This window comes from Tachypleus tridentatus, chromosome 9, assembly GCF_004210375.1.
Source record: "Tachypleus tridentatus isolate NWPU-2018 chromosome 9, ASM421037v1, whole genome shotgun sequence".
Lineage (NCBI taxonomy): Eukaryota > Metazoa > Arthropoda > Merostomata > Xiphosura > Limulidae > Tachypleus > Tachypleus tridentatus.
In genome coordinates, this window is record NC_134833.1 from 157030127 (window position 1) to 157093270 (window position 63144).

The following is a 63144-nucleotide window of genomic DNA, read 5'->3' on the forward strand; positions in this document are numbered from 1 at the left end:
ATGATTATCTGGTCATCATACCATCATCAAAGACTAGGTATAAGAATATGCTAGCATAAGTATGATATTTTTCCTATAGATGAAATAAACATTCCACTAAATAATTTACTATCATGAGCACAAGAATACTGACCATGTTATTCAACATTTTTCATAAGATGTAAAATAAGGTCATGAGAAATGAAAGTTATAGAATCAAATGGTTATCAACTTTCCTTGTACTCGACTACATACTGACAAGCAGTTAACCAGTTTCCATGATAATAAAGACAAAGAGAACCCAAAACATTCATTAATTCCAATCCTACTGCCTTCAACAGACAAACCTGTCATGTTTAAAATATGTTAGAATGGACATGATTAAGTAATGTTTAAAATGTCCTGCTATCACTGGCTGAATTTATCTGATTGTTCAGCCACTATAAATTGCGATATTTCTGTATGTTCAACCCATTATCAGGAAATATAAAAGGGTAATGACTCATTAAAATATCTAACGTTTTGAAGAGAGGAGAAAATTATAACACTTAGCAGTGTAACAGCTGCTATTGTGTTAAAGTTTCAAATTAAACATATTAAACCTGAAAAAAAGCTAACCATTTATATCATATAGCAGAAATGCTGCCCTACAAGCAGCTGTTTGTACTGTTAATTATTAATCACAGTATTCATACCTAATTATAAAAAAACTGTAAAAAAACAGGAAACATTTTCTGAAAAAAGTATTTTTTTAAATGCTACTGGATTTTGCTCTTTAATCATACATAACTTTTACCTTCTGATTCTGCAGCTCTCCGATCACGCATGTTTTGAGACATCCTCCACAGCCTCTCTAGTCTTTGGTCTTCTGATTCTGCAGCTCTCCGAGTTCGTTCATTCTGAGACATCTTCCTCAGCCTCTCAAATCTCTGCTCTTCTGATTCTGCAGCTCTTTTCATCTTCACATATTGTGACATTTTCCTCAGCCTGTCTTCTCTCTCTGCTCGAGATTCCTGAGCCCGACGTTCCTTTCCGTCCTCTCTTGCTCTCCTTCTCTCATCATCGTCTTTATATTTTTTTGGTCTTCCCATCTTGAAAGGCTTTCATTGGACCCTCTTCTTAAAAGTTTAAAGCACATCCTAAGAATACAGAAAAGCCATTAAACAATTAACACATTGATAATATCTATGCAGAGAGGGGATGAAGACTGCTTAAAGACTTTTCTGTAGTTTTGGTTATATACATAGATACTGACATACACACCAAGTCTCTGTTAGTAATCACAACTCATAATATTCATTCCTCATGGAAACAATTTAGAAAAAAAGTGAACATTTTCTAACAAAAAAATTTTGGGGGGAAGTATTAAACTGGAAAGGTGTTCTGATTGTGTTCTTTAGTGATAAACAAATCATTACATCAAAATGATTCAATATAAACTCAAAATTTTCATAACTTCTTTTGATACAAACTGTAATGTTATATACTAAAAGTGGTACCACTTATATAAAAAAATAATAGCTTTTAAGAAATTCAATTTTTTCAGTTCTACATTTTAAAATTTTATCAATAAAGATGTAACCAAACTGTTACATACAGTCCTAGTGAAAGTTTTTTGTTGTGTAGAGTATTTCTATTTAAAATTGTGTTATATTATAGTTATATTATACAGAAATGGTTGTTGCACATATCACAGTTATTTTTCTTGAATACCCACATGTACAAATGTTATGGATTTTTGGATGTGGTGCCATTCAGTACATGGCACAGGAGTTTTGGTTACAATTTACATACAGAGACACTAAAATACACTTCATCCATTATACTCATAGTAAGATACAAATCTCACCATAATATTCCAGTCTCGTCCTTTCTTCTGCATAACGTTGCCTCTTATAGTATATCATTCTCTCCCAATGTTTTAAATAGCAGGACCTTTTTTTTCCTTTTGTTTCCTGTACTTACAGACCATCTGTCTTAAATAAATATATACTTCATAAAATTAGTTATTTCTGTTGTGCATTTAAATGCCATACAAATTATACTTTTATAGTACCTTCGCTGTAAACTTCTCCACAAAATGGCTCAACTGGAAACAGCATCACAAATATCAAAATTACAGTACTACGATTATCAATCACAATAACATTAGTACCCTAGTTTTCTAAATATAATCTTTCTCTGTGTTGAAAAGTTAATTTTTTAGGTCAAATATTAAAATGATAAAATAAAACCTACGCTTCTCAATCATCTAAACTTTTAGGATGATTATTAATATTATTAGTTTGTGGACTTTAATGTTCTACTACCTTATATTGAATTAGTTTATCTACTACTAGCACATGTACCAGACCAGAGTAAACATTAGACTTCAAAGACATCAATGATGCAATTAGGATTATAATTTTCTACCACAACTTACAAGTGATGCTTAGTTAATAAAACGACAAAGTGAATCCTTAAAATTATGTACTCTCCATTTTTCTAATGCAATTTGGATGAATTTTACTTCGTAACTAATACAGGTTGAACTATGATAGATAATTTCACGAGTTATTTCGGTTTTCCACTTCAACCGCTAGGGCACCTGATACTGTTCACATGAAACAATTTTGAATATTAAAATTAAAATCAACAGGAAATGGACGATCTAAACAGAACCTTTAACAACTGGTAAATACAAAATATCAGTCAAAAATTGTAGACATTTTTATTCTTTATGTGTTTTTATAGTCACAATTTTCATACAACAACTTTAGAAAATTCATACTGGTTAAATAAAAGTAGTGTGCAAAAAATACAGCATGGCCAAGCGTGTTAAGGCGTGCGACTCGTAATCTGAGGGTCGCGGGTTCGCATCCCGTCGCGCCAAACATGCTCGTCCTCCCAGCCGTGGGGCGTTATAATGTGACGGTCAATCCCACTATTCGTTGGTAAAATAGTAGCCCAAGAGTTGGCGGTGATGACTAGCTGCCTTCCCTCTAGTCTTACACTGCTAAAAAAGGGACGGCTAGCACAGATAGCCCTCGAGTAGCTTTGTGCGAAATTCCAAAACAAACAAAAACACTTTAACTTAACTGTAGTAAACGAGTTAATATTATAAGAACAAACCATTTATAGTAATAAAGGTTAATTTATCACCCTAATGCGGAAATAAATATACTATTTTATCGAACTATAACATCAGCAGTTGTAAAAGAGAGCGAAATGGGTCCTAAATATACCTGATTATCTCAAGTCCACATAATAATAGATCTAACTCCCAATAAAGATTACAAGCAACATTGTAAAACCCACAATGGACACATTTTGGAGCCAAGAGAAACAAATATCAGGTTTAGGGACAAATGAAAAAAATCAGGGGCAGTTGATGACCCTACTAGCCTCATCTAATTTTGAACTAAATGACTATGGGGATAAAAGCTAACCAACGGTAACATTATAAGATTGAACTAGAGTTATCATATCCCCAAAATGTCCTTCAATGTGTATAAAAATTATAACTGTATACCTTCTTTTGACACTTATAATGAATTATACGAAAACGTCCTGTTTAAATTTGAAGCCACAACCCATCAAATTTGGTAGAGTAAAGAAAAACCTTCAAGAAATAGATGAAACATTCACATCGGATACAACTCAAAATTCCAATTGTCCGTGAAAATTAAACTGAAAACTTAGAGTACATCTATTCTAATATTTTTATTTTGAATTACATGAAAGTCTTCCTTAGAATTATAGCACACCAAAATAGGCACACACACAATTAAAAGACACTTCTAAGGTTGGTTGTTTGGCGTTTCATGGCGCAAAGCAACTTGGCTATCTGCGCCAAACAATCGGTAAAAAAATAAAAATAAAGTAAAATTATTAAAATTTGTAAAAATTAATCATGTTAAAAACAAAATACAATTTTTGAATTAAAAACTTGAATAGCGTTAAAAAGGCCAATGGCAATGACACTGTCCAGCATCAGGGACAAAACATGTCTAAAATGATGCCGTCGTTTGGAGTCGTAACGACGGCATGACAGTAAAATATGGATTATTGTGACCTGAGTGTCACACATACAACACACTGGTCTCAGGTAAAAGAAAACAAAGAGTTAAAAACTGTGAACAATGCATAATCTAGTTAGGACAACTTCCTCCTTCCGATCCTTAGGGAAACAAGACAGACAAAGAACAATAGAAGGTTTTACCTGGAAAAGCTTGTTATCACGTTGCTTACCCAAGTCGACCGCCAACTGGCGCAAAGCCGAGCCTTGAATACAGGACCATAGTCCATGTATGGAACAGGCACAGCAGTGATAGTGCCAGAGCAAACAGATTTAGCTGCAGTGTCAGCAAGCCCGTTCCCGCGAATACCAACGTGGCCTGGTATCCAGAAGAACTGGATAGAAATAGATGTTAAAGAGAAATGGGCCAGTCGGTTTTGAATGTCAGCGAGAACAGGGTGAGAACTGACGTAAAGCGATTCTAGGACCAGTAGAGAACTAAGTGAGTCAGTATAAATAGCTCAATTTAAGTACTGCTTAGCTTCTATGTGATCCAGGGCAAGAGAAATGGCGTACAATTCGGCATTGAACCCAGAAATTGTAGTGGGAATTCTGAGTGCAACGACAGAACTACAACAAGCCATAGCAGAGGCCACAGAGTCACCTGATTTCGAACCATCCATATAACACGTGGAAGGATGTTCAGATACCAGAGGAAGTAAACTGAAATAACAGAGCTTTCTCTGTGAGATTCCCTCACCACATACAGGAATCCACCTCAAGGAGAGAGTGGCTGGAAACTGGATTTGCAGATGGACAGTAGTTTGTATGCCAGGAGATAGGTAAGAAGAATTGCTACAACAAAACAGTCAAACAAATGACTTTCCAATATGAAAACATGATATAGCTGCAGCTCTTAAGCAGCTAGGCTCTTGTTGGACAGGTTCAGACCTAGAGTTATGACAAGATAATCCACTGATATGTGAGATAGAATATTCATATGACGTGTGTAAGCATGTTCAACACACGAATAAACTGCAATTAAATTATATATGAATCTCTCATGGTATGGCGTCACCAGGAAACAGAGTTTGAGATAGAATCAGAGGGAAATGAGAACACGATTATAGAGCATTGAAACTTATCTGATGAGAAAGAAGAGGTTTGGTGTATATGTCTGGATGAATTTGATAAGTCATCATAGAAAGCACATCAAGAGACATTGAAAAGCTGAATTCTGCCATTCTTCCCATTTGGAAATAGCTATACTTAACACATAATATTTCTAGATAATTCACTAAATATCCTGGTGAAATACAGTTATTAAAAAGAGCAACCATACATATCTCAAGATTATGGCCATAACCCTATAACGTTTAAATAAAAGTACTTGCCAGTACAAAGTTGAATCAAAGAGCAGTTCAGTAAGTAATGAAGCAGTGAGTAATAATACTGTAGGCAGTTATAGAAGCTTTAACAAGTTTACGCTACTTGGTGAGTCTGTAACAAACATTTCACAACAGGTATGTTTGTAGATTCATATAATTAGAAACCAGTTTTCGATACCCGTGATGGCCAAAGAACAGACAGCCCATTGTGTAGCTTTGTGTTTAATTCCAAACAGTTAATCAAACTTTGTGTAAAATTCAAAACAAACCAAATCACTTGTACACAGTTGTAAGTCTAAGTTCACAAAGAGTGTTTGAAGAGAAATTCCAAGAGTGGTATGCCTAACTTACAAATAAACTTTCAGTCATATAATTTCATTGCTAATCGGTTGATAGACGCTATAACTCTCACGACAAACACTGAATCATCCACTGAATGATCGTTATCTGAACAAACAAAACCATCACAGAGGGATTATTTTTATAATTTATTCATACAGGATTTTAGACATAGCACAATGCCTCTCGAGCTTTAACATTAACTCTTAACATTTGACCGACTATGTGATCTCTTTGTATTCGTCTAAACTCTTTACAGATTTGATACTTTTATACAGTGTGCATAATTTCATGAAATTTGGCAGTTTTTCACTAAACGTTATAAATCTTTCTAATGCAAAGAATTACATTTTAGTAAAGTATTTTAATAAACTAAAAAAAAGAAAACAATTTGCCCGTGAGTATACCGTGTATTTCAATACTGCTTTGAATCGTCCGTATGCAGTCATTTTATGCTAAAATTAAAATAATGCGGAAATAAATATAGTATTTTATCGAACTATAACATCAGCAGTTGTAAAAGAGAGCGAAATGGGTCCTAAATATACCTGATTATCTCAAGTCCACATAATAATAGATCTAACTCCCAATAAAGATTACAAGCAACATTGTAAAACCCACAATGGACACATTTTGGAGCCAAGAGAAACAAATATCAGGTTTAGGGACAAATGAAAAAAATCAGGGGCAGTTGATGACCCTACTAGCCTCATCTAATTTTGAACTAACTGACTATGGGGATAAAAGCTAACCAACGGTAACATTATAAGATTGAACTAGAGTTATCATATCCCCAAAATGGCCTTCAATGTATATAAAAATTATAACTGTATACCTCCTTTTGACATTTATAATGAATTATACGAAAACGTTCTGTTTAAATTTGAAGCCACAACCCATCAAATTTGGTAGAGTAAAGAAAAACCTTCAAGAAATAGATGAAACATTCACATCGGATACAAATCAAAATTCCAATTGTCCGTGAAAATTAAACTGAAAACTTAGAGTACATCTATTCTAATATTTTTATTTTGAATTACAAGAAAGTCTTCCTTAGAATTATAGCACACCAAAATAGCACACACACACAATTAAAAGACACTTCTAAGGTTGGTTGTTTATGTTTCATGGCGCAAAGCAACTTGGCTATCTGCGCCAAACAATCGGTAAAAAAAATAAAAATAAAGTAAAATTATTAAAATTTGTAAAAATTAATCATGTTAAAAACAAAATACAATTTTTGAATTAAAAACTTGAATAGCGTTAAAAAGGCCAATGGCAATGACACTGTCCAGCATCAGGGACAAACCTAGGGACAAAACATGTCTAAAATGATGCCGTCGTTTGGAGTCGTAACGACGGCATGACAGTAAAATATGGATTATTGTGACCTGAGTGTCACACATACCACACACTGGTCTCAGGTAAAAGAAAACAAAGAGTTAAAAACTGTGAACAATGCATAATCTAGTTAGGACAACTTCCTCCTTCCGATCCTTAGGGAAACAAGACAGACAAAGAACAATAGAAGGTTTTACCTGGAAAAGCTTGTTATCACGTTGCTTACTCCAAGTCGACCGCCAACTGGCGCAAAGCCGAGCCTTGAATACAGGACCATAGTCCATGTATGGAACAGGCACAGCAGTGATAGTGCCAGAGCAAACAGATTTAGCTGTGGTAATACAAGCCTGTTCCCGCGAATACCAACGTGGCCTGGTATCCAGAAGAACTGGATAGAAATAGATGTTAAAGAGAAATGGGCCAGTCGGTTTTGAATATCAGCGAGAACAGGGTGAGAACTGACGTAAAGCGATTCTAGGACCAGTAGAGAACTAAGTGAGTCAGTATAAATAGCTCAATTTAAGTACTGCTTAGCTTCTATGTGATCCAGGGCAAGAGAAATGGCGTACACCTGGCATTGAACCCAGAAATTGTAGTGGGAATTCTGAGTGCAACGACAGAACTACAACAAGCCATAGCAGAGGCCACAGAGTCACCTGATTTCGAACCATCCATATAACACGTGGAAGGATGTTCAGATACCAGAGGAAGTAAACTGAAATAACAGAGCTTTCTGTGAGATTCCTCACCACATACAGGAATCCACCTCAAGGAGAGAGTGGCTGGAAACTGGATTTGCAGATGGACAGTAGTTTGTATGCCAGGAGATAGGTAAGAAGAATTGCTACAACAAAACAGTCAAACAAATGACTTTCCAATATGAAAACATGATATAGCTGCAGCTCTTAAGCAGCTAGGCTCTTGTTGGACAGGTTCAGACCTAGAGTTATGACAAGATAATCCACTGATATGTGAGATAGAATATTCATATGACGTGTGTAAGCATGTTCAACACACGAATAAACTAAAATTAAATTATATATGAATCTCTCATGGTATGGCGTCACCAGGAAACAGAGTTTGAGATAGAATCAGAGGGAAATGAGAACACGATTATAGAGCATTGAAACTTATCTGATGAGAAAGAAGAGGTTTGGTGTATATGTCTGGATGAATTTGATAAGTCATCATAGAAAGCACATCAAGAGACATTGAAAAGCTGAATTCTGCCATTCTTCCCATTTGGAAATAGCTATACTTAACACATAATATTTCTAGATAATTCACTAAATATCCTGGTGAAATACAGTTATTAAAAAAAGAGCAACCATACATATCTCAAGATTATGGCCATAACCTTATAACGTTTAAATAAAAGTACTTGCCAGTACAAAGTTGAATCAAAGAGCAGTTCAGTAAGTAATGAAGCACTGAGTAATAATACTGTAGGCAGTTATACAAGCTTTAACAAGTTTACGCTACTTGGTGAGTCTGTAACAAACATTTCACAACAGGTATGTTTGTAGATTCATATAATTAGAAACCAGTTTTCGATACCCGTGATGGCCAAAGAACAGACAGCCCATTGTGTAGCTTTGTGTTTAATTCCAAACAGTTAATCAAACTTTGTGTAAAATTCAAAACAAACCAAATCACTTGTACACAGTTGTAAGTCTAAGTTCACAAAGAGTGTTTGAAGAGAAATTCCAAGAGTGGTATGCCTAACTTACAAATAAACTTTCAGTCATATAATTTCATTGCTAATCGGTTGATAGACGCTATAACTCTCACGACAAACACTGAATCATCCACTGAATGATCGTTATCTGAACAAACAAAACCATCACAGAGGGATTATTTTTATAATTTATTCATACAGGATTTTAGACATAGCACAATGCCTCTCGAGCTTTAACATTAACATTTGACCGACTATGTGATCTCTTTGTATTCGTCTAAACTCTTTACAGATTTGATACTTTTATACAGTGTGCATAACTTCATGAAATTTGGCAGTTTTTCACTAAACGTTATAAATCTTTCTAATGCAAAGAATTACATTTTAGTAAAGTATTCTAATAAACTAAAAAAAAAGAAAACAATTTGCCCGTGAGTATACCGTGTATTTCAATACTGCTTTGAATCGTCCGTATGCAGTCATTTTATGCTAAAATTAAAAATACTTTTCTTCGTCTTAAAAATATCAAATTTCATTTGTGTATTCTCTAAAATATATTAAAAATGTTTGTTCTCAGTAAAATTTATCTTTTATTTTCTCTACTTTGATTTTAAGGTTGATCAATTTGAACGACTAAAAAATCGAAATAAGTCTAAATTGTTTACTTTTTCTTCCTAAAATGACTTCATATTTTAATATGAAACTACATCCGTTTATAATAAGTAGCTATAAACTCGTAACAGTATACATTTATTTATCATTAAACTTTGTGGTTTAATTGCCCTTTGATGTTTGAACGCCTTCTAGCTACTATTTGTTGAATTACAAGTTGAACATCACTTGGAAAACGTGTCGCATTCGTTCAGCTATCGAGTTGTTTGTGTGCGTGTCTCATGAACTATTTTTATTCTTTATTTCACTTAATCTAACCTTAAATAACCAAAAAGATTCTTATTGTTATATTTTAATTATTTTTATTAAAAATAAACATGAAAACCAAGAACTAAAAACTTTTTAATGTCTCCTGTTTTCTTTTTGCTGTTGTCTGACGATGACAATTAACCCTACGAGTGATAGAAATGCAGATAATTTTTATTTAATTGAATAGTTCATCATAAATATAATAATAATACGAAAAAAGCAGACAGTTTTTTCTAACTATCACAGTTTTGTTTGACTTTCTAACTATGTGACAAGAGCCGTTACAAATTTTTCCAAATTAGTCGTTATCTGTCCCGTTGGAACAAAGTTTGTACTAAAACAAAAATCACACTTACCTGTTCAGAGCACAACGCGGCCCTACATTAACCATTAAGCAAAATAAGTACAGTGGAGCGCCGTTAAGCCGCGGTATTTGGGGGGTCAACCTGCTTAACCGCGGCTTAAGTGGTCCACGGCTTAAACCTTTGTGACTGAAAAGCTGAAGTCGCCAACAGCTCCGCCGAGGAGCCTCATCCGGGTCATTGCGTAATCATTATATCGGATTATCGAATTAAAGATAATACTTTAATTATTGATCACTTTTTCACGGATTAACCGCGGATTAACTTTAATGTATGGAGAGGTGTGATTCGGTAACAATGGCGGCCTCCATAAAGCTGACATAGAGAGCCGATAAGGTAGATTAACGGTCGATTTCAATTGTAATATATTTTATTTATTTCCCAAATTAAAGCAAATCCTTTTTAAATATCCCCTTAAAGTTATAAAGCCAGGATTAAATTCGTAAGCCGCATTTTTACACGTTCTTAAATTAGCGGTGAGCCGCGATAATCCTCGCTCACAAGACTTGTTACAGCGGCTTAAGCGATTTCGCGGTTTACTGGTCCATGGCTTAAGGAAGGGAAGGGGGAGGCACATTAGAGTTTTACCCCTAGCTATTATTCCCTTAACTCCTTCACTGCCACACTCAACTTTAGTCGATTTTTTTGTAATTGCCCTTATCTGTCGTGTTCGACTTTACGCTGCATTGTCCAAAGAAAAACAAAACGTTTTTTTTGGCTTGGTGAGTAACTAAAGTTTCGAGAAACTACTAAACTTTGTATCTGAAGTAAGAAATCATTGATTTGTGAAAGATTACTGTAAAGAGCAGTACAAAATGTTAATAAAACTTCAGGTAAAAGACGATCGTATGTTATGATGTCTGACCTTGAAAATGAAATATTTTTTTTCAATCATTCCTTCTGTTGTGGCTATTGATAAGCAATTATAGGCAGTGGAACTGTTCTGTTTCATCTTTTACTGCTTTATTCAGTCACATCTATAGAAAAATAAGAGAATAATGCCATAGAAACATAAGTCAAACGAAATGGTAACTGTGTACAGAGACGTAGATGATTTTGTTTTTTTTCGGCTTCTGTTTTTTCGTACGCTATATTTGGGTTATTGTCTTGTTTGTTTTAGTTTTATTTGCGTTAGTATTACATTATTCATGCGTGTTTGGTAATATTTTTATAAGTGTTTCTCACTGAAGCTTTTCTGAGCTGTAATTTTTTGGCTTCAAACAACTTGCTGTAAAAAAACACAAACAAGCATCCTTCATGTGCGAGTACATGTTTTGAAATATTTTATACCAAGAAAAAAATTAGAAAGAAATACCAATGTAGCAATGCCACCGTTCATAGATTGCATGTAACCTGTATGAGAATTTGGGCATGTATGTATTTCCTTGAGATTATGTAATAATATAAACAGATCTGAAGCTGAGATTTACTTATGGGATAAAAACAAGTGTGCTTGGTCTTAAATTTAAGACCGAGCTCCCTTGTATTTATCCCCATTCATAAATGACCAACAAAATTTTGTCAAATATGCCATTTCTAGATTCAGAAATGGAGATCACAATTATATCCTCCTAGGTTCTTCCTTGATCCTATCCTGACGTCATAATGCCCAACTCGGCCTGGCCCTCTGGTAATATTTTTTATGAGACAAACGAACAGTCAGGGACAGAAACACAGAGACAACGACGACAAACTCTTAGGTGTAATTCAATTATTTTGCGACTCTAAATTCACATCAATATGTGTTCTATTACATTTCTGAAAAGCTGGGAAAACAATTGCCTAATCAGGGCAGTCTAAAGGCGATAATTCGCCAAATTGCGTAAGACTTCGACATGTACAGCAACATGATCCTTAACGTTGTTATGTATATGCTATGCTAACAGTAGTAGTACAGTACTGTGGCACCGTGATTATACATATATACTGTAAAGAACCGACAAATCAACAAAACCAATTTAGGATTGTCTGAAAATGCACGAATTGAACAATTTCATGTGAGCAAGGTTAGCACTGAGTACTAGGCTTAACGTTAGAGTACTTAGGCCTAACGTTATTGTCACTCAGTTTTCAGATAACACTAACGTTAGGCTTAAATAGGCTAACTGGTTTAGTGTGAGTACACTGGAAACGCTGCTGAAGCCTGGGATAATGAAGTGGACTATTCCCAATTTAAGGCATTCGCATCCATGCATGCAGATAAAGTTTCAGACGTATATATACCTATTTTGTTGATGTGTGGTTTGTTGGCTCATCCAAAGTTCCGAGGTAAAAAGTTGAGGTCAAAACTCATTCTTGAGATATTTGTTTAGGATTAAGGTACTCTAGTCTAGACCTAGCCCAGTATTTAGTAGTTCAATGTGCAGTACAGTTTACGGTTGATTATATGTAATGTATGTGCACCACTACAGAATGATCAATGTGTATATAGGCTATTACAGTATGTGTTATTGATCACAAATTGTTTTGGAATACTTTTTTGGCTCACAATGGATTTACATATTACCACTGACATTGCTTCTTGCATAGCTACCATAGCAACAACCTTAATGAAACTTTTGCAATGACTGTAAACTAATTCTCCTAAAATGGGTTGAGGCTAGTCTCGAATTGATTCGAGGCTAAACACGAATGGTTTTCAACCAATCAGAATGCAGCAAATCAATAAAGGTATTTATGAATTCATGTTTATGTGCTGATGGTCCTGGGGTAACTTTCTGACAATCTTCGTCTAAATGTAGACCCAGATTTTAGTATGTTTGACTGTCTGACCAATGTTTTTCATTATGAATTTCAGTGTTTTTCTAATCATTATAACTATATATGATCTATATTCTTTTGTGTTTGTTTTTTTTATTTTTTGTTTCGATATTTTTCACACTGAAAGATGAAATGTATTCAATTAAGAGAAAACTGGTAAAGAAGAACCAACAAAAGGCTTAGAATTTAGTGACCAAGATTGGAAAGCTAAGTTTTCTGCTCAACTTACACAACGTGACCTTCCAAATCAAAACACATCTCTGCCATCATAAATCACTTGTACTGCATCTGACTCTGACAAGATTGAAGTTGAACCAAGCACCACACCTACAAGTACCATTTTGTCCACTTCAAGGTCAGAACATGATGACAATGTCGAGGTGTCACATGCTGACTCAACTGATCTCACTTTACCTGTAAATTCTCCTGATATCTCTAGTGTTAATGTTATTGCACGTTGCTCTACAAGACAGTCTGAAGTTGAAATAACTACTGAAAATGAAAATCTATTAGACTATGGTAAAATGCTTCAGTCTACAAAAAATGAAGAAACTAATGCAAAAGATCCAGTGTATTGGCTTGATTTCTCTGCTGGTGATTTGGCTTGTTGGATTGCTTGTGGACCCACTGACTCTCAACAACACAATGGGCCATTTGGCAAATCATTGTTGCACATTTAGATTGGTTTTATTATTTTGTGCTTTCACCCGTGTTGTCAATGGAAGTTAAACCTCTGGACATGTAATTACTGAAGAGCAACCAGACATTTTTGGTTGTGAAATGGGAAAATGAAGCAAGCCTAGCAGGAAATCTGTGTTTCCACACAATGTCAACTCTTAACAAGCATTCATATTTAATGATATCATATTTTGATTTATTAATAATGGTTGGTTATCCCAGTTTTAAAAGTAGTATCCATATATTACACATTTACAGTTGTTTAATTTTCTTATCACAACTAATTTATATTTCCTAGACTTTCATCTGTCCTTTGGTAATGTCATTAAAGTTCTGATTCGACACCTTCTGTTCTGTGGTTTACTTTCCCACCCTGCTGTTTTTGTACTATCTGATCTAACATAAATCTTGGAACATAGATGAGCAGTTCCATGACTGGTGTTCTGTTTTCTCATATACTAGAAAGTGGATTATAAATTCAAAGTTCTGTGAAATATCAAAAAGACATAACCGAGATTAAACGTTCAATCACCTAGTACTTGGATGTGTGTTAGGTACTGCACTTTTTTCTTACTTCGCATAAGGTAAAACAAAATATAATCCAAACTTTTAATCCAACAATGGCATAATGATAAGAAAAAGCAAAATGGAGGTTTTGTGGAAAGTACTTTTTAAATAAAATATTTCCAGTATCTTAAACTGAAAGTATATGAATTGTGTATTATGTCAACAATGCCATATAGAAACAAATTAAAAATCAGAGATGACAAAGAAAAATCTTAACATCAAATTAAATGACAAATTGCCAATACAATCTCCGAAAACAACAAAAAGGGGAAATAAATCACCTAGTTTATTGGTGTTATGAAATGGGAATGGGAAGAACATACTGCAAGATTAACAGGAAGCAGATGAATAATATAAACATTTATACAACTAAAGTGAGTAAAGCTCCAGATGCCTGGCATGGCCAGGTGGTTAAGGAACTTGACTTGTAATCCGAAGGTCGTGGGTTCGAATCCTGTCACACCAAACATCCACACCCTTTCGGCTGTGGGGGTGTTATAATTTGATGGTCAATCACACTATTCGTTGGTAAAAGAGTAGCCCAAGAGTTGGCAGTGGGTGGTGATGGCTAGCTGCCTTCCTTCTAGTCTTACACTGCAAAATTAGGGATGGCTAGTGCAGATAGCCCTCGTGTACCTTTCCACGAAATTCAAAACAAACCAAAGAATGCAGTGGAAAGATAACATCACAAGATGAATAGGGCTATCACAGATAAGACAAAATGGAACAATATATAACAGAGAACTACATCCTGCAGTGAATGGATGAAGGTTGGTTTGATTTGTTTTTGAATTTCACACAAAGCTACACAAGAGCTATCTGTGCTAGCTGTCACTAATTGAGCAGTGTAAGACTAGAGGGAAGGCAGTTAGTCATCATCACTGACTACTAACTCTTGTGGTACTCTTTTACCAATGAATAGTGGGATTGACCATCACATTTTTAATGCCTTCATGGCTGAAAGGGCTAGCATGTTTGGTGTGACAGGGATTAGAACCCACCACCCTCGAATTACGAGTCGAGTGCCTTAATCACTTGGCCGTGCTGGGCCAAATGGATGAAGGTTAGGTGAAGTGTCTAATAAACACAAGTGCAAACACTTACCCGAGTAGGGCTATTTTCGTGATGAATGTCAGCTGGAAGTTTATATTGGGTTTTCTTGATAGCATACCAACCTCTACTATATAGTAACATATTAATTACACAGGCCTGTGATGTTTCTATTGTCTTGACATTTTTACATGTTGGACAGTAAATTGTGTACACTGATTCCAAAAATGACATCCATTGTTTTACATCATGTACAGACTTTTCACAGAATGTTATATGTATATTTAAATAAGAGAATCATTTTAACTGAAATTGTGTCACATTTTGTTGTGCTTAAAATGTTGACAACCAATGGATATAGATTTCTTTACACCAATTGCAACAATATAGTCTTATTGATTGCTCTAGAACCCATGAGTAATATAAATGGTTAACAGGCCACATGATGTGCCATTTCTGGATAGTATTTGTTTATGTGTGTACTTTGACATTGTTATTTTATTTTCAATATTATTTATTTGTCACTATGGTAACAATAGGTTGTGTAACTGACCCAAATATATTGTTATACCTATGGTATATATTGTTATACCTATGGTATATATTGTTATACCTATGGTAAATGTTGTTATACCTATGGTATATATTGTTATACCTATGGTATATATTGTTATACCTATGGTATATGTTGTTATACCTATGGTATATGTTGTTATACCTATGGTAAATGTTGTTATACCTATGGTAAATGTTGTTATACCTATGGTATATGTTGTTATACCTATGGTAAATGTTGTTATACCTATGGTATATATTGTTATACCTATGGTATATATTGTTATACCTATGGTATATGTTGTTATACCTATGGTAAATGTTGTTATACCTATGGTATATGTTGTTATACCCATGGTAAATGTTGTTATACCCATGGTAAATGTTGTTATACCTATGGTATATGTTGTTATACCCATGGTATATATTGTTATACCTATGGTATATATTGTTATACCTATGGTATATATTGTTATACCTATGGTATATATTGTTATACCTATGGTATATATTGTTATAACTATGGTATATATTGTTATACCTATGGTATATGTTGTTATACCTATGGTATATGTTGTTATACCTATGGTAAATGTTGTTATACCTATGGTAAATGTTGTTATACCTATGGTATATGTTGTTATACCCATGGTAAATGTTGTTATACCCATGGTATATATTGTTATACCCATGGTATATATTGTTATACCCATGGTATATGTTGTTATACCTATGGTAAATGTTGTTATACCTATGGTATATATTGTTATACCCATGGTAAAATGTTGTTATACCCATGGTAAATGTTGTTATACCTATGGTATATATTGTTATATATGTTGTTATACCTATGGTATATATTGTTATACCTATGGTATATATTGTTATACCTATGGTATATATTGTTATAACTATGGTATATATTGTTATACCTATGGTATATATTGTTATAACTATGGTATATATTGTTATACCTATGGTATATATTGTTATACTATGGTATATATTGTTATACCCATGGTATATATTGTTATACCTATGGTATATATATTGTTATACCTATGGTATATATTGTTATATGGTATATTATGGTATATATTGTTATACCTGTATGGTATATATTGGGTATATATATACCTTGGTATATACCCTATGGTATATATACCTATGGTATATATTGTTATACCTATGGTTATATATGGTAAATATAACTATGGTATATACCTATGGTAAATATACCTATGGTATATATTGTTATACCTATGGTATATATTGTTATACCTATGGTATATATTGTTATACCTATGGTATATATTGTTATACCTATGGTATATATTGTTATAACTATGGTAAATATATTGTTATACCTATGGTATATATTGTTATACCTATGGTATATATTGTTATACCTATGGTATATATTGTTATACCTATGGTATATATTGTTATACCTATGGTAAATATTGTTATACCTATGGTAAATATTGTTATACCTATGGTAAATATTGTTATACCTATGGTAAATATTGTTATACCTATGGTATATATTGTTATACCTATGGTATATATTGTTATACCTATGGTAAATATATTGTTATACCTATGGTATATATTGTTATAACTATGGTAAATGTTTTGCAAATTTGATACAAGCAAGACTTCTTTTTCTTTGTGATTTGTAAAAATTCCTTAAATGATAGAAAAAAATGATTATTTGCATAGCTGAATTATGGAAAAAATTTTTAATTAAAATCAAAACAAGTTTAAGGAAGTTTAAATTTGTGGGCCTGTGTTATTTGATTTGTGTGTTCCTTTGGGTTACGAATCGTGACAATCACTGATATCATACTTCCACAACTTTACAATAAGTACTTATTATTTAACCAATGACATGTTAATTGCCTCATGAGGCTGGTTAAAAGAATTTAAGAAAACATTAGCTTTTCTCATTTATTGCTTCCCTCTATACACAATCATTTTTGTCATGTATGCTACAAGCTTTCCACACACCCCTATTAGAATAAAATGATTTTAACATGTCTCTCATGTAAATTATTGTGTCACCTACCCACCACAGCATAGTACACTCCTGTAATGAATCTGACTCTGTCTATGCATTTCTATCCAACTATCACTTTGATGTTTGGCAGATGACGAAAGCTATGGAAGTGAGTGGATAGTGTCAGTTTTTCAGTATAGGAAAAGTACAGATTCCAACACAGTTCTTCCATCCTCTCACAATATTAGCTAGAATATGACATTGATGAGGAAGAAGGAAGAACAGACATATCTCTAAAAGCATTTAGAGGACACCTATGGAGAGGAGAGAGAGTTAGATCTGGAGAAGAGAACTGCACCACTTCTGAGATCCAGATATATTCTTTCCCCAGTGGAGAAATGTCTAAAAACCAGGACAGAAAATGAGAGGAGTATACCCTAGAGGGAAAGAATGTCATAGGAAAGTAATCCTAACCAGAAAAGATAGAGTAATTCAATCCTACAATAAGAAAGTGGGTGAATGAGAATGTGTCCCATGGTGTAGAGCAGCTAGGGTTAGGCAGAGTGTACTCAGTAAGTCCACTTCATCAAAAACCTCCATATAAGGTACTGACATACACTTGTGCGAGCATAAGATGAGGATAATGCCTTCTTCATCTCAAACCAAAAACCGGGGAATTCTAAATTCTAAACTACGTTGATTCCCGAGTTGATTCCTTAGTACTTGACATCTGGTACCAAAAGCAAGACTAATGCATTCAAACAACTCCCATGCCCATGAAACAGGTTGAGATCATCTAAAGGACAATAACACCATATTATAATGAGGGACATGAGAGAATGAGGGACAGCCAAGGATAGAACTGAAATGGTCCCACCAAACTCTACTGTGATCCACAACACAAACAGAAATCAAGGGAGGAAGATATACAGCCCCAAATCTATATAAAGACTTATATAATTGGTTCCCTTGAAAATCAAAGCCAGCCCGTGGGGCACTGACATCCATGTGAGGGTAGGAAAAAGGCTCTCAATCAAAAGGTGAACTGCACTTTGACTTCTAATTCCATTATATGTTTAACTGCAAATTTGACAATATTAAGTCTTTCACATTGGCAGAACATTAATACTCTACTCTGAACTGAATAGTTATAGCCATCTTATGTGGAACTCATTCAGCAGAGTGCCTCCACGTTTAACCACCCTGGCAACTTGGAACTAGTATGCGATACAAACTCCCATACTTCACTAGAAGAAAAGAAGGCTGAAATGCATTGGAGAGCCTGGAGAAGCACTGACACCTGAGACAAGTACACCATACCGATTTATTCAATCACAACATAGCAGGCATGGAAGCTATTCCCTTCTGCTTTACTTATGATGCCCATTGGTTGTATGGTCCAGGATAGGCAAATTTATGAAGCAAATATTGTGAGGTTATTCACCTACAAACAATCTTGTGAAACATCCCATCTCAAAGGTGAGCATGCAAAGCCATGGGAAAATAAAGTTCTAGTCAACACAGCATACTGTATAGATTTTGTTTTAAAGTATAACTGGTCAGGCGTAACATGCCACAGAGAGGGATCCTGTGTTAATGAGTTCCTAAAAAAAAAGAAAGTATCTATACAGACTAACTTAGAAAGGTGAGATGTATGAAGTGATTAGTGGTAACACAGAATTTAGCACAATGTAAAGGAGGTAAGGAGAAATAAGCCAACTGGATCAAAAGAGAAGCCCAATTGGTGAGGGTAAAAGGAAAGAGATCTCTGGATGAAGAGGTTTGCCACTGGATAGAGACAGGAACCGTGGAAGAAAGCTTTGTGGGCAATATAAAAACAAAGGGTACATCCAAAACATAGAAGTCTACCTGAAACAAAACAAAGGGTAGAGATGATAAACAGACAAAAGGAGGAATTATCCTCACAAGCTGTTGAGGTCTGGAGAGGAAGGAACAATCTGGATAAAGGAGAAGATATAGATGGTGGTATAGTGTGGATGTAACATCAATGGTGAACAAGTTAGACCATCGATGCTCACAGGCCAAAGAGAGAAGGAAATACACTCCAAGGGAAAGATAAACAAAGAACATGAGGATATAGGGTCATTCCATGTCAAATCCAGATTTTGGAAAAAGTTCCAGGTGACCCCCTCAGAATGCCTTGAAAAAATTCACATGTGCTCATCTACTAATATAATTAAAAACTACCAAAGATTAGATCAATATCTCTAATAGTTTCTGATTTACAGCCCTGTAAAATGTAGTTAATTTTTTGTTATTTTTGGCAAATTCATTTTCGGGCAACTTTGGCTGCTATAAAGCTGCAAGATTAATGGTGATAAAAGGCTGAAATTTGCTACACTGACTGCATTAGTCTCATAGAATTCAAAAATGGTCTCAAACCAAGTTTATCTCTCTTAGGATTTTCACAGTGAGGCTGTAAAATCACCTGAAAACCCAAAATCGTAAAAAAACTTTGGTTAATGTAATAAGCCATAGCTCTAAGACGTAATATGTTGCAAAGCTGAATTTTGTTTTCAAATTTCCTATAACATATCAGTTGATAAATCAGCAATTGTTGTAATTAAAAGTTTATTAGATCTCCTGTAAAAACATTTAGTTGTATGCAACTTTTTATGATTTAGCTAAAAATAGCCCTACTTCAGGCCACAGTTTGACCATGTCACTAGTTATTCAGCCTTTTCAGATTTTTACCATATATTCTTACATCTCTGAATATGATCTTAAAAAAAAATCAGGATGGTGTTCAACCTACTTTTTGAATTATAATTTTTTTAAGGTATCCTCTGACCATACTTTTACTTAAAAAAACACTTCAATTCAGGTGTGTTACTGTGTGCAAATATATCCATACAATTTTGAAATAATGTATGAATCCCATTGAAATATTCTAATCAGCCTTTACCATATATTCTTACATCTCTAAACATGATCTTAAAATAAAATCAAGGTTGTGAAAAGTAATAAATTATCAAATTTTAAGTGTCTCTAATAAGTACCATTGGGCAAAGGACCACATTCAGGGCATTCAGTTCTTTCTTGTCAATCAGGAATCAGTCCTGCAGAATTGTGTAAAGTTTGATCTACTTGAGCAGTATTAAAAACACAAAACTGTGACAGGTATTAGGTCACATCATATCTTTATTCTACCAACAAATTGTATATGAAAAGGCTATCAGATGATGATGTGTACACAGTAGTAACTGTTGGTAGTAACAGTGAATGTGATGCTGCAGCAGCTCAGATAGGGTCTAATGATAGCAATGACAATTATCAGCCAGGGAAATATGTGGCATGCTTATATGATCATGAATGGTATGTGAGAAACATAAACGATAGATCAGATGAACATTCCGATGTGTTGGTGTCATTTATGATGAAATCAAGAAACAAACTGTTCTCATGGCCTGCAAGGTCACGTAAAGATGAAAGCTGGATTCCTTTCCAACATATTCTTTGTCTGATAAGTGCACCTACCATGCAAGGCAGCAGTGCTCGCTACTATGTTCTAAGTCAAAGTGATCTCAAAATAATCAAACTCGAATTTCAGAAATTTATTCAAGCTGTCTGAACAAAGCAATGTTTATTTGATGTTGTTAAAGGTAATTTATCGCCAAAGCAGTTTTTGAAACATTTCATTGTCACGAATATTTCAGTTTGGTGTGACTATAATCTTTCTCAGTTGTCCCTTGTTATAGCACTGTGCTTTTTATGTCTGATTTACCTTTGTATTTATTATATTATGAATCTTGAACTCAGCCATATCTGCATAACTTTAATGCATACACAATATATTTGCATTGCCATGTGATCTAACTAGTTATGCCAATAAACATGTTCAGAAATGAATTAATTCTTTCTTGTTTCTTACAACTTCATTATTTAACACTGAAAGGCTGGATAGAATATTTTAGTGGGATTCATAAGATTCTGAGAGGTATTTTTCAAAATTGTATGGATATATTTGCACACAGTAACACACCTGAACTGAATTTTTTTAAAATAAAAAACGTATGGTCAGAGGATACTTTAAAATATTATAACTCAAAAAGTAGGTTGAACACCATCCTGATTTCTTTTTAAGATCATTCAGAGATGTAAGAATATATGGTAAAAATCTGAAAAGGCTGAATAACTAGTGACATGGTCAAACTGTGGCCAGAAGTAGGGCTATTTTTAGCTAAACATAAAAAGTTGCATACAACTAAATGTTTTTACAGGAGATCTAATAAACTTTTAATTACAACAATTGCTGATTTATCAACTGATATGTTATAGGAAATTTGAAAACAAAATTCAGCTTTGCAACGTATTACGTCTTAGAGCTATGGCTTATTACATTAACCAACGTTTTTTTACGATTTTGGGTTTTCAGGTGATTTTACAGCCTCACTGTGAAAATCCTAAGAGAGATAAACTTGGTTTGAGACCATTTTGGAATTCTGTGAGATTAATTCAGTCAGTGTAGCAAATTTCAGCCTTCTATCACCATTACTCTTGCAGCTTTAAGCAGCCAAAGTTGCCCGAAAATGAATTTGCCAAAAATAAAAAATTAACTACATTTTACAGGGCTGTAAATCAGAAACTATTAGAGATATTGATCTAATCTTTGGTAGTTTTTAATTATATTAGTAGATGAGCACATGTGAATTTTTTTCAAGGCATTCTGAGGAGGTCACCTGGAACTTTTTCCAAAATCTGGATTTGACATGGAATGACCCTATATACTTGAACAGAGGTAAAATAAACAGAAAACCACATTAATATCCCAATCCAGAAGGGCATGTTACAGAGGAGGTCCATGAATCCAGAAAGAATGAATTAACATGGTAAATCTCTTGTTGAATTGCCAGCACCTGAAGCCTGTGTTAAAGTACCTGTCGAACATGAGACACCTAAAGTGGTGACAGTAACATAAGAATCCACGTTGTTGTAGTCAACAAAAGCATTTCACGTAAATAATAAATGTGATCAGAAGAAGGGTAAGTGAACCAAAATTATTTGAAAGTAAAACTAAGTATATTAAATTAAACATCTTTCAGAAATAATTCAATTTCAAACACTAATCCACATGAAAAAAGAAATGTTCGTAGTGCAAGTGCAGTCAAAAGAGATGCGATAGTTTGATATAGGCACACAGGGGGAGCCACATGTATGATGTGAGTGTACTACGTTCCTATTGATGGATAGGTGATGCATGAGAGACACATTAGAATCATCTGATACCAATAGGAGGGTGTGGAAGGTTTGTGGCATGCATAATAAAAAAGTTTGCACACAAAGGGCAGTAATAAAAAAGTACAGATAACTTTGTGAATGGAGTGAAGTACCACATTAAAATTCCAAGCTTGAGTTAAAAAAGGGATTCTGATGTTTTTTATGTTGATTTTTGCCCATAACCTTTCAGTTTTAACATCATGAAAGAACTATCACAGAAGGAATTTTGAAAAGTACAAAACTCACATCAAAGTTTGGTTGGTTTTGTATTTTGCGTAAAGCTACATGAGGGCTATATACGCTAGCCATCCCTAATTTAGCAGTGTAAGACTAGAGGGAAGGCAGCTAGTCATCACCAACCACTGCCAACTCTTGGGCCACTCTTTTACCAGCGAAGTAGAATTAACTGTAACATTATAACATCCCCATGGCTGAAAGGGTGAGCACATTTGGTGTGATGGGGAACCAAACCCACAACCCTTGGATTACAAGTCGAGTGCCTTAACCACCTGGCCGTGCCGGGCCGCCCCACATCAAGGAATCAGGAGTTAAAAGTTTGTTGAAATGTGTTTATGTTTTCATATAGCAAAGCCACATTGAGTTATCTGCTTTGTACACCAAAGGGAATCGAATCACTGATTTTAGCGTTGTAAATATGTAAACTTACCACTGTACCAATGGGGGATGTAGAAATGTGATTTTTCAACATTATGAACTCCATGGAGTTATTGTAATGACTTAGTGACTAAAATAAGTGTCAGAGAAAATCTTCTTTAATCTTACTCTGAATGGTTGTGATTAACATATTACACAGTTTATAGAAATGTAATGAAGACACAGATATTACAAATGCAAAACAAGACTGGTGCAAAAACCAGTAATATAACTGTATAAATAAGCTGTACAAATTATTTACATGGATGAATGAACTGGTACAATGAATATTACTGAATCCGGTTCTGGAGAACCCTGGCTTTGTTAACAAAACATCTTAGTTATACAGCAAGTGATCAAGGAGAAATGGCTGTTGGTTGTCTAGAAGTCAGAAATTTTCTTTTATACCTTGTGTAAGCCATGTTTAACAAAAGGTTTTCTAGGTCTAGAGCTGTTGGGTTGTGACTTTCAGGTTGCCGTTTGATGCACAAAGTTGTTTCGTTGTCTACCCACACTTGCAAGTTACACGCTTTGCAAATCAATTTGACCTGAAAAAATCATTAGATATATATATATATCTACAATCAAATATTTTGCACAAATTTATGTCACACACAATAAAAAAAATTAAGTTTCACTATAAATTCCATCTTGTATATTTTATACAAATTCTATTTGCAAGTCCTCAAAAGGAAAGCTAGTAATGGTTCAGTATTTCTTACAACTTTTCATAAAAATAAAACAAAAACATCACAATCAAAGCCTTTAGATATTTGAATTCAATATTCATTTGATACAATGACTAGACACAGAAATGTTCCAAGTTCATCTGAACAGTTCTTGATTATACAGCTAACACATCTTCTCCATTTGTTATATATACTCTTTAATCATTAATTAGATCATCATATGAAATTAATCTACTTAAAACTTTACTCTTAGATTTCTACAGTTTACCTACTTGTGTTATCAACCATAAAATCACTGTATCTGATAAGGTTTAGGTTTCATTTTTGACAATATTTAAAATCCTATATTTTAATAAATAATTACAACTTCAAACAATCATTACATAATTCATTACATTATTATTGCTTTTGAAAATGTACAAGTTATTTTGAAAATAATTTATCTGATAAAGTTGTATGTTACACTCACTAGTTTAATAGAAGATAAGCCAACTTTTTTCAGAACCCAGTAATTGATGTCCTTGTCACGCAACATGCCTCTCAGACGTTCCCACAAGTAATACATTGGGCAAGCGTCAGCAACAGTCACTTTCGCAGATTTGGCACCCTAAAGAAGCCCATAAAGTTAACATTTTCTTCCCCTGCAAATGTATTTGAGATCAGATATTTACCTCTCTCAACATCACTAAGAACTATTACCTCATATGCAACTCCCATGAAATTTCCTACCCACCCCTGAAGTCATAAATAAACCCTCTCCCCTACACATGCCTCCATATATTGTGCCAGCCTATTATGTAATTGTTATAATGCTGCAGCCCTCCATCTATATGAGGAAGACAAGACTTCCATGAGTAGTAATCCCCACAAGTATTAGCACGTGATAATTGGTTCATTCTTGATAAGGCAAACAAAATGCACTAAAAGCAGGAAAGGATAGTGTAAGATCTAAAATACATTTTAAAATAAGGTAAATGTTAAATTCAGAAACGCTACTAACCTCTCTATTAATCTTATAATGAAAGTGTTGGAATGACCAATGCTGGTCCTTCCTGAAATAATGACAGAAAGCGAAAGCATGGATTGCTGTCATCAGGTACAATCATCTGGAATTCCCTGAGAGATAGGGCAATGGGTTAAATCTAGAGGCACAGTAAACACTTAGTGACAAACACAATGGAAGATGAATGTCTTAGGTGTAATCTACATACCAATTTGTAAGATCTCCTCCAAATATCAGTGACAAATAAACAGCAAATGAGAGTGGGATATGTCAAAACTGGCAGAAAAAACATGGTCAGACTTACCAAAATATGATGGATGAGTTAGTGCACCTAACCCACTGATGTGGAAAGGGACAAGACCTGAAAGGAGGAGGTTTGCCTTGATAAAAACTGGCAAAGGTAGTTTTCAAGAAAAGGATCAGTCCAAACAAAATGATTACAAGGAACATGAAGCCAAGGGCTGGGGGAGGGGGCAAGTAAGAGAAAAAAATACAATAGTTTCATTAGAACAAAGAAATTAAAGTTGTGAACAATGCCCTAAAATAGCCTGCATTGGCATAACAGGCCAAAAGATGTAAAGACAACTCTGTGGGATGGACCCGATCAAGATGAGAAAGGCAATTCACTATCAGTTTCAAACCCCAGAGACATGATATATCATAAGATGAATAAAACAATTATAGGCCAAAGAAAGGAAAAACAGGGAGAGAAAGCACAGGTTTTGAAAGCAGGTGTCTTCCAGGTAGTTTAATGATGAAATGACCATGCAGATCATTACAAGATGATGGCATAAGTGGAACCAAAGAACAACACAAGGCCGATAAGCTGCAGTCAACTCCAGAAGTTTATATGCAGAATGCTCCTCTGGAGACCAAACCCTTGAGAGAGTTATAGTGTTAACGATCACTCTAAACCAGAAAAGGTGGTGTCAATGGAACAACACAAGTTGGGTTGGAGTATAACATAAAATTAAAAGGCAGCAAAGGGCTTTCTGGCTCGTCTAGGTTGCCCTATCCACTACATTATCTATATCCTTGAAAATACTTGAAGCTACTCCTTATCATTGAAATACTTATAAATCATTCCCTTAAATTAACAGCATCTACTACATCAAAAGGCAACCTGCTCCAGAGGTCAAACACCCTGTTAACAAAATAAAACTGACTTAGCTCAAGATGACTCCTACCTTGCCAAAACTTATATTTGTGTAATCTAATTTACCAGTGTCACTATCAAATATGAAAAAGATGATGTCATCAACATAAATTAATTAACAGTCTTACACACTTCAAACCAATTCCTTCTACCTTATCTTATTTCAAGATGTATTATCCTACTGGCTCTCATCTGAACCCTTTCCAATGGGTGTTCTCTCAGGGAAGGAGCCCAAGAAAGAATACAATAACCAAAATGTGGCCTAACTAGTGACTTATACAATTACATTTTAACCTTTTTTGATTTGTATTCATGAGTTTTGTAGATACAATCTAAAATCCTATTTTTTATATTAATAACAACTTAATATAAATTGATTTGCTTAACACTAAGATATTTTTCTTTCATAAAACTGTTAAGGTTATTCCATGAAAATTACACTTATAATTAATATTGTGATATTCCACATGCATTACTTTAAACTTATTGTAATTAAAAGCCATCGGCCATTTATTTGTTCAACTCGCCAAATATTTTGGATCCTTTTGCAAGACAGCAGCATCCTCTTCACAGCCACCAAGACCTTAATATCATCAATACATTTAAGTAATTTACTGATTATTCCTTCATTTATGTCACTGATGTAAGTAAAAAATACCAAGAGTCCTAAGGCTGAGTCCAGAGGTACCTCGATTGTAAAAGTTATCCAATTTGACTGAATTCCATTTATAACAACCCTCTGCTTTATTTCATCTTGGCACACATCTATCTAATTAGATAATTTAGGACACTTATAGAGATAATTTTCTTTACAAGACTTTTAGTGGCACTTTTCAAAGACTTTCTGAAAATCCAGGTATGCCAAATGTACCATCTTATTTTCTTCTACATAAGCAAAATGTCAAGAATGTCAAAAGATTTGTAAGGCAAGATTTTCCCTTAGTGAAACCATGTTTATTCTCATATAAAATTCTAAACATTGTTCGATGACTTTGCAAAACATCTTTTAATAGACTCTCCACAATATTTTCCTAGACTGATGTAAAACTAATGAGTCTATAATTATTGGGAGAAATTTTACTTCCCTTGAGAAAAAAGAGAGTAACATTAACCAACTTACTGTCTGCTGACACTGTCACCCATTCAAGAAATAATAAAAAGTGGCTCATATATCCCATCTCTAATATACCTGGCACACATGCTTTATCATTCTTTAAACTTTCTTTTATATTTTAACAAGTTGAGAATTAATTTGATCACCTTGTTTGACCATTTTTCCATCTAATAACTCTTCAAATTGAAGAATATTGCTTGAACTTTCATTAATAACAACAGAAGAAAAAACAGAATATACTGACAGCTATCCAATAATCATCAGATACTAGCCTTCTGGTGTCATCTGACAAAGACCCTACTCTGACCCTAACGTTCTGTTTACTCTTAATGTATTTGAAGAAATTCTTCGTATTACAATTTACATTTTCACCTAGTGTTTTTTCATACAGTTTCTTCTTTACATAATTTCCTGTTTGACCAACTCTCTTGGTCACTTATAGTCCTCCAAATCTTCAATCACTGCTGTCAATTTAATCTTCTTATATTCATAATGCTTTTCTTTAATTTTATCCTTTATATCTTTTGTGAGTCAACATGGTTTTCCAAGTTGCAGCCGTGTCATACCTGCCTTGAATATCTAACATTTTATTTGATAATTTTTACACATTTCATCAGTATTTACAAATAATTAAGTTGCAAAATTCATGGCACACAAATTTTGTCTCACCTTTTCAAACTTTGCTTTTTTGAAATTTGGAACCAAAATCTCATTATTCCATATCTCCATATGCAGCAAAACATCAAATATAAGTGAACAATGATCATTTGCTCCCAGATGTGCTGGCATCTCTTCTATATCAACCATTTCCTTACTAAAAATTAACAATAAATTGTAATTGTTGAAAAATACCATCCTGAACAGTTTCTAAAAACCTGTTTCCCTCTAACATTTTCTAATCTATATGCCTGAAAAATTAAAATTTTTCATAATTATAACCTCATTAACAGTTGAATTCTTTATCTCACCTCATAGGTTGGATCTGAAGATGAAAGACAGAAGACTAAAAACATCCTCTATATTTGTGTCTTTTACAACAGCAATGATATCCTGAACGTGAACTGGCTGAAACTAACATTTTACATACAAAGCCACTTACCAATGTTTCAGTATTCTATCCTTGTTAAACAAGTTGTAACCTCACATGTCAAAAACTTTTCTGTTGTCAAAACTGTCTACATTTAACCAGGTTTCAGTTGTTCCTATTGTATAAAAACCCTATCTACCAACCAGTGCTTGAAGTTCACCCATTTTATTTCTTATACTTCTAACATTACAAAAATAACTATTTAGCCTACAATTAAAATCATCTTTTTACCTTGTTCCCACACTATATCTCTTTCAGGATCCTACTTTTTCAGCATTATTTTGACCCTCTACACTGTCTAAATCCTAATTTAAAGCTGCCCTTATATTTGAGTCAATAGCATTTACAAACAAGCCAACCTCTACCATATTTAATGTAAACCATCCACTCCTAAAAGCTGCCTTTTCCCATTGAAATGATCCCTTATGCCATAAATCCAACTGCAAGTATTTAACCCCAGTGACCTACTTATAGTTTCACTCCCAGTGTTAACTCTTGGCAGTACACCTGGCAGAAATAAGTTATCATGACCCTTTTCTTTGAATACCTTGTACTAAACAATTAGCACCTCTGACCTACTCTTCTCTACATCTTTACCCCTTCAGGTACACTACAAAGACTATCACTATTAGCACTCTTCACTATATCACTTGCTCTGTCAGTTATATCCTCCACACTTACCCCTGAATGGCCTATTTTAATTCATTTTTTGCTACTTACCCCACACACTATTCAATCCATGTGACACACCAAAAATTTTTTTAACAATAACTTCCTTATATTTTTCATTCCAATCCATATCTGTTTCTTTTGTTATCCTTCCCTCCTCAATTATATTGTTTACATAAGCCAATGGCTGAAATCTGTTCTTTATAACTATATCTACAATCACTAGTCCTATAATTACTGCTTCCAACCTCCACATATTTATCACTAGCTCCTGTATTCTTAAAAATTTACTGAAGCAATTAAGTCACCATAAGAGAAGGAAAGTAGGAACATAAAGGTGGAACAAAATAATGAAAGATATATTATAGTGATTCCCCAGAATCCATTCTAGGGGAGACTTACTTGCAGAATGGAGAGGAGTTAAGAATCTGATGCAAATTTGAGAGAAAAGTGCCTAAGATACCAAAATTTCTATGACACGAATACACAAGAGGGAGTCAAGCCCAACATGTTTGGTAGTTAAGGAAACAAACTTGGAAACGTTGAACAGTCTGCGCAGAGTGGTGGGTAGCAATTGTTAACTACTATTGGAACTAGTAAAATCATATAATAATAAAAATGAAAGTACAGAAGATGCACTGGGCAGAAGATTGCATTATCCAGTTGAAAACATGAGGGCAATAGCTAGGCCAAACAGAAGACACGGAACTGAGAGATGTGATCATTGAGGACAAATCAGAGGAATGATGCAATACACAGAAATGGGAATGTAAAAACAAGCAATTGAACACCCACTTTAGTTACATCCAGTCTAGGAGAGAGTATGTAACAAAGATTAGTACAGATGATCATCAGAAATCAAGGAAGAACAAGAAAATGATCCAGAGATAACAAGTCAAAGACAGAGCAACAAATTCTTTACTTCATGAGGCTGAAAAGAAAAGATGGGAATCAAAGCCTGATTGGGGTGGACAAAAGTCCCTGTTAACAAAAAAAGAGGAAGTCGTGTTCTGAAGATGACAAAAGTGCAGAAAATTGGTGGGAAGAGAACAGGAAAGAGGATGATGAAAAGGAAGAGACAGAATACAAATGAGAAGAGAGAGAGAGATACCATGAGAAGGAATTGTAGAAACCCAGAGTTAGGGAAGCAGAGAAAACACAGGAGAGTGGGAGGAATGGGTACTGGTGGGATCAAAGCCTAGAATTAGTTCCAAAGAAGAGTCACTACCAACTGCTAACTATATGAGAGGAGGAATGGTAAAAAAGAAACAAAAATCAAGCAACAGGAGAAAGGTAACCTGAGGATAGGTGGCAGATAAAGGCACCAATCAACAAGTAAAGCAGAAAAATCAAAGAAACAACAGAAGGTTGCAGACAAGCAGCCAAAGTCCATGGTTCCAATGTGTGAGGAACATTCCTAAATATCAGGGAAAGAAGCAAATGAGTGAAATGAAAATCCTAGGCTTCTGCTAGCCATTAGCCACATTGCCATTGGCAAAAAAACAACCTGTGGCTAAAAAATCTGGTGTTGGTTTTGCCATAGTGGCAAAAGATAATAATTTTTCGGTCTTGGATGGTTTTCCTTTATTTATTCTGCTCAAGTTTCGGTCTTAACAGCTTTCTTGGTTTTATTGCCATCCACACCATTAATGATAACAAATGGCCAGAGGCACCCCCCAGTGAGTTGAAGAAATAAGAAATGTCTTTAAAAACTACCACTGACTGTAATCTATATTTTCTTTATATATGTATTTTTACTATTTCAGGGATATGACAACTACCAAATTAAATTTAAAAAAAAATATATTATTCAGCTGTGGTAATGATTTCTTTTATTTTCATTTCTTATGCTACATGTTTGATTCTGTCCGTGGTACACAAACAGTAATCAGAGAAAACCTGACTTTCGTCAAACCAACATATGGTCTGTATCAAAGTGGAAATCCCAAGTTTCGTTTGACATGTGTTTGAATTGAGATCATGACAACTCCTAGATCAGATAAAAAGATGTCTAAACAATTAGATACATAAAGTTTTTTTAAAAGAAGGTTGAAGTAACAACATCAACTGATGGTGGGAAATCCACTTCCAGAAAAAAAGACAGCTCTGAAGAAACTGAAGCTTGCAGCAGTGATCAGACTGTCTGTGTGAAAAAAAAATATAGCCATGATTTTCACAGAGTTGTTAAAGAAACTTGGTTTTCACAGTTTCCTTGGCTGGAACGTGTTTCCCAACAAAATACATTTCATTGCAAATTATGCAGGGACAACAAGAAGACAAATATTTATGCTACCACTGGGAAAACTGCTACTAAGCCTAGAAAAGATGACTTGGTAAAGCATGCACGGTCAGAAGATCATCACAGTACAGTAGCAACACAAGTTTTGAAGAAGGACATGTCAACTGCTGCTGTGAATGTGTATGTGGGGTGTAAAGGTGGCATTCAGGCATAGATGACCACATTACTTGTACAAACAAAGGAAGCCATCGTGAAGTTTCATTCCCTCCTTTCATTACAAGTATTCAATGTAAGAATATTCTTCATTCTAATATTAATAAGATACTTTGTTTTCTACAGTATTTTCTTAAAACAAAAGGCAACTTGACAATTTTCTAAAAGTGAAACATTTTGAAAATATCTATCAACAATTAAGTAGCTAGCCAACTCTTTAAAATATCTTTGTTTATTACTTTAATTGGTGGTCTTATTTCAAAACACAAGTTCTTATATATTTTTTAACAGAGAGTGACCTCTCTAAAGAAACTACAGACTCAGTCACAAAGTGGAACAGAGAGCTTCATATACACCCACAGCCAGTCTCTGGATGATATTTACAGTGCCCTAAATCATGTAGTTCAGGATGAAATGCAGGCAGACTTTTGGGCATTGCCTTTCTCATTTTTTGCTCTTGAAGCAGATGAAGCAACTGATGCAGGAAACACCTCTATACTGATAATTTATATCAGGTATCTTTCATCATTAGGTGAGGTTACAAGTCGATTCCTTGCTGTGTGTGAGCTGACCAACACTGGGGCTGATTCTATCTACAACACAATGTGCTCAGTCATGGCAGATCGAGGATTGTTTGGTGTTGACTTGGTTGGACTTGCAACTGATGGTGCAAATGTCATGGTGGGAATAAAAAACAGGTGTTGCTACAAACTTTAAGGAGGAATACTCCTGGATAATAACAAGTCATTGTTTGGCACACAGATTACAGTTGGCAGCTGAAAAGGCAGCAAACTAGGTGCCATACCTTGTGAAGTACATTTTAGTTTTAAACCAGTTTACAAAAAGCCTGAAATATTCTCCCAAGTTGTGTCGGGTTCTGGAAGAGAGCAAAGCATTGCATGGAGAGTAAAGCAACAAAATCAAGCAAGTGTTCTTCACATGATGGCTCTCTTTTAATGATTCCATCCAAGCACTAGTCAACTGTATTGCATCTGTGATAAGCTGCCTGCAGGTCGTAGCAATGGAACGTGGTACTCCAGGCCAAGCCTTGCTACATGGTCTAGTCCAGCAAATGTCATGTTACAGCTTTGTCATGATGACACATGACACTGTTGGCATTCTTGGACTTTTGTCAAGATCTCTACAGAGAGCTGATTTATCTTATGATCAGGTTGAAGCAATTATTGATGGGTCAATTCAGTCACTGGTACACATCCCTGGTCCTAACACACAGACTACACTGAAGGAACTCCCACAAGCTCCTGATGCCAGTGGTTACACTTCTTACAGAGGCCATGACAAAGATATTGATAAACAATGTGAAAAGTACAGATCAGCTGCTGAGTCATTTGTTGAAGAGGTGGTCACAAGACTACAAGAAGCATTCCCAGACACTGACATCATGTCATTTTTTTCAATATTTAGCCCATGTCACAGCAGAGCAGTATCTGATGAGGATGATCTGAAGAAACTCATCCAGCACTTCTCTCCTTTTGTCAATGAGGATGAGGCACTGACTGAATGGCTGCTACTAAGGAACATAATGGAACAGGATGCTCACAAAAACAGAAACATGAAGAGCTTCTACAGAGAATACATCCACCAGACCCATCAAACTTTTCCAAATCTGTCTCAGCTTGCAGCAATTGGATTAACAATTCCAGTTACATCTGTTGACTGTGAGTGGGGAATTAGCAGGTACAACAGCATCAAAACAGATGTCAAGAGCAGTCTGTCTGTGGCCAAGACAGAAATGTTACTGAACTTATGCATGGAGTCCAAACCTTTAGATCATTTTAACTTCGACTCTGCATTCAGATACTGGGTCACTCACAAAGACAGATGTGGGTACCATTGAAGAAATGTGTTTCGGAACCTCAGATATCAACTTCTACCACATCTTCTGTTGAGAATGATTTGGCTGAAGAGCTGCCATTGGATTTATCTACTTACTAGTCATGCTACTGTATCCTAGTTTTAAGTCATTTTTCTTTTGTTTCTGTGTTATTTTGAGAAATGTATCTCTTTATTTTCCTCTTTATCATGTTTATTTTGTTATTTTGTTTGTTTTGTTTTTTTTGGCAGGGAAGATTGCTGGGGAATAAAAAATAGTACAAAACTTAACGTCTCATAGATTTTCACATAATTACAACTATTTTTTACTGGATGGAACTGATGCATATTAAAAGTCATGCACCACACAGTTTTTGGCAACCTAAAATTGTGGCTAAACAACTGTCACTGTGGCTAAGAGAAAATTACTTTGTTTAGCTACTGTGGCTGAGAGAGTTATTTTTCTAGTGGAAGCCCAGAGATCCATGACATTAAAAGACTGGATGCAAACACCTGAATGAGGAGATCCCTATGACAAAGAAATCAAGTCAAAATAGAGAGAGAATAGGAAAAAAATGGAAGCTAAAGTAACAAAGAAATGCTAATAGGTATCTTTATTAAAATACTAGGGTTGTAATGAAGATTCTCAGTGGAGAAGTGGAGACTAGAGATAGGGCAAAGGAGTAGAATAAAGATATACAAAAAACAAATAGAAAACTGGAAAGAAAGAGACAGGAGGAAGAGCACACAAAGCAGAAAAAAAATAGAGTTTGGGGATCAAGGAATATAAAAGGTCAATAACCTGGAGCCACAACAGAGAAGTCATAAAAATGTGAAGGCCAAGAAAGATATGGTATAACCATTTATGGTTAGAGAAAACAAAGTTGCAATCAGGTGGATCAAGTAAAAATAGAGCAAACACAAAAGCTACAAAGCATAAACAGAGAAAGGCAACAGCTTAAGATAACTAGAAACTAAAAAAAAACACATCTGAACACAAGCAGTGCTAAAGAAGAAATGATTCTATGATCATGTGCCAGTGATTAAAAGGATCACCACACATGGAGGTTTTGTCCCCTTCCAAATGTTTGAGGGATACAGCACTATAATAATAACATCATAAACTGGCATAGCACATGTGTAGAAGTGGGAGTCTGTTGGAGGCTTGTTGCACGTGCAGGAAATATCAGCAGTTGCAAACAAGGTAAAAGCTCTTAGCGATGCAGAGAGGTAAGTAGTGTTTCTGAAATTTCCATTTACTATTAATAAACAATTTTTGTGTGCATTATAAAATGTCTGCCAAAATGCAGAAGTAACATAACTTAAACTCGTGTTTCAGTTAAACAATATTGATAAAAAAAACACAGATATGACTGAATGCCATAAATATATTTTTAAAAAATTGGGGGGCATAAATAAACTGTGGTCATACCCTACTACTTCATGAAGTCAATAACAAAAACTCATTTTAAAATCAAAACTTTTATAGTAGTTATAATAACACAGTCCATGTGCTTATATTCAGACTAACTATCAAAACCAAATTGTTAACATGTACATCAGAAATGATCTTCTACATTAATGATCAGTTCAAACCTAATTGACTTATAATTTGGTAAAACAATTACTTTAATGTGTATCAAAGTAAAGTTTATAATTTCCAGAAATATTTTTCAATTTTCTGTAGATTAATAGAAAAAAACTCTTCTGTTTCATTATATCTGCAAAGTGGAAGTTCAGACATAGAGAAAACTCTCTATCACATCAACTATGAAACCAAAAGAAGAGAAAAACTGTACAAATAAAAGAAAAAAATGCATCTAAATGTAATGAACTAGGACTTACACATATAGCCATTAGGATCAGCCACCAATACTGATGAAAACATATATAAATTACATAAAATACCATCGGATGTGTACACAGCTATTATTTGATTTACAAACAGAGTGAGTTAAAAAGAAAAGAAATAAGAAAGCAGTAATTTTCACCTTAAACTTCCTTTTCTTCGTCCGTTGAGGTCTTGGCTCTGGAGAATTCTTCCACAAATCGAGAAAAGCATCAATGTCTGGTGTAGTTGTGACTTCTTCTGTGTCTAGTTCTCCAGTGTTTGCTTCCACTTTCATTAAAGAGTTTCTAAAGTTAACATATATTTCTTTATTTAAGATCAAAAAGTCTTTGGCTTTCATATCTTTGCTTTTTTCTTCATCCTTTTCAGTATCAGATGAAGTGTTCATCTGGGAAACAGGAACCTGAGGAGTCAAATGAGGGGCTGACGTGTCTTCAGTACATAGTGGTTTACGTGTGGCAGGTTGCTTCCAGTGATCATGTTCAGCTTTTACAACATTTACATTTGTGATTACAGGCTGTTCAGATGACATAATTTGTTCTTTCCCTATCAATGGCATTAATGAGGTTAGGTCAGTCTGTTTCACAGAAGAATCATGTTTAAACACAACAATAACTTTTCCATCTTGAGTGACAACTTTCATAAAAGGAGAAGCCTCAGTACTTGTTGAGCCTTTTGAACCTACACTAGTGCTGGAGTCTAGAGTTGGTAAAAGTGTTCCTCCTGAAGTTTTGGTGTAACTGTGATCATTAATGAGTGAAAAGCCTTGCCAATCTTTATTATAAATTCTTTCTGCCTGATGTCTTGTTTTAGTTTCCTTTTTCACTTCCACATGTGAACTTCTTTCACCCATTTCACCAGTATCATCACTCTCTTCCATTGCATGGAGTTTGTCCAATGTTACAGTTTTTGAAGGAAAAGATGACATAAGAGAGGGTATTCCTTCTCCATGTAAGTTGACACAAGTAGCAGTCTTTGTTTGTAACTGATCAGTTTTACCTATATTTGTATTTTTGGGTGCACTGTTAGTTACCAACACAACTTCTGCACCCAAACCCTCTAATGGATTCTCTGTAAACGCAACTGATTTTAGCCGTTCAGATGGCAGATGAGGTTGGGTTGTTTCATCACAGGAAACTACCTTAGTCCATTTCTGGGTTGACGATTTTATGTATAAGCCATTGGTAACTACAGAATCATCATGTGCCACTCCCATTTCAAAGTTTTGATTTTCAGAATGATGATGTATTGTATCTGTAAAGGTTGATGTTCCAGCTGTACCCTCTCTAACTTCAGGTGGATCACACCAAAGCTCAACAGCTGTTGGGTCAGTGAGAGTCTCAACCTTTAAAATTTTACATGGAATTTCTGAGGGTTCTTCTTCTGTGAGAGTTTCAACATTAAAATTTTTACAAGGAACTTCAGAGATTTCATCTTCAGAGAGAGACTCAACTTTTAAATTTTTACAAGAAATTTCAGAGATTTCACCTTCAATGGAAGACTCAACTTTTAAACTTTCACAAGGAATTTCAGATTTTTCACCTTCAGTGAAAGACTCAACTTTCAAACGTTTACAAGGAATTTCAGAGGTTCCACCTTCAAGTAACAGAACATCTGAGGGAAATGGCATCAATTTGTCAGTGTTTTCAATGGAATGAAAAGACCCTGTAGAGGAATCTTTGGATACATTATTATATTTATATTCTTCAGACTTCTCTTCCTGTTTCTTTGGTGAATCTTTCTGTTTAAAATTAGTGCTTTTTTGATTCAAGGCTGAAATGCTCATTTTTATCCTTAAGATGTGCACTATGTTTCAGGGAAAGAAAATCCTCCTGCACCTGACTGGCAGACAACAATACCATCTTAGGGACATCACTGGCTTTCTGAAGTTTTTCCTGACTGGAAGATTTATCAATCAAAGATGAAACTGGATTTACACTGTCATCAGATGGTGAACTAGGACTTTCAGGTTTCACCTCAAGATAGTGTTTTTTATTTGTGGGTGTTGCTGAGTTTACTTCAGAGAGTAAATCCTTTTGACTTTTTGGAGCTGTTTTCTTTTTACGTTTCCTAGAAGGCTTAGCTAGAAGAGATAGAAGGCTCAATAACCAGAATATTTATGAAAAATAAAAATAAAATGGACAGCAGCTGTCTACTTCAGAGTGACACTTCTAGAGTAACAGCAATCAGAGAGATTTATATATCATTGCTCAACACAACATACCTTTTGGTTCTTTTTGAGATTGCATGTATTTATGTTGGATAACATCAAGTTTCACCTTCAAAAACACAGAGAATTCTTCTCAGATCCAGAAAGACCAGTGACCCACATCATTTTTTGTAGTGTGATGGGGGGGGAAATCTCAACCTTAAAGTGCCAATGAAATTTAGCAAAAATCTTATCACACTTTACATGGTTATTAACCCCAAACTGCAAAAGTGCCCAATCTTCTCATTACCTAAAATGCTTTAAAGTGATTCACAAACCAGATTTGTAACCAAAACAAATTTGGGGAGGACTTCCCCATACTGACTTCCTGTAAATCAGTCTATTAGTTTGTGAGATATGTGCATGGAAACATTAAGACACATGGACCCTCTAGTAGTAAGGGTAAAAGGTCTCGGAGGACTAATACCAAATATCACACTCTGGTACAAGCAGTTGCTACCCATTTTGCCTTTGTTTGTTCAAAGTGTAACCACAATTGGCATTTTATTTATTTTAAGTGAAAAATTTACATTATTTAAAAACAGTGAAAACAGAATGAGTTCAAAAATGATTGAAATCTATTCCTAGACAAGTGCATATAATATTAAGCTAACAATCTGGTAATATACCGAGAAATGTAAATGACATTAGGTCTATGACTTGGCACTATATCAACAAGAGAAAATGATGTTAAGCCTGTAATTTAGTACTATATTAAGAAGAGAAAATGGTGTCATGACTATAATTTGGCATTATACTGACAGAATAATGACAGATCTGCAATTTAGCACTATAGTGAAAATTATATATTAGATATTTAATTTGGAACTAAACTGACAAGTGCAAATGATCTGAAGCCTTGTTTTTATAATTATTACATTCATGTGATTTGCCCATTTATCCATTTGAAGTGTTTTCGAACATATAAGTTTCTCTAGAAAAAATAAAATGATTAGGCTTAAAAGTCAAATTGTTTGTCAGTTTCTACCAACAGGAAAACAGCAGCCCATGAAAGGTGGTGTATGTTATTCTACGTGAATATTATAAAAATAAACAAAGCTGAAAATACTGTAAAATAAATAAATGAAATAAATAATAAACATGCTTCCATGAATGTATCAACGAAAATTAAGTATAATAAATACAAGCCAGCTTAGTCTTTTTCCAGTACTTGGTAACCCAAATTCATTGATGTATTTGATGTAATCTTTTATGTCTAAAGGCAAAATCTCAGTCAGTAAATAAATTTAAGCAATTTCAACTACCATTCTGGCTACTTAGAAATGATTTTTTTTTCCTCATAGAATAGTGAAACTGGTGTATTTTATATAGGAATTTAGTTTTACAGAATAACAGATCATTTTTTAAGCCTGGATAATTACTTCAAATGTTGTCTAACTCTCCATAACAATGTCTCAAAAACCTACAGACAAACAGCATTATCTCTATTTTATAACAATCACACACATTACTAAAACAAAGTATTATAGTTGGGTCAGATCTCAGGCTCCAGTCTTTAAAGTTAACTGCAAAGACTATTTTAGTCAATGTTGTAAACTACACTATACAGTCTAGAAAAACTGACAGTCACAGTGAAAATGTATTATATAGACAGCTGGTATGGGTATCAAAACTTTAATTAAAATAAAGTTGTAATACTCACACTAGCCATCTTTAGAATACACTTTTAATTCAAATGGATTTCTTGTCAAAATAATATACTTTCTGGCACATTTCATTTTAGCAGTATCAACACAATATTCTGAAATTCTTTGCTTACTGGTAAGTGTAATGCCATAACACATCTACTTGAAAGTTTCAAGCATGGAAAATTTAACCTTACATTTGACAAGTGTAGTTGAAGAATCGATCACCAGGCCATGAGGAAGAGGGGCACCCCAAACTAAATCTTTCTATGGTCCAGAAACCTTTCACTCAGATTAAATCACACTTAGAGATTTGAATATTAATGCAAAAACTGAGGTCAGAACGTCACAATGAAAAACCTTTTCCAGTATATTTTTTGTGACATGTTACACAAAGTCTCAATGTAACAATGCAACATTTTGTGTACTAATCCATAAACATTGCACATATTTTTCTAACTATTTAATTACCACATTTTGTTGAGTAACCAATCTTTGTATTAATGATACAATTGTATGTTAAATTTGAAATGTTTCAATTTAGTTGTTTGTTAGAGGAAGCTAGTAATTTGATTATAGAAATAGATTTAGAAAGTTTATGGAAGTAACCCTAGAATCTGCAGAATATTTGTAAATGTTAATGATCAAGAAATTTTGTAAAACATTGAGAAGCAAGAACACATCATAAATAAAAGAATCAGCACAGTATTACTGAGTCAGATTCAGTTCATTCAGTGATTTTGAATACAGTAAAGTATTCATCTGACTAGAAGTTAATAAGTCATCATATATATTCAGTGTTTGCAAACTGTTTAAGATAACAAGCTGTTCAGCAAAGAAAGTTAAAGTATTACTTATGAACTTAGGCTTACAACTGCGTAAAAGTGACTTAGAGTCAAATTTAAGAAAGAAATAGAGTAATCTGCTATCACTATGTGAACTAGATTTGACCATATTTTTACTAAATAATTCAAAAGAACTTATTCAACAACTAAACATGTTATAATAATACTATTTTAAGATAAACAACATTAATGTTTTTACAATACATAACTGGCAGTCACTACAGATTTTACCTTTTGTAAAATTATTATTTTTCCCTCCACAAATATTTAATCATTAAAAATTCAAACTTCACTGCTGTATTCCACATTACTATTGATAATTACTATTTTCCTATCCTGAAAACATCTTTCCAATATTTACACAACCTCACACTATAGCTTTATCCCAATGAAAGTTTATCTTATCTGCCCATCTAAGCATTGGTATGAATCTTACCTTACATTCTTCAATTTTTATACTGTACTTCACTGCCCATAGCAAGTTAAATCTTGTGATTTTCTCCACCTACATCAATTCTTCCCTTATCCCAGGTCCACATATAAACTCCCCATTATTACTTCCTATCCACTTTTTTTGAGATGATTTAAATTAGTTGACCCAAATGGCAGTCGTTTTGTCTGGAGGAAAGGTGGAAAAATTTGAGAAAAGATAAATATTATCAGTATAGGAAAATATCAACTTCCAAAGCATGCTTACTTTCTCACACTGTAACCAGAATCCCACATTGATAATGTGCAGGAGCTGCTGAAGGCAAGATCTACACAGAAAGCAACTAGAAAGAAAATGAGATACAGTAACAGCATTCTAGTGGAATCTGCATTACCTTTGGAGCAGGTATGCTCTTCATCTGGACAACATGAAATCTAATTCCTGGGTGGTATAGGTTGACTGGCCACAGAGACAAAACCATAAAAAATGTGAAAACATGAATTGAGGAGCTGGACAGACAAGTTCCCAAATCTCTTCACTGGAATTATAGGGCTGGGAATAAAAAGCTACATGCAAGGTGCAGTGAGTAGAGAACGAGGACCATATTTTATTTTGTCTTGTTTTGTAATGTGGTATGACTGGAACCCAACATGAAAGTAATAGGATGTTGCATATTCAGAGATGCCAACTATTTCAAATGATTGAGCGTAATGATTGTAGACAGAGCCCTTTATCATTTGTGGCTACTATGCCTGACCAATGTCTCTAAGCTGTTTATTATTATATTATTATTTTAATTATTATTATTTATTACTGCTATAGATTGCTCATTTATGACTGTCTTTTGTGTATTTAATAAATAAATTTTAAAAAATTATTTTGAAATTCTTTTTCATATTCTGAATTCTTACTCATAAGTGTCGTTATCTGCATCGTTTTTGTCTTAACCTCGGCTTTTGTTGGTGAGATGCCGATTTTTATATGTCTGGAATAATCATTTATCCCGCTATGCGCCACAGAAAAATCGATGTGACAAACTGTACAAAACGCATGACTGTCACTGACTTTTGATGCAATGACCTGATATTTTGCACTATACTCTTTCCTATATTTTTGATTCACAGTTTTAGTCCTTTTAGATTTGCCAGAAACAAGACAATCTGGTGAATGATGGTGTTTCTATGCCACTTAGAAAACGAGAATTACCCAATTACGCGAGTGCTGATTGGCTGACAAGCACTGATGACATAACTATGTATTCCCCCACATACCCAGTATGGAGAAGCTCCACACTCAAACTATTGGTAGATGTTGGAGATACAAATATTTTTTATTATTTCAAGCACAAACATGATTATTGCAAGTAGCCATTTGGACTATGTCTTTTATTTATTATCAAAATTTATTTGTATCTCACTAGAAATTTTCTTTTCACCCCTTTCAAGTCCTGGGGGATCAATTTATCACTTTATTGTATAGGCCTATATAATATATAATAATTTGGGAGTTGCAACAAGTTGTAATATTTGTCTGTTTGAGCGTATAGTCATAATATATACACCAAAATCGTAATGATCACGCTCAAATCATAATGGTTGGCATCTCTGCATATTGAGCCACCAGAATTACAAGAGAAGACAAACATTACAAAATTAGACAAACAGTTGCCCCAAGTTGAAAAAGAACAAAATGCAACAAACTAAATTGGGAAGTATGTAACCTTTCAGGTCTTACTCATCATGAAGAAACAGAGATTACCCAGCCTAAGATAATGAACAGAAATCCTAACTCCCCAACCTGAGAGACAAGGCAAAACTTTCTGCCCTCAGAATTATGATGAGGATGGGGAACAAACGAATTCCAATCAGTGGCACAAGAATTGATAACTATGAGGACTCTCTCCTGTGATCACTGAAATGAAGAAAATTATCAAAAAGAAGGGCCATGCTCCACTTGACTGAACAGGGAAGAGTCATAGCTGAACCATAACTACAAGGATGTTCCCACACAGGTTGGTTCTATTTCAATCACACATCCAGGATTATTGTTAAAGAGGGCACTCACATTCATCCTCTTCTCCTTGAGTGGAATAACAAGTTCAAGCATGACTCAAGAGGAACGGACCTGAAAACTGAGAATGGTAAGTAATGATGTTCTTGAGAATGGTAAGTAATGATGTTCTTGAGAATGGTAAGTAATGATGTTCTTGAGAATGGTAAGTAATGATGTTCTTGAGAATGGTAAGTAATGATGTTCTTGAGAATGGTAAGTAATGATGTTCTTGACACAGTGCAATAAATGAAACACATTCTCTATTTTGAAAAGTGAACCAACCCCAGTCTATTTAATCTAGAGGTCAGCAGGAATGGGCAAAATCTTCTTAAGTTTTACTCACGATAGTCCATGAGTGGTGGTCTAGCAGTGTATGTAAATGTTTAACACTTAGAAAGCACATAAGGCGGTCTTATGGAACACCCCATATCAACAGAGCCCATTACTATCATGAAATGTCTTATCAGTTGATTGGTGGCTAGTGCAGATTTGGAAAGAATACCTGACCAGGTAACACCCACCACTGAGTGTGATCCAAAACGAAAATTACAAGAGCATTGCTGAAAAATAATAGAAATAAACACAAAAAGAATGACATTACTAATGTTAGAAATGTGAACTAGTGAGTACATATCCAAAAACATCTTGGAAAGAATTTTGCTGTAAAATACAGAAAATAGAGAACAAACTCATGACACAATATGACAGATCTTTAAAAAAAAAAAAAAATCTAAAGCATTGTACCTTAGAACAGCTGGTATGTGTGTTAACACTTTTACTTGTAACGCCCCCTACAATCACGTATCTGTTTATACTCTTGTCCCTAAGACATGTGTTCTTCAACGGTCACAGTCAAACCCTCTCCTTCTTAACCTGAAGATGACCTAGGAAGGTCAAAATGTTGTTCTCTGCTTTAACAGTAAAAGTGTTAATACCCATACCAGCCGTTCCGAGATGCATTTTTATTTCAAGTGGGTTTCTCGTTATCAAGACCTAAAGTATTGGTATAACTAAATCTATTTAGCACTGTGAAGAAACCTGCAGCAAGCACATAAAACTGTCATTTTAATTTTCAACAACTGAGAAAAGTAAAGTAACAAGGAGAAGATGTACAGATCTGAGATAAAGGAGACACTGACATATCAGGAGAGAATAATAAAGACTTAACTTGTTATGGGCAATACAGTTGGGTATAAAGGATGGAGCAGGCAAGGAAAGATTAATAAAAATCTTAGTTGTTTAAATGGGCAGAGAAGAGAAACTTTTACTGGGAAAAATATACAGTGTGAGAGGAGGAAAGTACATTTAAAAAAAAAAGTGATAATATATCACGTTTTGTTTTCTCACATGGCTTATCATGACAACTGATTGTGGTTACACTACTTTCTTCAAGAACCTGTAACTCTAGCTGGTGAATTCTTTGTCTTACAATAGCATTTAGGATAAATGATAATATAAGTACCCTATTTTAGGAATAAACTTAATAATACTAAATGTCTTTGGATGTCCTTAGTTTATTTCATTTAGAATATTTATACAGTACAGGTTTATAATATGGTTGATATTTTGTATGTACAATATTTATATAGTTTTATGATGTGGTTAATTATATACAACATACAATATTTAGACAGTATACATTTATGATGTGACTAACTTTTCACAATGTACAACTTAGATGATATATTTCAATATGTATATATATATAAAAGACACATGAACAGTGGCCCATAAAATTTAATTTTAAAGAGGTTTAATTGTCAACTGTGTATTGAACATAATTGTTCACTGCCTAAGTTGAAAGCAAAATACATAGAAAGTTGAATATGTTATATTAACAATTAAAATTACTTTAAATCAGCAAATCATTGCACTCATCTGACACCCACAGCCAACATAAAGTTCCATTGGAATAGTACATATCAGAACTACATTTTGACAATGTTTGGTATTTTACAGGTAACATGGTGTAAATAAACACTGATAATTTCTGGGAAGGGTATGTAACAGCAATAAATATTTATACATTCACTCAGTTCATAAAAGTGTGTTCAGACTGGGGTTTTAGAACATCAAATTTTGTCTGTATAGCTCGGGTTAAGCACAAAGTTAAACACTGGGATCTGTGCTCTTCCCACTGCAGGTATCAAATCCAAATTTTAGCACTGAGGGGCAAATCTGAGTATATTCCTTGTATATCATTTTCTTATGCTAAAAGTAGATTCCTCAAAGATATTTACCTCCCATTATTCAAATAGCATTTCTCAATCTTTCATTGTCCTCTCATGCACAAAATTTTTTTTTCTTGCTCAACACACTAGCCTTTAAACCCTAACAGTTCATGATGTTAATTTAGCATGCAACAACCCTTCACTGATGGGAGCATAACACAGCAGCTCCCTCTGTACTACTTTGTGTGTACCTCATTTTCAAGTTTAGGCAAACAAGAAACAAAAAAATACCAGAAGTTGGGAAGAAGAGTGTAAAATCATATACCACTGTCAGGAACTGATAGAAAACTTTCAGTACAATACATGCAACCAATCACACAAACAGCTTGAATCCCATGCAAAGTAGGTAGATAGACCAGTGTAACACAAAAGTAAGAGACGTGCCCTACACAAAGCAACTGTAGGAAACCAAACAGGTATGTTCAGTAACTGGACAAAAGCACACACAAAGGGGACTGCACCTTCTCTGGAACAGGTATGTTCTTTGCCCTTGGAAAAGTGAGGTGTCATGAAATGGATGGAATCAAGGACCAGACTTGTAAAGGGTGCATGGTTTCTCCCCAACTCTAACCATACAGACAAGGTTTCACATCCCCTCCTTATTATCATGAGGTAGAAGACAGCACGTAACCACCAAACAGAGTATATGCATTGTAAAATGGCTTGGGCTTGCAGAACATGAATAACTTACATAGCAATCCCAACTGCAAATAAACAGAGTGTTGTATTGTATTCTCAAGATGGCTGATATGGGTATTAGCACTTTAATTAAGTACAGAACATGTTAGGTCGTCTTCAGGTTAACAAAGACAGTTGACAGTTACCAAAGAGCTGTTATATTACAAACAACTGGAATTACAATGAAGATGTATACAAATGAGAAACTCTGAACAAACTTTCAAATCAGCTGTAGGAGTCAGGAAGCACAGCAAGTTAAATCCAGAATTATAGGGTCACATCTTAGCTTCAACTGTAAGAACAGGGATTCATCTTGTACTCTGTATTACAAGCAGGAAAAGAATGAGTCCAGCTCAACTGTGAGAACAGGGATTCATCCTATACTCTGTATTATAATCAGGAAAAGAATGAGTCCAGCTCATCTGTAAGAACAGGGATTCATCCTGTACTTCGTATTACAAGCAGGAAAAGAATGAGTCCAGCTCATCTGTAAGAACAGGGATTCATCCTGTACTCCGTATTACAAGCATGAAAAGAATGAGTCCAAGTCAACTGCAAGAGAGGGGAAGAAACTGTATTCATCTGCAATTACAGGTAGGATTTAAAATAGATGATCAACAGTGGAAACAAACAAAATGTGTCCTACAATCAGTCACACAAAGGTGACCACAAAATCCTGTTTTGAAAAGCAGACTGCTCATGATTTATTCAAAGGAGTGGCAGGAACAGGCAGCAATCCTCTTCTGCTTTACTCATGATAGTCCATGATTTACAGTCCTCCAAATATTAAACAGAATATTACACATAGAAAAAATATGTATCATTAGGTAACTTGCTTGTGATTTTATAGAACACCCCATCTCAACAGTTTGCAATATAACCATAAAGGTATCTGATGTAGGTTTAGAGGAAGACAAAATTGGCCAAGCAACACTTGCCAATGAGCAGGATCTAAGTAGTCACTGAAGAAAAACAAAGCCCTTGTAACAAGACAGAAGAGAAAAAGACACCAAGATGAGAAACAAGCTGGTGCATGTAGAACCATTACTGTAGGTAGATGATATCCACAACCAGCTAGTACATGTAATGAGTGATAAAGGTGTGGGTAGTTGGCCACATTTCAACTGAAAATGAGCTGCTAGAGACATGGTGACAAGATAAATCTTTTGAGATGAAATATGATAAAGAAGATACCAAGAAGAGAAAAAATAATCCAGCTTAATAAGCAAACAAATCCAACTTGTAAGACAGAAGAAGGAGGAATCATGTGACACAGAAAGATTTCAAGAAGTAAAGGAATGGGAACATGAACAACAAAAAGAAACTGTACAAGTTACATAGCACAACAGAGCCCACACAGGACAGATGGCAATGTGAACTCAACTGAAAAAAAAAAAAAAAAAAGGAAATGGAAAGGATAGAGAAGGGAGTGCAGACAGAGTCATTCTGTCAGGCAGTAGAGGGAACCAAGGATAAGCTGGTTAGATGGAACCAACTAGAGAAATTAACATGGAGAGGTTTGGATAAAAGAGATAAGTTAGGGGTGCAGATTTAAAGAGGGAAGACATAAATATGAAGACTCCTCTATTCCACACAAAAAGCATTCAAATATAAAGCCAGAGACCAAAAATATAGCTGGTGGTAACCCAGATGGGTGGCAAATACGTTCATATGTTGAGTGCCCAGACAAGAGCAAAACTGGAGAACTGATGGAATACTCCATGGGTATAGCATTGTGTAGATGCAATAATAGATCCAAAACAGGAATCAAAATACTGAGAAAAAGGCAAGCCAAACATTATCTGGTGAAAGTGGAACCAGCAACATCCTGAGTATCAAGATATGCACTTCAATCTACAAGAGAATCATCTGTGAAAGTCAGACGACCTGAGAAGGAGATAGAAGAGAACACCTGCAACAATATTGACTTGGTCTCAACATCAGGCAATACTGATTAAAAGTAAAGAATAATATACAATTAGGTGATCCAAAGGATCTGAGCACAGAAGCCATCATCAACCATCTCAAGTGAAGAACACCCACAGAAGGCAGCAGATGCAAGTGCTACAGAGGGGAGATATGAGTTACCAAAAAAGTTGATTTCCTTTAAAACTAAAAGATGATAGGAACTTGATGACCAACTGCTCCATATCCCAAAAACTTACTGGAAGAGAATGTGTTTAACTGATGTTTGGAAGTAAAAAATGTTCCAAGTGAACCAAAATTTGGGTAAGGAAAAAAAGAAACTTCTTCCTACTGAAAAGCCAACCAACACTGTTTGTTTCCTCTAGAAGCAAATTATAGTAGTCTGAATATGCCAAACAAAGAGAAGAAAGAATCCATCCATCCTAAGAAAGATGATCATATGACCCATACTTGTAGATGGACACACTAAAACAGGAAAAGAAGACAAGAGAAACCCAAATGGAAGAGCCCATAACTGGAAAACACCCTCACCTTTTCATGTATGACCAAAAGAAAATGAGAATGGATACATCTACTATATTAAATTTGGATACCTACAGACATAAATTAAAAACCCAACTATGGAACAGAAACAGCCCCCTAATGAAATAAAGAGTATCCACAAATTAAAGAAGACAGTAGGAGTCAATGATGAGCCTCAATACCTCAACTAAAAAGGGACAACTAGAAGTTTAGATGAAAAACCTGGCTGAATTGGATATACCTGTGTCATAGCACCCTATAAAAGATCTTCCAAAACTATAAAATGAAATGGTGAACAATAATGGAGGAGGTAGTGACAGGAAGAGAAAAGGTAGACTCTTTAAAACCCATAGAACACATGGAATGGAAGACAAGATCTTCCAACAGTTGACAAAACTGATAAATTTGGTAGCTACAAAATCTGCTCTCACTGTGTAGCAACCTATATTCGGTGTCAACTTCCATGAAGAACATGAAAAAAAGGAGAGAATGTTGAGATGCCAGAAAAAAAATGAAAGGAAGCACAGAGGCCATCTGAATATGGAAATAAGTGAGACAGGCTCTCCAAACAGCATCATGCAAAAAACTGAGCCAGTCCAAAATCCTGAAGGGAAGATGTGGGGAGAAAACCCCAAAAGCAGAGCAACTCTCCCCAAGAAGATTTTGGTTGGTTTGTTTCGAATTTTGTGCAAAGCTACACAAGGGCTATCTGTGCTAGCCCTCCCTAATTTAGCAGTGTAAGACTAGAGGGAAGGCAGCTAGTCCTCACTATCCACTGCTACTCTTGGGCTACTCTTTTACCAATGAATAGTGGGATTGACCGTCACATTATAAATGCCCCCACAGCTGAAAGGGCGAGCATGTTTGGTGTGACAGGGATTCGACCCCGAGACCCTTGGATTACGAGTCAAGAGCCTTAACACCTAGCCATACTGGGCCCCCCAAGAAGACCCATCATCAAATTAGCCATGATAGCAGGGAAAGATTGATGAGAATAGTCATGCCCTGAAAAGTTAAAGCATGTATTAAAAAATTCTAAGAAGTGGGAGAAACATGAGCATAGAACTCAACAGAGAGAGAGAGAGGAAACCAATGTACAAGAACTAGCAATACAATTTTAACATTATCATACAAAAACACACCGTTGTACTCTTAAAATTGCTAAAATATATGTAAAATTAGTATAATGACAATATAATAATATAAGTATGAATTTACTGTTAGCTACAAATAACTATCAATGATATGGTTTGTCTAGGGATCAAAATGTAGAATATGTGAGGAAAAACAAGTTTATAGTATCAAAAATTTAGGAAATGCAGGCCAAGCAAAGCTAAGCCCTACAAATGGTAGGTAAATGAACTTAACCTGTCAGTGGTGTATCACTGCAAAAAAGCCTGACACTTACCAAGAGAAGGATTACAAGTCACGTATTTAACCAAAACAAAAACATTTTATAGACTTAATAATGAATTATATGTGACTAGTATTAATGAAATGTAACTTGCAGACCATCTAAACATCTAGTTGACAAAATACCTGTGAATATTTAACTTACAAAGCATCAAAATACACTTAGTTAACAAAGAACTTACAAATAACAAATGTACAAACCGTTTACCTGAGAAAACAAAACACTAATACCTGACTTACACATCATTGGAAAGTATATAGAGAACAAGGCACTTATGAATAACAAACTTACCAAACTCTTGATACTAATTATATGAAATATCTAATGTTTTTATTTGTAAAGAAACACAAAGCCAACAAAGGGTATCTATATCTAACCTACACCTATCAGAGACATCATAACTAGTTTTGTTGTACACAATTCTAACTAAACCAATGGGAGTGCTGGAAGTAACAGAAAGAATAGAGGAGAAGCCCAAACCTCCACCAAACTGCACAACATGATAGCATAGCACGTTTGCCCAAACCTCCACCAAACTTCACAACATGGTAGCATAGCACGTTTGCCCAAACCTCCACCAAACTTCACAACATGGTAGCATAGCACGTTTGCCCAAACCTCCACCAAACTTCACAACATGGTAGCATAGCACGTTTGCCCAAACCTCCACCAAACTGCACAACATGATAGCATAGCACGTTTGCCCAAACCTCCACCAAACTGCACAACATGGTAGCATAGCACGTTTGGAGCAGCTAAAAAAATAGATAAATCAACCTTGTTTCAAACATTCAGAACAACTTGAAGATGTTTTGACTGTCATGGAAAAAGTAAACACCCAATAAATCAAAACATGCATCCCATGTGCAGAGAATGTTGATCTTGAGGCATGGGTGAGAAAATTTTAAGTGTCCCCAAAAACAGCAGTGTTGGTAATCACAAGAAATTGCAAATGTAAAAAACACAATAATGAGTGGGAAAGAGATAATTAAAATCCATGAAGCAATATGATGGAAGAAAAGATCAAAGCATATACAATAACAAAAAAACTGTGCTGAGTCAGTTTAGAAAGAAACTGAAGTTAAGCCAAAAACACATCTGACTTGTACAGTGTGACAACTGACAAAGTGAGGCATGCATAAAGTAATAGAAAGAAAGCCAATGGCTCTAAAAGAATGTGTTAATAGATGGTTGTTGCACGTTCTAATAAGAAAAGTATTTTTCTTCCAATGTATGTATCATATTGGAGTTATAAATATTGGGAGACATAAGAATATGAATCATCCTGGAGTACCATGACCGTCCAAAAGTAAGCAATATGTTATTTCTTGTAACAAGTGAAAACCTATGAACACAAAACTTACCGAAGATAACCATCTGCATATATCCCAGGCAACAACATGCAAAATAATTGAGAAGGAACTCCATCTGGAAAAGCAATAAAAGTAACATAAAAGTAAAAGTAGCAAGTCGCTTTCATGCATTTCTGTGAGACAGGACTGTTGAAACAGGCATTCTAGACAACCATTGTTTCCACATACTAGATGGAAGATGGAAAGCAAGCAGGGAGTGGTAGCATCCTTTGGGCATGAAAGCTTTATAATGGAAACCACAGTTCAGGACTAATGCCAAGATGTGCAGCTGTGAGATAGAAGATGACCAGATGTAGTGAAATGATATGTAACAACATGATTAGACTTCAAAATCTTTTTAATGTAAAATACTAAACCTCTGTAATAGATTAGTTAAAAACTTTTAACAACTTTTTCATTTCTTATGAGCCTATTGAGTATTTATGAGTATTTATCCTAATTACCTTTTGAAAATGATGGCTTGGGTGGTAAAACACCTTCATGGTGTGTTTCCTCATGTAACTTATCATAACAACTGGTTGTGGCTGCAATGCTTTCCTTGGGAACCTGCAACTCTAGCTGATGAATTCTTTGTTCTACAAAAGTGGACAAGATATATGGTACTATAAATATCCTGTTTCAGGTCTATCTATATTAACAATATTAATAAAAGAAATCATCTTACAATGTGGGTACTTTTTTCATGTATGATATTCAATGAGGTAATGAGACTTACATTATTGTAATAATATGATAAAGATACTTATGTTAATTTAATACTAGTGTAACAAGATGATTTACATTAATATAATAATAAGACATCAGAGTAATGATGAAATAAACATTAGTGTAACAATAAGGATTATGCTGATGCAATAATGAAACTAATACCACTGTAATAATAAAACTTGCATCAGTGTTACTAGCAGAAACACCGCTCTACATGCAGATGTTTGTACAAGTAATTACTAATCAAGGTACTCATACCTAATTCTAAAAAAACTGTAAAAAATGTTCAAAAAAGTATATTTTGGGGAAGTACTGCACGGGAAAAGCACTTGGATTGTGCCTTTAGTTGTACACAACTTTCACCTTCTGATTTTGAAGCTCTCCGATCACGCTGACGTTGAGACATTTTTCTGAGCCTTGCAAGTCTTTGCTCCTCCGATTCTCTAGCTCTCCGATGACGTTGATTTTGAGACATCTTTCTCAGCCTCTCCAACCTTCGCTCTTCTGATTCTGCAGCTCTCCGATAACGTTCATTTTGAGACATCCTCCACAACCTCTCCAGTCTTTGCTCTTCTGATTCTGTAGCTCTCCGAGTTCGTTCGTTCTGAGACATCTTCCTCAGCCTCTCAAGTCTTTGCTCTTCTGATTCTGCAGCTCTTTTCATCTTCACATATTGTGACATTTTTCTCAGCCTGTCTTCTCTCTGCTCGAGAGATTCCCGAGTCCGACGTTCCTTTTCCCGTCTCGCTCTTGCTCTCCTTCTGTCATCATCGTCTTTATATTTTTTTGGTCTTCCCATCTTGAAAGGCTTTCATTGGATCCTCTTCTTAAAAGTTTAAAACACATCCTAAGAATACAGAAAAGCCTTTAAACAATCAACATTTCATCTCTGCATCAATATTATCAACATGTTGATGTTTAAAGACTTTTCTATAGTTTTGGTTACATACATAAATACTGACATACATGCTACATTTGTTACAGTAAGATTATATCTGTTTAATGATAAGACTTACATTAGAGTATTAATATTAGTGTAATAAAGACTTACGTTAAAGTAATAAAAGAGACTTATTTTTGAGTAACAATAAAACTTACATTAGTGTAATAATAAAGTTGAAACACTGATGTAAAAATGAGATATTAGCATAATAATCATACTTCTATATGTATAATAATGAAATTTACTTTATAGTAATAACAAGTACCACTGCATATTGTTACAACTGCATTTTATTTGTGGTACTACATTACAAGACTTTTTTGAATACACTAGTATATTATATACAATAATATGTGTGTACATGTCTACACACACTTCCATGCCATTCTTAACATCTATTTTAAATACACTTACCAAGAAATTGAATAGCCACAATGTTATAGGTAACAGCTTCTGAAATTTCTTTCAAATCTGTAAAACCAAAGACACTTCATTGAATATACAGATCTGAGTTGGTTCTGTCATAAAAATTAATAGATATTTCTTTCATCAATCATATTTTTCAAAACTCACATTTATGTATAATATAATTAAAACAAACAAAATAATGACAGAGAAAAATAACCCCAACTCTTCTGACTAAAATGATACTTCTAATAAAATCCAAATATACATTTTTCTCTGCAGTTGAAATTTAGCCATAATATTACGTAAGCATTTACTCTGATTTAAGAAATTAATCAACTCATTTGTACAGTAAGTTACAGGTGAACACAAAAAACAACAACTCTGAAACCATTAACACAAAATTCCTTTCATATGGTTTTTACTAAAATAATTTCCCTGTTTAAATGTAGTACTGGAAACAACTGTGAAAAACAGTCTAATTTTGTGGACATTTTTATGATTCTGCTAAAGATGTTTACTCAGAAATAAGAGTTTGTAGACCAATCACTTGTTAGAAGGAGTGACTAGTTCCTGAAAAAATAACATACTTCTCATATTTGTATTGGTTGTTTTTAATGGTGGAAGGTAGTTTGTATTGTTTAATCTAGTTACTGATCTTTTGTAGTATTCTTCAACCCTAAAGAGTACTTGCACACTGTAGTAGTTTAAACCAAAGTTTCATAGAATACAAACAGTCTTATTTCATTTTGACTGTTATTCATTACATCTGCAAATATTGGAAATCTCCATTATCTGTCAGAGATAATTATAATTTACCTGTTGCAATCTAATAAAAATAATTCCAACTCACTGTCAAGGTTAAATATTATACAACCCTTTCACTACAGGCTCGGTATAATACACACAAGTTTGTCTACTCATTTGCACATGTTAAGTATTTGCAATACAACATTTGATACAGCATGTGTATCTTCACAAAATTTGGTAGACTTTTAGTAAAGATTACAAGTAATTTGTAAACAAAAAATCAGAACTTTTAATGAAATAATTTAACTAAAGATCTGTTTATCAAAACAGTTTTTTTTTCATTACTACTCTAAGTGTGAAGTGATTTCATGTTATGATTAAGAAACTATTCTTCTTCCCAGAAATCTCAAATATGATTTGCATAATCTCTAAAACCTCCTAAATACACCTCTATAAAGGCTAAATCTTAGTTACCTGTTCTTATCTGATATACATAATTTCCATTCTCAGTCAAGGCTAAATATTAGTTACCTGTTCTTATCTGAAATAGATAATTCCCACTCTCTATTAAGGCTAAATGTTAGTTACATGTAGTTATCCGAGATGACAATTTCCACTCTCAGTAAAGACAAAATGTTAGTTACATGTTGTTATCTGTAATAGATAACTTCCACTCTCTATAAAGGTTAAATGTTAGTTAACTGTTATTACCTGAGATAATAATATACACTCTCAGTCAAGGCTAAATGTTAGTTATGCTTTATTATCTGAGATTCATAATTTCCACTCTCTATCAAGACTAAGTGTTAGTTACCTGTTGTTATCTGAGAGAGAACTTCTCCATGTTTCCCAAGAAGATTGGTACTGACTTTCAGTCCATGAAGGAGTTTCTTATGTTGAGTTAAGAAAGCTGCTGTTTTTAATAAATCTACAATAAGAAAAAAAAAATCCATCTAATAACAAAAATTAAAAGTTACACAATACTGCAACGAAACTCAATCTTCATTTGTCAGGTGAGAAAACCATTATTTTTTTAGAAAGGTTTAACAATATTACCAGCAAAATGTTTCACTAGCCTTGATAATGACATTCGCTGATGGATTCCTATTTTGTATTGAACTGAGAACAGTGAAAACTATTACTTCATGTGCAGTGTTAACTAAAAAACATATATACATATACCCAAGTCAAACGTCAGCTGGTTAGTCAGTTGGTCACAACTCATTTCCTAACTTTCAGCACTTTTTCTGCTATATAATTGGCTGTAAAAAAGAGGGAATTCTCAGAACTATATCACTAAAGGTATTATGTATGACATCACATCAATATGATGTCAGGCTAGGTACCTTCCAAATAGGAAAGCTTGGAAGTCTCCCATGATCAAAAACCACAGAAGTACATTTGCACCCTATCAATGCCTGTGAAGAAAAACAAGGAAGAGATTAGTTCATATCTACACTATGGAATTACTACAATACAAAACAAAAACCTTTGTTAAAACAGACTGAAGATACAAATTATTTGTAACAATGAGGACAACATTTCCTCATAAGAAAAAGAGATATGTATGCAATCACATGGTCATTGAATGTTTTAATTCTTTATTCAAAAACTCTAATATGTAACGTGTATCCAGTAGAAATACGTATCACATACTTGGGAAAGTAAATTTTATATTTATATTGTGTACTGCCAGTTTTATATAGAATAGTTTTTTGTTTCCACTGGTTTTTCTTTATTGCTGACAGGCTGTTAATATAAAGAACTAACATGATACATTGTTTCTTCAACTCAGGCACTCAACTTGTAATCTGAGGGTCACGGGTTCAAATCCCCCTCACACCAAACATGCTCGCCCTTTCGGCCTGGGGGGTTATAATGTTACAGTCAATTCCACTATTCATTGGTAAAAGAGTAGCCCAAGAGTTGGCAGTTGGTGGTGATCACTAGTTGCCTTCCATATAATCTTACATTGCTAAATTAGGGATGGCTAGCACAGACAACCCTTGTGTAGCTTTGGGCAAAATTAAAAAACAAACAAACATTCTTTAACTCAGTTAAATTATTTATTAGTTTTTAATAAATAATGTACTTTGACATGAGTCATGTAATGGGTCTATTTAAAACTCTTTATAATGATTTTATCTAACAAAGCAGCCACTAATAACAGCTTAGATAATTTTCTTTAAAATAAGATAACATTTAAAACTCAGGCTGATGACATTAACAAGCCAAAGCCAAAAAGTAATGCTAAATCCAATATCTTTACATTACATTTTGACAAAATGGAACTAAATCTAAGTGAAATCGGTTTTTTTTTTGCTTTGATTCCAGTCAAAATTCAGTGAAGTACAAAATAAAAGTATTGTTATTCTCACCTTCAAAGTCAGTTTCTTCTGCTGATTGCTCTTCTTGCTGAAAGGTGTTGGTTAAAGGATCCATCACACTCTGTTTATTAGTTCACCATGCTGACCCACTACTTCCGTGAAAGAAGAAACCAAACATGTAGAAAACTAATTAATAAATCCACATATTACTATTACGTGTACTTGTGGATGTATATACCCATGTCTGTCATACTAATTTTGCAGCAGAATGTAAACATTATTACTGGAAGTATTCCTATAATTAAAGATAATTAGGTATTTCCATAAATAACTATTAAAATTGTGACTATGTTTTACACATTTGAGCTTCAGAATATTAACATGGCTTATGACATTATTATTTTTGACTGGTTTAGACTTGTATCCTTATGTTGAATCTATAAATGTGAGATATTACACTGGGCAACAACAAAAAAAGAAAGATTTTCTTTTGCTACTAGAAGAAATATGAGTAATTTGACAATGTTTGTTCTAAACATCACATTGAAAATCACTAATCACATTTAGATTTTAAGCCATGATAGATATTTAAAATATTCTCATATATCATGGAGATAACTCTTTCTTTAATAACTTTATTTATTCACTAAAAATTGCACTTCATAATGCATGACCTGCATACTTTGATAACTTTCTTTTATGTTCACAGCATGAGCAATAGGAGTCTATAGCTTAATGTTCCCATTGTGCCAAAGTACAGTTTTCAAACTGACTAGACAAGTCAATAAAAAGTCTCCATTCTTGCCGATGTGCAAAACCTAATTCTTCCATTAATGCATCAACATTTGTCCATAAACATAGTATCTTACATACTGTAGTAAGAAACAAGACAGGTGTTCTTGCACAATCAGATGAGGCAGTCTGTGTTGATGAGCCACAGGAACAGAATAACTAGTTGAAGATGATTTGTTATCTTTTCTCGAGGATATAGTTTCTGTTTACCAATTTGCTGGTAGATGTAACACTGAAAGACAATCCTCATGAGGTACTGGTTTCATTACAGGTACAATATCTGGTTATTTAATGTATTGCTTAGTTTTGTCTGAACATTAGGAAACATTAATTATGTTCACATGTTACCATGACAACTGCAAATAACATACTTGTTCTCTTCTTATTCAGCTGTGTAAAACCACATGTGGAACTAAGTTCTTTTCATGGTCACCAATTTTACACCCAAAATACTGGTAGTAATATACCTTTATCACGTGTGTAATGTTTTTCCTCCATGAAACTGTAATGTATTTTCTACAAGTGCAGCAGAAACTGCTCAGGTGATTTTTACACTTAACCTGAACTGGAGGCATCCAGCATTTCAAATGATTTTCTGAAATATATAAACGAATTTCTGTTTATAGAACAAGAGTTTAAAATAGTAGAAGAAAAAAAAGTTTCCAGAATGTGATTATATTGCAAGTATGATGCAAGGAACAAGTTGAACTTTCTTTGGGCTGTACGTGTAATGCAAGGAAGAAGTTGAACTTCCTTTGGACTGTGTGTGTAATGCAAGGAACAAGTTGAACTTTCTTTGGGCTGTACGTGTAATGCAAGGAACAAGTTGAACTTCTTTTGGACTGTGCGTGTAATGCAAGGAACAAGTTGAACTTTCTTTGACTGTGCGTAATGCAAGGAACAAGTTGAACTTCCTTTGACTGTGCGTAATGCAAGGAACAAGTTGAACTTTCTTTGGACTGTGTGTATAATGCAAGGAACAAGTTGAACTTCCTTTGGACTGTGCGTGTAATGCAAGGAACAAGTTGAACTTTCTTTGGACTGTGTGTGTAATGCAAGGAACAAGTTGAACTTCCTTTGGACTGTGCGTAATGCAAGGAACAAGTTGAACTTCCTTTGGGCTGTGCGTGTAATGCAAGGAACAAGTTGAACTTTCTTTGGACTGTGCGTGTAATGCAAGGAACAAGTTGAATTTCTTTGGACTGTGCGTGTAATGCAAGGAACAAGTTGAACTTCCTTTGGACTGTGCGTGTAATGCAAGGAACAAGTTGAACTTCCTTTGGACTGTGCGTGTAATGCAAGGAACAAGTTGAACTTTCTTTTGACTGTGCGTGTAATGCAAGGAACAAGTTGAACTTTCTTTGGACTGTGTGTGTAATGCAAGGAACAAGTTGAACTTCCTTTGGACTGTGCGTGTAATGCAAGGAACAAGTTGAACTTTCTTTTGACTGTGCGTGTAATGCAAGGAACAAGTTGAACTTTCTTTGGACTGTGTGTGTAATGCAAGGAACAAGTTGAACTTTCTTTAAACTGTGCATGTAATGAGGTAAAGTGACTAAATGAGTGAGAGATAAGTGTCTTTCTCCACCTCTTTTATACCCAATCAAGAGACTTCTGGATCATTCTAGCAAACTGAACACATGAGGGTTTGGTGATTCCTGGGTGGAGCAGGTGAGCATGAGAATGAAGAAAATGTGGAACCATTCCCTATAATTGTATCAAAAATAAATAACACATGAACAATGTATTTAGAATTTTACATTGATATAGTCAGTGTTTGAAGTTATCAAGAATGTAGGCCTTTTTTTACCCAGTAAACTGTCAAAGTAATCTTAATGTGACAGCATGAAGTAATTGTACTAAGTTGATTGCATGGTGTTTTATACAGTGCAGACAAAATAGAGATATTACAATAACTCAAAACCTAGAGGTGATGGACAAATTCTGACTATGTTTCTGAAATCAACACCATCAAATTATCCTGAATCATTTTTCTCCAGTGGCAAAAGTTTAGTTGTCCAGTGTTAGTAGAGATTGTAAATCTTCATTCAGAATTATTATTAGAGCCAAGTTAATAAGCTTTATTTCATATGTAGACATAGCAGACTAAGTTTCAAAACTCAATGAAGTTTAACATACAATTGATTATATTAGAGCAGTTTAATCATTGTAACACACATGAAGTTTTGAAAATTTTATTATGTAACTTGAACAAACACTTTTACAATATTTCAACTCTTAATTTCTCCAACAAATTACAAAGTTTCATGCTTTAGTAACTTATCTGTAAAAAAATTGAAGATAGTTTCCAATAGGAATAAAATATAACTCTAATATTTCACATGATGATACAAGGTGAACCTGGTGACATACAGCAAATAAAATAAACAAGTTATACCCAGTATACAACTGATAAAACTTGTTGTGAAGAGTAGTTTCATCATGTTTTTATAACAGTATAATGAGATGAAAGCACTAGAGTGAAAGTGTTCTAGTTAACTATGCATGTATCCTTTTTAACCCATTTTTACACAGTTGTACAAACCATTACCAGTTCTACATTTTCAATGTTAACACCACAAAACTATACACTTTGAGATATTTATAACAGTATATTTAAGTATGTGTTATAATTATTAATAAAAAAGTTAATATATTCTTACTGTTTTAGTCTGTAACAGTTAAATCTTACTGCATTTATAACATCAATATTTTTACATCTTGTTACTAAGTATAAAAAACGAAAATAATTTACAAGTGATAATAAAGGCATAAGTTTATCAAATAAAACTTAAAAGTATGCCAATTTTCAAATGGCATAAAAATTAACAAAACATTACGTGAACTAGGGTTACTATGATGTTAAGCTTAAATTTACATTTTTGTATATTAAAAAGTCTATATCATTAAAACATACAAATTTTGGAAGTATATATCCATAATTTTCTCAGATCAATGGTAATGTTAATAACCACTGCTTAACCGATTAAAAAAGTAAGATTCCTTTTGCGAGGATTAACGTTAGTTTCTTTCGTTCTTTGACATGTTTACAGTCTCCTAGCGGTAGTGATGGCGATGTAAACTGTAGGTATATGTTCAATACATTCATATTATAGGTGAGTGTATATATATACACACAAACTCAAAAATTAAGCACGCGTTACTACGTAACACGCTTGTTATAAATCAACTTTTCATGAATTAAAATGTGAATTCCTCTATGAAATAGCTGATATACTGTTATTATATAACAAACATTTAAAATTAACTCAAAACATGGCCGACATTTTACATTCATTGAGTAACACTAGAATACTTGCAGATTGATCTAAACTTAGTTATCGCTCGATACGTTTCATTAAGATTAAAGTAACTACAAGTGCTTAAATGTCATATATAATATTAAAATTATTTAATATATGCAGTACAGTAAATAAAATAATTTGTAAAAATTCATTCCCATGTTTTATAATTCATCTGTATATTTTATTCTAACGCCATTTCCCACATAATTTAAAGCCACAAGACCAAGTGTAAAGGCGCCATCTAGAAGTCACATGACCACATAATAAGGGAGTCAGAGATTAGATGCGAGATGACGTCAGTTTGCTTCTGTTTATCAATTTTCGAAGCGCCAGTTAGAACTGGAAAAAAACAAACAAACAACGTACCCTAAGGCTTTCAGAAGATTGTTCGTTACCCTGTATACTCTGCGAAATACGTCGGTATTAGTTGTCTCTTAGCACAGTTTTGAAACAGTCTTTTCACCTAAACAACACACCCAAACTCTAACACTTACATATAGAGGGCGTAATGTGCAATTTGGAACAGAATTTAGCGACCTCTTCGGAGGTATTGTTAATCAATGTAATGAATAAAGAAGATATACTGCAAATATAGTTATATTTATTATTTCAGTATTTTAATGTGTTCCGTTGATTCTAACTTTATAGTTGAATAGCATACGTTACCAGTTTCAGAAGCTTTTGAAATATATTTTATTGATTCTTGATTACAGAACTTCTGGTTACGATTTCCAGTTATAGCAGTAGTATAAAAACCTTTTAAAAATTCTTTAATTATTATACCTTTACATAATATTCGCCAACGACTATTTGAGTAAGAAAAACTCATTAAATGTGTTTTACTGTATTCTATTATGAAATCAATTGCATCATAAAACAATACTTTTTTATTAATAGGAATAGACTAGAAATTTGGTTTTATGAATATATTTCCTGGGAGATTTATATATGTGATTTATTCAGTTAAATTATGATATTACGTAGTTTTTTGTTTGTTTTTTATTTATACACAGCAGACCTACGTAAGTTTGACGGCGAATAACGCTAAAATTCAGTGCTCGATCCCTGAAGTAGGTGAAGCGCAGACTGCCTACTGTGCAGCCTTTAAGCTAATTACAAAGAGTTGTACAAATAGTATAATATTTGATGATTTAGCTAGAAAACTGGTGTTATGTTATGGATTTCTTTATTGAGTTTTACTCAACATCTTAGATACTTTAAAATTCAAAAGAAGCACTATTTTTTTAAGTTATCGCGAGAAGCTAGTTTGTTTGTTTGTTTTTTGAATTTCGCACAAAGCTACTCGAGGGCTATCTGTGCAAGCCGTCCCTAATTTAGCAGTGTAAGACTAGATGGAAGGCAATTAGTCATCACCACCCACCGCCAACTCTTGGGCTACTCTTTTACCAACGAATAGTGGGGTTTACCGTAACATTATAACACCCCCACGGCTGAAAGGGCGAGCATGTTTGGTGCGACGAGGATGCAAACCCGCGACCCTCAGATTACGAGTCGCACGCCTTAACACGCTTGGCCATGCCGGGCCCGCGAGAAGCTAGAAAAGATCTATTTATACATAGCTATCCCTAATTTTAAATTTACGTACTAGTGAGAAAACAACTAGTCAATAATATCCATTACCAACTCGTGGGTTACTTTTGCCTCACTAAGTAATGGAAATTGATCGTTATTCTTATAGGCACCAACAGCTTTAAATTACGGAGTGATTTTTTTTTTTTTTTTTTTGCGGCAGATAACTGGAAACACTAACCTTACAATTAACAGCACGGTATGAGCGTTAACAGCGTCTGAGATGATGATATCATAGTTCCTTGAAGTTAAAAGGGCGCTGCTAACTCAAGTAGGGGCGATATCATAGTTTGATAGCAGAAGACTTGTTACTGTGGCACATTGTGTTACTAAAGATAGTGTTTGTATAGGCCAATACTGTTACTAGGTGGACTGCGTTTTATAGGTGGGCAGTTTTACAAAAAATAAGTGGACAGTGATTGACAGGATTGTATACAGATTTCAACATACATTTAATTGCGTACGTTTTACAAAGGTGTTTTTGTACTTCCATAGGATAGTATGCTGGTTTCAACCTGTCTCATAGTATTTTTCATTTTCGGGCATTTCTTTAAAACGATAGCATTACTAACACATTTAAAGTACTGCTGAAAAGTTTTTACCATACTTAATTTTTTACATTATTAAACAAGGCAGCAAATTGCGTTTGAATGATTTAGTACACGTTTAACATACTGACTGCAATTTTTAGTTTAAGCATAATTTTACAATTAGGTCCTGAAAAGGAAACTTATTTAAAGATAACACACTTTTAATAGTTTGTCTGTAGATATACAATTACGTTCTTGACAAATTATGTCATTTCACTTAAATGTTACAGTGTTTCTATAGGCTAAAGATTATATCATAACTAAAGATAGGGCCCAGTATGGGCAGGCGGATAGATCATATTACTCATAATCTGAAGGTTGCGAGTTGGAATCTCTATCACACCAAACATGCTCGCCCTTTACCTGTATGGGCGTTAAAAATGTGATGGTCAATCCCACTATTCATTAGTAAAAGTGTAGCCCAATAGCTGGTTGTGGGTGATGATGACTATTTGCCTTCTCTCTAGTCTTTCACTACTAAATTAGGGATGGCTAGTGGAGTTAGCCATTTTGTAGTTTTGTGTAAAATAAAAACAAACAAACAAGCAAATTAAAGATAGTGTTACTTTAAGCAGACAATGTTCCATAGGAAACCTGCAGTTTCACGTTCACAAGTCAATGAGACAACTAGTACAAGATATATCTGTTTTTATTATTCATTATTTGAAAGATGTAGTTATTATAACCAATAATTTACTCTATGTACTTTTACTGTCTGAAAAGGATACTTATTTAATTCTTTATATAATTTAACATACTATTTCTTCACTTTATAAATGTATATTCACACATAACAATAGATAATGGCTTACTGTTTTAATAATAACGTTTCTATTATTTAAAATAGAAACATTTATTATTCACCACCTGGCTTTCTATTCACAAAAATTTGAGACTGCCCAACATCAAGATCAATGTTTGTTAAGAGGTTGTTACGTGATTATTCATAAAAATGAGGTGGGCCATTTCATCATATTACTGATGCATAACAGATGATGGTAAGATTAGAAAAGTATGGCCTAGCATTCACCTAAACTGACTATTGCTTTC

General features: G+C 34.3%; 2 protein-coding genes and 1 long non-coding RNA gene across 8 annotated transcripts in view; all 3 read right to left on the bottom strand.

Moving 5' to 3' along the window:
• The window catches only part of LOC143227537 (uncharacterized), a 22559-nt gene extending 21489 nt beyond the window's left edge, over positions 1 to 1070 (bottom strand). The window contains exon 1 of the mRNA XM_076458974.1: positions 776 to 1070. Within this exon, the coding sequence (XP_076315089.1) occupies positions 776 to 1070 (295 nt within the window). The remainder of the gene's footprint in view (positions 1 to 775) is intronic.
• A 35-nt stretch (positions 1071 to 1105) lies between these two features.
• Positions 1106 to 2553, bottom strand: LOC143226754 (uncharacterized). Its single transcript, XR_013014731.1, has 3 exons — positions 2402 to 2553; positions 1829 to 1955; positions 1106 to 1118 (listed from the first exon to the last, which is right to left on the bottom strand). It is a non-coding gene; the product is annotated as an uncharacterized LOC143226754 (long non-coding RNA).
• Positions 2554 to 23607: 21054 nt separating this feature from the next.
• LOC143226753 (uncharacterized) lies at positions 23608 to 60432 on the bottom strand. Of its 6 annotated transcripts, none has more exons than XM_076458121.1 (8): positions 60281 to 60432; positions 55869 to 55966; positions 54305 to 54418; positions 52750 to 52806; positions 51128 to 51259; positions 35501 to 37441; positions 24665 to 24802; positions 23608 to 24054 (listed from the first exon to the last, which is right to left on the bottom strand). In XM_076458121.1, exons 6-8 carry the CDS (start codon positions 37142 to 37144, stop codon positions 23863 to 23865), a joined length of 1974 nt encoding a protein of 657 aa, XP_076314236.1. In that variant the 5' UTR covers positions 37145 to 37441; positions 51128 to 51259; positions 52750 to 52806; positions 54305 to 54418; positions 55869 to 55966; positions 60281 to 60432; the 3' UTR covers positions 23608 to 23862. The 6 variants fall into 6 exon arrangements, with proteins under 6 accessions (XP_076314236.1, XP_076314238.1, XP_076314239.1 ...); XM_076458123.1 differs by having other exon boundaries at positions 55869 to 55969; XM_076458124.1 differs by lacking the exon at positions 60281 to 60432 and adding an exon at positions 59527 to 60227.
• Between the last annotated feature and the right edge of the window lie 2712 nt (positions 60433 to 63144).

What these genes read in the sequence shown, in the direction of transcription:
- LOC143226753 (XM_076458121.1), bottom strand. Translation starts at nt 37,144, where the DNA reads ATGAGCATTTCAGCCTTGAATCAAAAAAGCACTAATTTTAAACAGAAA. An exon ending in CGAAGAAAAGGAAGTTTAAG is followed by an intron (nt 24,803 to 35,500) that starts GTGAAAATTACT and finishes GGGCTTCTTTAG; the next exon opens with GGTGCCAAATCTGCGAAAGT. An exon ending in GCTTATCTTCTATTAAACTA is followed by an intron (nt 24,055 to 24,664) that starts GTGAGTGTAACA and finishes TGATTTTTTCAG; the next exon opens with GTCAAATTGATTTGCAAAGC.